General features: G+C 59.3%; 1 protein-coding gene across 2 annotated transcripts; it reads right to left on the reverse strand.

Annotated features, from left to right (window-relative positions):
* Nucleotides 1-8,118: 8,118 nt before the first annotated feature.
* Nucleotides 8,119-24,952, reverse strand: C25H8orf74 (chromosome 25 C8orf74 homolog). 2 transcript variants are annotated; one of them, XM_058287862.2, is made up of 4 exons: nt 24,905-24,952; nt 23,450-23,642; nt 10,805-11,208; nt 8,119-8,418 (listed from the first exon to the last, which is right to left on the reverse strand). In XM_058287862.2, the coding sequence occupies exons 1-4, from the start codon at nt 24,950-24,952 to the stop codon at nt 8,188-8,190; spliced, it is 876 nt and encodes a 291-aa protein (XP_058143845.1). In that variant the 3' UTR covers nt 8,119-8,187. The 2 variants fall into 2 exon arrangements, 1 of the variants encoding a protein (XP_058143845.1); XR_011647445.1 differs by lacking the exons at nt 8,119-8,418; nt 10,805-11,208; nt 24,905-24,952 and adding an exon at nt 14,754-14,904 and having other exon boundaries at nt 23,450-23,519.
* Between the last annotated feature and the right edge of the window lie 43,817 nt (nt 24,953-68,769).

Raw genomic sequence — 68,769 nt, forward strand, 5'->3', positions numbered from 1 at the left:
AACAGATATTCTATCTTTCATTCTAGTGTCTTTTAAGATTTCTTTTCCTTGATGTTCTTGGATTTCACTAGGAAGTGTTTGAATGTAGAGTTATTTTTATTTCTCCTATTTTAGTGCATTTTCCATCTGACGACTCATGTCTTCAATTCTGGAAATTTCTCAGCCTTTTTGTCTTTGAGTTGTGCCTTTCTCTTGTATTATTATTTTTCTTCTTGGAAACCTCTATTAGAGGTGTTTTAGAGCTTCCTTTCTATCTTCATTTCTCTTTTATAAGTTTTCAGTTCTTTACTCTGTGTTCCATTCTGGGTGACTTCCTCAGATCTGTCTTCCACTTCACTGACTCTCTCTTCATTTGTGTTTAGCCAAATCTGTAACCTATCCATGAGCATTTTTAATCAATTTCAGCAACTGCATATTTAATTTATAGAATATAAACACGGGTGTTTTTTAAGTCACATTTACTTCTCTTTAAAAAAAGTTCTATTCTTGCCTTATGGCTTCATTCCTTTCTTTCTTTAAACATTTTGAAGCAACTTTTAGATCGCCCTGTCATCCTTTGGGAGGAATTTCTGCTTCTCTGCTGTTTGTGGTATATGCTCTCTAACATTTTACTGTATTTCCTTATGCTCTGTTTTAGTTTACAAGCTCCATTTAGTAAAATTATCTTCTCTGGGTTTTCCTCTGAGTGGCGAAGGACCTAGGGGCAAATCACTATAGAATACAGTGGCCAGACTGGACTCTTTCAAAAGTGAAAGAGAATACTAAGGTAAGGAAAACTGTATAATTTTGAAAATGTTTACTTATTGACCAACAAATTGGTTTTATTATATTTCTTGACCTGTTATGAAATAGTTCTATTAAAAACTGTTTTCAAAAATAAACTTTTTAGTTAACGTTGGGGTTTAAGATATAGTTAGGGGATTTGAATCTCTGGACTGATAATGTGATAGCCAGGTCCTGAGCCTCAACAGACTCCAGCACCTACAATCTGATTTATTGGACTTACCACACTCAGCTAAGATGGAGTTGAAGAAGGACAATCACCACACCATGGAGCCTAGAGTGATTACAACTGAAAATGGGAGGATGGCAGCCAGCATCCATGTGGAATCTGAGCCTCCTCTTGACATAGAGGTGCAATGGACACAACCAATCCAATGTCCACATAGAAGAGGTGGCATTGGATTGGGAAAAGTGGACATGGTGGACGATGGGTATGGGGAAGGGCAGGAAGAGATGAGAGGTGGGGGCGTATTTGGGACGTGGAGCTGCCCTGGATGGCGCCTCGGGGGTGATCACCGGACATCGTGGATCCTCACAGGGCCCACTGGATGGAATGGAGGAGAGTATGGGCCATGTTGTGGACCATTGTCTATGAGGTGCAGAGGTGCCCAAAGATGTACTTACCAAATCCAATGGATGTGTCATGATGATGGGAACGAGTGTTGTTGGGGGGGGAGAGGGGGGGGTGGGGGGGTGGGGTTGAATGGGACCTCACATATATATTTTTAATGTAATATTATTACAAAGTCAATAAAAAAAAATAATTAATAAAAAAAATAAACTTTTATAGGAAACAGTATATATTCATGTACATTAATGTGAAATAAAACGTTAAAAATCGATTAGCTAAACATTAAAAATTATTTCTGGTGTATGTTCACATACTTAACCAGCTTCCTGACCCTATATGTCTCTAATATTGTCACTGGTATTTTAAATATATGCTTATATATTTTAAATATAGACTCATTTTATTTTCATAAAATTGCCTGAAAAACCTCTTCAAAGTTGCTTTTTAATGTTTAATAAATTTGAAATTATTGGCACATTTAATTCTTTAATTTTCCCTTTTCCATAGATAGCAGCATTTATTTATTTGTTTGATTGATTGTTTATTTATTATTCCTTTTAGGAGGCATTGGGGATTGAACCTGGGACAGACCTAATACCTGGGAAGCAGGTGCTCAACCATTGGGTTATACCTGCTCCCCACATACTTCGTCATAATTTTTTAAATTATAGAAGTTTAAATAGATTTTTTAAAAATTTTAAAAATACCTCTTGAAAATAAAATAAATTATAGAAGTTGTAGGTTTACAGAAAAGGAATGCAGAAAATACAAAATTCCCATTTATCCCCCCCCTTTTTTTTAACTCTTTGAATTAGTGTGGTAACTTTGTTACAATTAATGAAGAATATTATTATAATTGTACTTTTAACTATGGCCTGCAGTTTACATTAGGGTTCCCTGGGTTGTACAGTTCTGTGCATTTTTTTAAATGTTATTTTAGTAACATAGATACAGCCTAAGATTTCCCCTTTTAACTACCATAATCTTTTTAATTAGAAAATATTCTCTTGCAGGTAAAAAGTATCTGGAAAGCTGAGAACAAATCCTGCTAGGTCAAATATATACTCAATTTTAATTTCTTTTTGTATTGAAATCTGTAAATATTTCAGCTCCAGTGTTTTCACAGATTCTGTCTTTTTGCTTCCATTCAGAGGTATCTTTTTTGGACAAATATTTCCACAGAAAAAACTCATCAGAGGAATTATCTCTATGATTTGTTTAAGTGCTTTTGCCACATTTAGATGTTACCAACCACAGCACAGGGCTTCTAAATTTTAATATATCCCATTGCAGTGTACACATTTATCAAAACAAAAGTAAGCACTTCATCAAAAGATATTTCTTACAAGCTGAGATCTCCCAAAGTGCAATGAGAGGACTTCAAAATTAAATTCCATCCTCTGCTTGAGCACTCATCGCCCTCCCTTGCTTCTGTAGGGACACATCCATGTCTTTCTCTTTATAAACCTTGTTTTCAGTAATCTGAGCTCATTAAGCTGAAGTGTTATGGTAGTCCACCTGTTGAGTGGTTGATTAATTATCCAATTGATTTTTTTAGATTTATTTTATTTATCCACCACCACCCCCTACCCCATTGTTGGCATTCACTGTCTGCCCATCTTCCTTTTAGGAGGCACCAGGAGCCAAACCCAGGACCTCCCCTCTGGGAGGGAGGCGCCCAGTGGCTCAAGCCACCTCCGGTCCCCAACTCATTTTTGTATGAAATGAAATTTAGAGTACTCAACTCTATAATTTTTATCTTATTATAGGACACTCAGGACAATTTATAAAACTTTTCTCAAAAGTTCAAGAACTTTTCAAATCCAATTGCCTGACAACAAAATGTCAGCATATATTGCCATGCTTGAATTTTCCTTAAATTTTTCAGTCCAGAGCTCCCCTTCACAAGAGTTGGCAGTTCAGTTACTCCAACTGCACATATAATTCACTGGCAAGTTTTAACAATTATGACTTCTATTATGTTGAACTCTAGGAAATTATCACTGTTGTAGGTCAAAATGCCCAACAACCAATTCTAAGTACATTCCTGTTTCATAGGTTTTTAAAATTCAGTGAGACTATTGCTTTTACTAAGGAGTGAGACCTACTAGAATTTAGATTTGTATTATCACCTCAAAATCAAGTAATTTTATCTTCAATGTTAAACTTTTTATATGAATTTCCAGCAGTGTTTGCAACACTGAGAGAAGGTTCACCTTGACCAGAATATATTTCCAAAACTTTGCTTTGATTGCCAGAAGTAGGTGAAACATTGAACCATTATTGGAATTATACTGGAATTAACTTACTTTTTTATTTATAAATCTGATCTGACTAACATAAAACTGGCATCATTTAACCATACGTGATGCTTTTCTACTAGTGGAGCTTCCAGTTAACAACTCCCACTTCACCTTAACAATGAGTACAAGATGACTTGGAATTGACAGTGAACAAATTAATTTAGACCCTCACTTGGCCACTTGTGCCTGCATGCTTTAAATCATAACTTTTAGACCATCTGCTCTCTCTCATTTTTAATAGAAGTCAAAATGTCCAGCTGGCCGGACCTGTCCCTGCCTCCTGCCCCCAGCCTGGCACTCCACGTCTACCCTGGCGGGGAGGACTTGAGCTCTGAGCTTTGCACCCAGCCCTCTGGAAGCAGCTCCTGTGAGGCGACAGGAGTTAGGAGCCTGTGGCTGGGAACTTCTTACAGAGTTTGCCAAACCTGATTTGCCCCCCGGGTCTCTGTCGTTCTTGGCCGACGTCCCGGCACCTTTCGCCTTCTAGTCGGGCGGCATGGCCAGGCTGAGCACAGCTGCTGCCCTGCAGCCTTGCCAGGGTGTCTGCAGGCCTCTTGCGAAGGCGGCTAGCTTTCGGGGGGTGCTGCTGCTTCCGGAGCCCGTCCGCCCCTGGACGGCGGGCTGTGCTGGCCGCGTGCTCACGGCTGCAGCTGAGCACAGATACGCATTTTGTGCACAAACAGTTTCACCAACTCTCTTGAGAAATTAAAGATATTTAAAATGTCACTACTCATACACCTTCCTTTTTTTAAAAAAAATCACAGCTACTGAGGTTCCCTGAAGAACGAAAGTGCAATGGCAAGTGATACGGTAAATGAACGGGTGTAGCCAGTAAGGGACAAAGGCGCAGGGCAGTGCTCCCTGCGCTCCTGACACTGCCGGGTCCGGCACACTCGGCGTTTTCACCCTCACCCCCCCCTTCCCTACCTCCCCAGAGCCTGGTGGCTTCACCTGGCTGGTGTCCCATGGCTGGCAGGGCCGCGGCGCTGCGCCCCCTCTCACCGTCAGCCCGGGGAGGAGTCAGGGCTTCTCAGCTGTCTCTAAGCGTGTTCCAGGGTACCAGCGAGAGCCCCCGCTGTCCGCAGGGTTACAGAGTCGGGGAGACCTCAGTCCTCACCGTCTTTGCTGTTAACCACAGGCTAGGTGAGAGGCCTGCTCGCCGCACGTGCGACCCTGGCTGGGAGGACCCACCCCCAGCTGGCTGCGTTTAGAGCAGTTCTGTAAAGCACGTGCTTAGTTTGCTAGAGGCTGAAGGCCACACACCGGGAGTGGGTGGGCTTTTACCAGGCGGTTCATCACCGTCCACGCTTCCAGCTCCAGGCTGGGAACACGTCCCAGCCAAGGCATCGGGTGGAGCTCTCTCCTCAAGGTCGGCGACCCGGATTCCTGCCCCTGGGGGGCTCGTGTGGCTGCCGCGGCCCCTTCAGCGCCCGCTGCCCGCCTGTGGCTCCTCCCTCAGCTTCCAGCAGCTTCTCTCCAAGCCTCCCGGCTCTGCTGATCCCAGCCCCCGGCCTCTGGGGCTCTTCTCTCGGCCTCCCGAGGCTTCTGTCTCTGCAGCTTTTTATTCCTCTGTTTATTAAGGACACCAGTGCGAGGATTAAGACGCAGCTTGGGTCACGCCGTCTCATCGGAGGCCCTTACCTGGAGTTCTCGAAACAACAGTCTCACCTGTGATACGTTTACCCACAGGGGAGTCGTCAGCCCTAAGGACGTGACTTTCTGGGGTCCACGAAACTTCCAACTGCCACGATCCTCCATTTGAAAAATGAAAGCCCGGGGGCAAGTGCTAAGCCAGGCGCAATTGCAGGACAGCAGCCTGTCCTGGGCACGACCCGCTCCCGGGGGACGCTTTGTCCTCGGGCCCGCCCCGGTGGTCCCGGCCCAGTCCGGCCTTGGGACCACTTCTCGGTTTGGGGTCCCCCCCTCGTGTTGGCATCTCAAAGGCACCGTGGCGCGGAGGCCCCCGTGCTGCAGCGTCAGGCTGGGGGAGGCGTCCCCCGGCACTGCCCTGGGCTGTCCTCAGTGTCATCGTGCAGAGAGCGCAGCGCAGCCCCGTGGAGTGGGGCTGGGGTCCCAGCCGGCCCTGGAACTCCAGCTCCCGGCCGGGCTCGGGGGCCCTGTCCTCGTTGGGTCCTGGGACCCCCCTCCTCAGGGCCGTGCTTCCCCCCTCACTGTGGCCCTGCCACTGCCCAGTGGCTCAGATACGTGCAAAACATGTATTTATTTAAAAAGTCCGGATGAGCGAGGGAAGAGCCGGCCGGGTCCCGATGCCAGAGGGGCGACATTCCCGAAGGCGGGGGCTGGGAAGGCCGGGGCGGGCCCGGCTCGGGGGTCCGCGAGGCGTCCCGGCTCACCTGGAGGCCTGCCTCGGATGCGGGCAGCGGGGCGGCCAGCACCCCACGCGAGCGTGCAGGAGCTCCCCGAGCGGGCGGGCCGTGTCCCCCGTGTGAGCTGGGAGCTCTTGGGGCTCCGCCTTCTGGCACAGGCCGAGCCCAGCGGAGGTGCCGTGATGTCGGGAGGGAAGGGCAGGGTGGACGGACCCGGAGGCCCCGTGACGGTCAAACCCACCCCCACCGTCTGCCTCGGCAGGCTTGACGTCCTGGCCAGGTGGGCTCCGCGTGTGGGGGGCTTGATAAGCCTCAGGGTCCCGCTGGGGACAGAGGAGGGGGCCGCCAGGCCCTCCTCGCCGCTTTCCTCCCTTTAGCCATTTCTTCTTCCTTCACTCCACTAACGTGTTTCTACATTTTGCATCTGCATCCCCTGCGTGGCTGACTCTTCCACCTCCAGCCCTGGGGAGAGGAGCCCCAAGGGCGAGGCGGGGCGCTGAGGGCTGACCGTGGGCACAGGGCGGCAGGCGCCCCTGTGCCCCCTTGGTGGGCTCCGCTGGCCAGTCCTGCAGGTGGGGCTCCTCACAGAGCCCCGGGGGAGAGGACCCGTCCAGGGGTCAGTGCCGGGAGCCCCCCGTCCACAGCTCGGGGGCTGAGCGACCCGAGGCTGCGGGGGTCACAGCGGGCCCCGAGTGTCCCGCTGGGCGCTGGGCGGGCCGGGAGGTGCTGTGTGTGTGTGTGTGTGTGTGTGTGTGTGTGTGTGTGTGTGTGTGTGTGTGTGTGTGTGTGGCTGGACCTCTCTGTTCTGGCGAGGCAGCTCTGGCTCCTTTACACTGAGCTGCTTGTGCTGGGGACAAGGGCAGGCTGCCAGCGCAGGGCCCGGGCTGGAGGGGCCCGGCCTCCCTGCCCTGGTGCGGGGGGTCCTCCAGCACAGCCCGGCAGCAGCAGTGCCCACTAGACCCCCCGCACGGTCCACAGGGCAGTGGGCGCTTGGTGGCTGTTGGGATCTTGATCGCCCGGAGAGGGCAGGACGGCGGCTTGAGGTGTGCCCCGGCCGGGGGTGGGAGGGTCTGCCGTGCACCCCGGCGAGACCCCTGCCCAGCCTGGGGCTGCTGGGCCTCCCTACGAGGACTCGGAATGACGGAGACCCCTCCCCGCTCTTCCTCGGCCCCTCTGCCCAGTCCAGCCCGGAGCCCAAAGGAGGCCTGAAAGGCACACCCAGGCAGAGCTCACGGGGCCAGGCCTGAAAGCTAGAGCGGCCGGGCGCGGGGCGCGGCCGGGGGCTGAGGGCGCGGGGTGCGGGGCGCGGGGCGCGGGGCGGGGGCTGAGGGCGCTGGGTGCGGGGCGCGGGGCGCGGCCGGGGGCTGAGGGCGCGGGGTGCGGGGCGCGGGGCGCGGCCGGGGGCTGAGGGCGCGGGGTGCGGGGCGCGGGGCGGGGCCGGGGACGCGGGGCGCGGGGCGGGGGCTGAGAGCGCGAGGAGCGGGCGGGGGCTGAGAGCCGGGGGCTGAGCGCGCGGGCGCGCCTGGTGGGCAGGAGCGCAGGCCGAGCGCAGCGGCCGTCCCCCTGCTCGTTCCTGGGGCCCCGCACCCTGCAGGTGCGGGACCAGCAAGGGCAGCGTGTGAGCAGCTGCGGGCAGGACGGCGGGAGGAGCCGGCGGCGCGTGAGCCCCAGGCCCTGCCCCGCGGGGGATCCTGCCCTGCGCAGCCCTGCGCCCCGCGCGCCTGGAGACCGGGAGGGACCCTCGCGGTGCCTGTTCTGGATGCTCGCGTGGGACGCCCGCTCCTGCGCGGGGCGCAGCGGGTCCAGCTGGCCCGGGCCCCCAGGACAGCCCCCGTCTGCTCGGCCTCAGCGCGCCTCGCGGGGGGCGCTGCTGCAGGGGCCGCGGCGCGGGCTCGAATACCCACCAAAGCCCGGCGGGAGGGACCCCCGGCCCTCCGGGCCTGCCGTGCTCTGGGAGGTCCTTCCCGGCGCCCCTCGTTCTCGCTCTTTGTCCCCCCCCCAAGTCACGAAGTGGTGGAAACGTCCCGAGCCCCGCGCGCCGCAGGGACCAACTGTGGCCCTCCCCCGGGGCGGCGCCCTTGGACTGGACCCCCAGCCGTGGCCGGATCCCGAGAGAGACCGGGCGAGCGTCCCGTGGCTTTTAATCCCCGGGCGCCCTCCCTGGGCGAGCGCGGGGCGTGGTCCTCGACGGTGCGGGCGCCCGTCACTTCTTGGCCCTCTTTTCCTTGCTGATCTTGCGGGGCTTGGCGCTCTCCTCCGGGCCCGGCTGGCCGGGGGCCACGGGGGGCAGCGCGGCGGGCGGGTTGAGACGTAAGGTCTTTTTCCGCAGCGTCAGGTCCAGGATGTCAAAGGTGGCCTCCACCTGGCGCTGCAGCAGCTCCCGCAGGCCTGCCGTCTGGGCGCCCAGCGCCTCGCCGACCAGCTCCTCCAGCTCCTGGAGGGAGGGCGCGGGGAGCGGCTGGGGGCCAGGGCCTGCACACGTGGCCACCCTGCCCCCGGCCGCGGCCCCCGTGTTCTCGGAGCCTCCTGTCCCCACCGATCTGCCCGCTCCCCTTCTCCCCCACGCTGGGCCCCGGGCTCGTTTAGACGGGCCCCTGGATGTCCGGACTCAGCAAGCGGGGGTCCCGGCAGGGGCCTGCAGAGGAGGACGGAGAAGCCTGCACTGCGCCCCTCCAGCCGGGCTCCTAGAACTGCGTTCCCCCCCCAGGCTGGGCCGTGGCCGAGGAGTCCCCCGAGCTGGGAGCCCAGGGCTCCAGGCATCGCCTGCACAAAGACTCCCGCCCCACCTCGCCCTCCTGCCTCCCCGTTCCAAGAGCAGCTTCCGTGGAGGGGACGGGAGGGCAGCCACGGGGCGAGGCAAGCGCAGCCGCCGCCCGCCCTGTCAGTTGGAAGCACAGTCTCCAAACCCTGGAACGGGGACCAGCAGCTGTGCTTCTGGAAGTTTCCTGCGGCAGCACCCAAACGGCAAGGGGAATTTATGCACGTCCTGCGGTGGGGAGGGGCGTCTGGGGACACAGCCAGGAGCACTCAATGGAAATCTCGTATTCCAACTAAAATCCCGTGCAAAAGTTTACATTTGCTCCAGGATGCCTCCCTGTTTAATTTTTTGTTTTTTCTTTTTAAATATGCAAATGTCATCTCCTAAATTTTGGGGAGGGAAATTGTGCTCCCAGAGGATGGGCCGTGCTAAGCCCCGGTGCTGAGTGCCCACGGGGCCCACGTCCCGCTTTGGAGCAGTGTGGGTCTCCAGAAAGCTTTGGCTCCTGTGTGCCAAGTCGTCGAGCTCAGACCACGGCGGTGAGCGGGTTCCCTCCTCAATACACCCCCCCCCACAGGTTTTGGGGTGCCGGCAGGGGAGGGAAAGCTGGCCATATTGGTAGGGAAGAGGAGAATGGGGAGGGAAGGCGAGGGGACTTAGGTGCTTAAAGGTTTCTAAAAGGCCCTTCTGAGCTGGGAGCTGTGCTCCTGGGGAGAGAACAGTCTTTGCCAAATCCTTGGATGGGCAGCTCTGGCGGGGGAGGCCTGGGCACGGCTGGAGGGCGTTAGGGGGGCACAGAGGAGCCCCGGCCGCTGGGCATTGAGTTGGGAGGCGCCTGGGGTGGAAGTGGCAGAGCAGGGAGACGCTGGGAGCCTGGACAGCAGGAGCCAGCAGGGAGGGGAGCGGCCGCCCCGAAGACACCGCTGGGAAGGCAGGAGGCGAGTGACACACAGGGGTGATGAGCAGGCGTGAAGAGTGGGGGTGTCGACTGCTGGATCGGGATTGCCGGCCGGGCTGGGTGGCCTTAGAGCCCCTGGCTGCTCCATCCCTCAGGTGTCACCCACTTCCTCGCCCTGGGGGGTAAGGGGGGTGGTGGAGGGCAGGGAAGGGCAGGGAAGGGGGGTGACGAGCAGGGAAGGGGAGAGACAGGCAGTGATGGGCAGGGAAGGCCAGTGATGAGCAGGGAAGGGCAGGAAAGGGGGTGATGGGCAGGAGAGGGCAGTAATGAGCAGAGAAGGGCGGGGAAGGGCAGGGAAGGGCAGTGACGGGCAGGGAAGGGGGTGACAGGCAGGGAAGGGGGGTGACGGGCAGTGGCAGGCGCCCTCGGGCAGCAGGGAGGGCCGCTGTGGCCGCTCGGCCAGGGGTGTCTCCGCGCACCAAGGCGGCGCTGCTCGCACTCCGGCCCGCCCTGGGCCTGCACCCGCCCGCCGCGCCCGCGCTCTGCGCGCTCCAGAGGGGCCGGCCACGCAGAGACCAAGCGCCCTTGGATCGCAGGCCCTGCCGCACCAGCAACGCATGCCCGCGGTGTCCTCGTGGTCAGAGGTGACGCGCGGAGGGAACGCCTGCGCCCACTCCAGAGCCACTTAGAGCCTGCCGAGACGGCGGCTCCCTGCGCTGCTGTCCCTGTGTCAGAGCGTTGGTCACAGGGGACGCAAGGTCCCGGCCAGCCGGAGACACCGGCTGCCCAGAGCCGCTCAGACCCTCCCTGGCCTCCAGCGCCCCCATCCGCAGCCGGGGCCGTTCCCGGCCTCTCCCTGCTGTGGGATTTGTAGCTGATGGACGCGGCGTGGGAAGAGCGTGGCCTTTGGGGTCAGCGAGGCCTCAGGCCAAACGCCCGCGCTGCCCTGGGGACGACCCTCGACCCGGGTGGGGCCCCGAGCCGCCCTGAGCCTCCTCACGGGGACGGAACTGGCCTGGCGGCCGTGGCCGCCCCGTCTGCGCAGGGCCCCGGCGGCTGGCGTCGGACACCCCCTCCCGGGCTGCACACCCCCGGGCCGGCAGTCCCCGCACGGGGACCCCTGGGGCGCCCTGGGGCGTCGTGGCCGGGCGCGCAGAGGCTCACCTGCGCGGTCAGGGCCCGCCCTGACGCCGGGGACCTGCGCTCCAGCGCCGCCCGCAGCTCCCGCTCCTGCCGCAGGCGCAGCGCCTCCCGCACCAGCAGCAGGTCGTGGCGCTTCTGCTCGGCCGCCGTGGAGAGCGCGGCCACCTGCTGCTCGTGCCTCCAGAGCTCCGCGTCCACGCCCTGGGCCAGCGGGAGGGGCACGGGCGGCACGCACACCTCCAGGCGGGCGACGGTGGCCTGCACGTCCTGGTCGCGGGCCAGCACATACTGGTAGAGCTTGTAGTGGCGGATGAAGGTGTGCAGCAGGTAGTCGCAGAGGGCCAGCAGGTGGCCGGGCCGGAAGAGCCCGCGGCAGCCGCTGAGCTTGTGCCCCAGGATGGCCACGGCTTCGGCGAGGGCGCAGCCTGGGGACACAGAAGGGCTGGGCAGGGGAGGGCGGCGCGGCCCGGAGCCCGGGCCCCCTCTGCTGCAGCCACCGCCTCCCGCCTCTTCCCTCGTCCTGTCTGGAAAGCCACAGAGCCTTTCACTCCGCGCTTCCTACCTCGGCTTCCAGGAAGCGCGGGCTAATTTCACGAGGTAGCTTCCTTTTCTCCTTGTGCCATTATCCCCCCCTTTGCCTGTACTTGGTCTTTTAACTCCCATTTTAGAGACCTTCATAGCTAGGCTTTCTGTTGTTTTCCCTTCCGGTTCTTTGGGGAAGGAGAGGGGGTGTGAAAACGTGAGGAGCGGGAGTTCGAGGTGATGGGGGGTATGACCGGCCAGCCGACACGTGTGACTCGTGTCCAGAGTCAGGGAGATCCCTTCGGAGCGGACATGTGCCCCCAGACTCTCCTCCTCCTGCTCCCAGCCCCTCAGGGCTCGGGGTCGTGACGTGGGGGGCCCGGCTGGCCCTGGCGTGTCCTGGGCATCAGGCAGAGGGGTGGGCAAGCTGAGGAGCACGGATGGAGCCACGCAGCTGGCGGCCGGAGCCCTGGTGGCCTCACCGGCCTGTCCCCGTGCACAGGGACCATGGGCGGTTCTTTCCTGCCCCGGGACTCAGTGTCCACCTGGGAGAAGAGGGGCCAGGGCCGAGCCCCGGGTCCCAGGTGTGAGCAGCCCGCCCTAGGGGGCGCTGGCGGCGGGAGCTGCCTGGGGGAGTGGGTGCCGGCTGCTGACCTCGAGCCAAGCCTGGGCTCCAGGGGAGGGCTTTCCTGCGGGGTGGGCTCACCAGGCCGCAGACCACCTGCCCTGGGGCCCGAGCCTGTCGTGGCGCCTGCAGACCCACTGCTTGGCCTGGGCGCCCCTCAGGAGGGGGCTCCGCGGGCCCAGGGCTTGTTTCCAGAACCCCCTCTGTGGTCTCCGTGGGCGTCTTGGCTCTGGTCCCGCTCCTCGACTTTGCACGGGGACTCTGCCCTTCCCCTCCCTGAGCACATGGAGGTGGAGGCCTGGCTGTCCTGGATAAATACCAGTGGAAGGGCCACTGCTGTGGGAAGCGGACTTGGCCCAGTGGTTAGGGTGTCCGCCTACCACACGGGAGGTCCACGGTTCAAACCCCGGGCCTCCTTGACCCGTGTGGAGCTGGCCATGCGCAGTGCTGATGCGCGCAAGGAGTGCCCTGCCACGCAGGGGTGTCCCCCACGTAGGGGAGCCCCATGCTCAAGGAGTGCACCCGTAAGGAGAGCCGCCCAGTGTGAAAGAAAGTGCAGCCTGCCCAGGAATGGCGCCGCCCACACAGAGAGCTGACACAGCAAGATGACGCAACAAAAAGAAACACAGATTCCCAGTGCCGCTGATAAGGATAGAAGCGGGGATAAGGATAGAAGCGGTCACAGAAGAACACACAGAGAATGGACACAGAGAGCAGACAACTGGGGGGGAAGGGGGAAGAGAAATTTAAAAAAAAATAAATCTTAAAAAAAAAAAAGGGTGTACTGGTGCCACCAACCCTGTCGGGGATGCTCCAGGCCTGGCAGGGACTCGGGCAGCTGCGCCGGCACCACCCCGGCCCAGGCTGACTTCAGCCTCCTTGCGGAGCGGGCAGGGGGCTGCTCCGGCCTGGGAGCCAGAGGCTCAGGGCCCGGGGGTTAGGGAGAAGGGGTGGGTTTGGAGGCCTGAGGCTGCACTGCCCCTTCCTAGCGGGACCTTTGTTCCCTCGAGCAGGGTTGTCGGGAGGATAAAAGGAAATCACACGTGCATGTGTCTTGGGTAGAGCCTGCTGTGAGGTGGGAGCACGCAGGCTGCAGGACGAGAAGAGCTGGGTCTGCCCAGGAGAAGTCCCTCCTGGGTGCCCCCTCCCTTCTTCCCTCCTTCCTTCTTCTCTCCATCCATCCATCCAAATTAATTGGTCAGGCCATTACCGAGGTCCCGCTGATGCGGCCCTGGCAGTGCTGGGGGGGCTAAGACCCCTCCCCTGCCCCCAGGTGCGCTCCACTTTGTGAGGAGAGACCTGAAGGCGGACGCTTATGGGAACCACGTGAAAAGAGATCAGGGGCAGGTGGAGGGGACACCCAGTGTGGGGCAGGGGCTCAGCAGAGCCGGCTTGGAGCCGGCCACCCGCGAGCTGGGCAGAGAGCGGGGAGGGCACTCAGGCAGGGGGTGTGACTGAGCGACACGCAGGGCGAGAGGCAGCCCACGCAGGGGGAGGAGGCAGGGCGTGCCGTGCGGGCACGGCCAAGGCAGGGACAAGGAGGGCGGAAGGCGGAGGGGGGCTCGGAGCCGCCCTCGGAAGGCAGGGTTGCCCTGGGCGGAGAGCACGGCCGGGCTCGCCTCTAGGCCGCCACGGGCAGTCATGTGGTGGCCGGCGAGGAGACTGTGGCTCAGTTCCAGTGGCGGTGGCCAGGGGAGCGGCGAGGACTTGGCGATCGTAGGACAGGGCGCGGGAGGGGCCTGCGCGGCCCGGGGTCCTCGCTGGGCACACCCCGGGGAAGGTGGCACCGCCGACGGAGGGGCACTGCGGGGCAGGGTTGGAGGGGGGAGCAGTGGTGGGACGCTGGCCTCCGCCACGACCTCATCCCGGGAGCGCTCGGCCTGGGTGCCCGTGGCCCACGCTCTCAGCACCCAGCACAGAGCGGGGGCCCCAGACGCACCTAGCTGAGCAGAGGAACAAACTCTGGTGCGGTATATTCAGGGCACGTCCACCTCGAATATTTTGGAGCCGCTCACCCAGGCACTCCGTGAGTGTTTAACCAGGGCCTCCGGGGCTCGTGGAGGGCACAGGGGACGACGTACTGAGCCGCGAGAGTGAGCGCGCAGGCACCGGCCACGGGGCCACGGAAGGCGCGGCCGTGTCAGCGCTGCACGTCCAGGGCCTGGAGGCCGGGCTGGACGACCTGCCCTGGGACGTCCGTGGTCTTGGAGTCGTGCTGAGAGACGGCCTGAGGGTGCCCGCGGCTGCCTGGCGGGTGTTGGCTTTTCACTGCCTATGCTTGTTACTGGAGTAACCTACATACCACCCAGAACCACTCTCAGTGTCCAATCTCGTGGCATGAATTCCGTGCACAACGTGGTGCTGCCGTCCCACCGTCCATCTCCAAACCTCCCTGTTGGCCCAGGCAGAGCTCCGCACCCACCACCAAGGACGCCGCCCGCCCCTTGCCCTGAGACCTCTGCTCCACGCCCCGTTTCTCTTTGCTTAATCCAAGCAGTTCCTCTAAGTGAGATCATACAGAATCCGTCCTTTGTGTCTGGCTCACTCCATTCCCTGTGACATCCTCCGGGTCCGTCCACGCCGTGGCACGTATCAGAACGTCATTCCTTTCGACGGCTGGACACCGGTCACGGTAGGGACATACACACTTGCTTATCCATTCCTCGGTTGCTGGGCACCTGGGTGGCTGCCATCTTTTCACAACTGAGAAGAAAGCCACTACCAGCCGTGGAGTGCAAACGTTTGCACAATAAGCTAGACACCAAGGGGCAAATATTGTACGAGCTCATGATGTGAAGTAATTGGAATGAGCAAACTGGCAGGGCTGGCATCTCCGTTACAGGTTGCTGGGGCCGGGCGGGCGCAGGCAGCGGGGAGCTGGTGTGTGCTTGGTGCAGCATCTCGGTTGGGGGCGATGGATGGTGGTGATGGCAACACAACATCGTGGGTATAACTGACACCACGGAACTGTGTCCTTGAATATGGTTAAAAGGAGACATTTTAGGTTCTGTCTATGTTACTGGAATAAAAATGAAAAAACCGCCTCCGTAGAACTGTAGAACACGGCAGTGGACCCCGACGGGGGCTGTGGACTCCAGTCAATAGCACAAGTGCAGCAACACACAGTTTCATCAATGGCAACAAAGTCGCTCCACTCACGCCAAGTGCTCATAAAAGGGAAAACTGAGTGTGTGAGGGGGTGTGTATGGGAACTCAGTATTTTCTACAGAAATTTTCTGCAAACCCACACCTCGAATAAAAAAGCGGTCATTTGACAAATTCACTGAGGAAAGGTTGGAGGCTGTTTCATGGAACTTAAAGAGCGTTGGGCCTCGGTAACCCTGGATTGACTCCCAGCACATAAAGCAGAGGCGCCCAGCTCGTGAGTGGACACGCGTGTGCCCTGGGTGAAAGGCTGGCGTGCGAGGCAGGCGCCGCTCCCCGCACACGTGGCTCCCTGTGCGCCGGCCTCGCTGGCCAGGCCAGCCCCGCGCCTGGGGTTCTGTGGCCGCTGCCCTGGGCTGCAGCCTGGGGGGTCATCCTGCCCGCGCCCCGCCCGCGCCCACATGCCCATGCCACGCACACCACGCCAGCTCAAAGCTCAAAGGCTGCTTGACTCCCAGGGGACCCCTTGGGCCCCGTCCCCAGGGCCCTGCTCTGGAAGCAGGTCGGGCCGGAGGGCGCCGCGGGGCGGTGCGGGGGCTGCCGGGGGTGCCTGGTGCACGCAGGGAAGGTGAGGCTGAGGGCTCGGGGTCTCAGAGGCAGGTGGCCGCGACGCCCCTCGGCCCGGCTGCGTGCCCCGCGGGTCAGGGCCACGCGTGGGCCACACCGCGGACCCCTCGGCCTGCGCCGGTGGACGCTGGGAGCGCCCCGGCTGGGGGCCAGCCTGGAACCAGCTGGGCAGGGAAAGAGTACCCAGGCGAAGGCCTCAGCTCAGGCTCCCTCCCGCCAGTGCTTTCTAGGATCTTATTTTCAGGGCAGCTTTAGACCACTCGAATGCTCCCGTGAAAACTGAGGGGCATCCGCGACCCTCCTCGCCCCCCCTCCCCCGTGGCAGCCCCTGGCCTTGGCGTGGGGCCATCCTCATGCCTGACGCGCACGTCCTGACGCACAGCACTGACCACGGTCTGCAGTTTACACTCGGCCCCGCACAGTTTGTAGGTTTCGACAAATGCATGATGGCCCGTATCTGTCATTGCAGTATCGTGCAGGACAATGCCATTGTCCCCAAATGCCCCTTGTTTACCTTCTTCCCTCTCCCTCCCCTCAGAACCTCTGGTGGCCACTGCCTTTACATCAATGTTACAAGAGCTTCCACTCTAGAATAATAGTAAGTCCATAATAGAATAGTAAGTCCACTCTGGCCCACAACTGCTTTCCACCCTTAAGCTTGCTCCCCCCTATCGGCCAGCTCTTGTTCTCAGCAAAGCTTGTCCACGGCGGGCTCACGACACACCTTCTCGGGCCCCTGAGCGCAGAGTCCCAGTGGAGAATTCCCGCCTGACCCGGGAGGCTGAGGATCTGTCGGGAGAAGCCCGGGCCGCGGGCAGCAGAGCTGTGCCTGCCCGCTGCTCCTCGCGGCGGGGAGTCGGCCGCTGGACTTTCCTGAGTGGCCCCGTCCCCGTGGGCCTGCACCTGCACAGGGGGCGTTGGCACAGGTGCGGGGACGGCAGCTCCTGCCAGTGCCAGGGCCAGGGCAGCCAGGGGTCTGGCTCGGGCCAGGGTCCCAGGCGCCTTCAGCCTCCGGTCATGCTGGTGCGAGGAAGGGAGACAGCCGGTCCCGGGGGGCTGGAGACGGGGAGAGGGGCTGCAGACGGGGAGAGGGGCTGCCTCAGCCTGACAAACCAGCTCGGTCAGCCCCGGCTGGGAGGAGGGAGCCCCGTCCGGCCGCAGCCTGGCTCACCCTTCCTGGCCCAGCGGGGGGGCCACGTCACCCCTCGCTCGGGGCGGGGGCTCCCTCGCCTGGTTGGAAACTGTGGGTTTGAGAGTCTGACGCTGACCGCTCTGCTACACTGCCCTGACGCGACTCGGACCACCAGCGACGTGGCAGCCCTCGCGTGCTTGTCCGGGGTCCCAGGGTCCCACCGTGCGTCCTAAGGACGTTGATCTCCGCGGTCACCGAGAACCTGCCCCTGCATCCGTCTGCCCCGTGTGCCGGCGCGTTGCTGGCCCGGGCAGGGCGAGGACAGGAGTGGAGGGTGACAGCTTCTTCCTCCGGCGCCCGAGCCTCCACGCGGCCTGGCTCGCTGTCCGAGTAGCCTTTGCAGGAGGAGCTCGGGTCTCACGGAGGAGGAAGGCTGTGGATGTGAGTCTGGGTGCCGCCGGGAGCCACCCGGAGGCTGAGCGACCGTCGTGCCGGAAGGCGCGTGCGCTCGGGTGCTGGGGGGACGCCGCTGCGGCGACCTGGAAGGGGTGGCCTCGGCCAGGAGAGGCCGGGCTGGGTCCAGGCCTGGCGCTGGCCGGCTCAGACCGGCTGTGGGGATCCCGAGGCGGGAGTCAGGGAAGGGCCGGCGCAAGTGGGGGATGCCTGGCTCTGACCTGCAGGGGCTGGAGACCCCGCCAGCTGGCGGGCCCTGGCAGCAGGTGCCCTGTGCTCGGCCGGGCAGCGCCTCGGTTTCCCCTCTGAGCCCCAGGTCCTGGGTCCCAGTCGGGAGGGTTGTTGGCCCGTTGGGAGCAGAGGGGACAGCGGGCGGGGCCGAGCCCACCCTTGGAGACCAGAGTTCAAGTCTGGACGGTGTTCAGACACGAAGGCCAGTCCCCAGATGGGAGAAACTGCAGACGAGGGTGGGGGCTGGCGGTGGGCAGGGACCCCCAGGGAGGAGAGCCAGGCACCCGCTGGGCAGGTCAGGCAGATGGCCTGGAGCCTGGATGGGCAGCGGGTCTGAGTGGGCCACTGGGACCCCCGGAGGAGCTGGGCACGTTTACAGGCGTGCTGTGGGCCGGCCTCCGTTCCACGGGCTTCACAGGGTGGGCGCAGCCAATCCTCAGCACAACGCAGGAGCGAGTGCCAGGGCTGTCCTCAGTTTCCAGATGAGGGCTCCGACGCACAGAGAGGGTAAGGGGTTACCCGAGGCCACACAGCCAGGATTGAAAGCAGGAAGCTTGCTCCGGGGACATTTCAGGCTTCCGAGTTGCAGCCTGCCCACGGAGAGCGTTGCTGGCCGGCGGGGGCCGGTGGCCACGGCTGGAGCTCCACCGTCTGCCCTGGCGCCTGCTGGAGAAGACTCGGGCAGGTTTCGGCGGGCAAGGGCAGCTCCTGCCAGCCTCGTGGGCTGAGGGGCGTACCCTGGGCTGGGCGCTTGAGGCTCAGCTCTGGGAGCCCCGGGTCTCTGTGGCTCTGTCCTCTCGGTCCCTCCCACTCCATGCTGGCGGCGCCGTAGAGGTCAGCTCTGTGACGGGTCCTGCAGGGAGCAGCGCCTGCGCCCGCGGCCCCTGCCGCCCTCTCGGCCTCCTCCCCGTCCCTGCCACTGGCTCCCTGCCTCCCCGCCTGCGCCTGCAGGGCCACCCGAGTGCCTCTGGGGAGGGACCCACAGGGGGGCCACTGCCCGCGCCTCTCCCTCGCAGAGGGGCGGATGCCGAGGGGTGCGGCGGGCGGTGCAGCCACGCCGGCTGCACTGAGAGGGCCCGAGCCCCGGCCGCCCGTCTCCGTGCCGTGGCCTGGGCTGCCGCGCTGAGCACTGCTGTGCCGCAGGGGCGCCTGGCGCTGCGCGTCCGTGCAATCCCGCCGCGGCTCTGGAGGGAGGCGCCCCTCGTTCTCCTCGTTTCCTGGATGTGCTCAGGGGCCCGGAGGGATATGACGTGCCCAAGGCCACACAGCTGCAAGGGGCGAGCTGGGATTTGAGTCGTCCTGATGGACTCGTACTGGCAAAAAATTTATTTTTTAATGATTCATTTTTATTTCTCTCCCCTTCCCCACCCCCTCTCTGTGTCCATTCGCTGTGTGTCCTTCTATGTCCGCTTACATTCTTGTTAGCGGCACTGGGAATCTGTGTCTCCTTCTGTTGTGTCATCCTATTGTGTCAGCTCTCCATGTGTGCGGCGCCATTCCTGGGCAGGCTGCACTTTTTTTGCACTGGGCGGCTCTCCTTACGGGGCGCACTCCTTGCGCGTGGGGCTCCCCTACGTGGGGGACACCCCTGCGTGGTGCGGCACTCCTTGCGCGCATCAGCACTGCGCATGGGCCAGCTCCACACGGGTCAAGGAGGCCCGGGGTTTGAACCCTGGACCTCCCATGTGATAGGCGGACGCCCTAACCACTGGGCCAAGTCCACTTCCCTCTTCCTTTCCAATTTGGATGCCTTTTATTTCTTTTTCTTCCCTGATTGCTCTAGCTGGAACATCTAGCACTGTACTGAACAACAGGGGTGACTGGGCATCCTTGTCTTGTCTCTGATCTCAACAGGAAAGCTTTCAGTCTTTCACTACTGAGTACCGTGTTAGCTGTGGGTTTTCATATATGGCCTTTATCATGATGAGAAAGTTTCCTTCAATTCCTATTTTTTTGTAGTATTATTTATCAAGAAAGGATGCTGTATTTCGTCAAATGCCTTTTCTGCGTCAATTGATCATGTGATTTTTCTTCTTTTATTTATTAATGTGGGGTATTATACTGATTGATTTTCTTGCGCTGGGGCTCCCCTACACGGGGGACACCCCTGCGTGGCAGGGCACTCCTTGCGCGCATCAGCACTGCGCATGGGCCAGCTCCACACGGGTCAAGGAGGCCCGGGGTTTGAACCGCGGACCTCCCGTGTGGTAGGCGGACGCTCTATCCGTTGAGCCACGTCTGCTTCCCTCTTTCCAGGAAATTGAACTTCAGCCCAGGGAGCCTGCTTCTTGCCTGCCCGGGGTTTGCACCAGCCACGCTCCGCTCATTCTCACATCGTGTAAAGGTGCAGGGAGAGCTTGAGCGGGCGGCTCAGGATCGAGAAGGAGAGAATTTATGGAGGAAGAAAAGATGGGCCGTTTCGCCAGCTGGAGCTAATGGGGACGCAGGCCAAGTCCTACCTGGACTTCAGAATCGCTGCACGAGGGTGGGATGGGGAAAATGGGAGTTTGGTGGCACCAGCGCAGTGTGAATCAATGCAGCCTTGATGCCGGTAAACAGACGCGCCCATGGGCTGTATAAACAGAAGCAGCACGGCTGGAGGAGGGAGGTGATAAAGTCACCGACAACGTCCCCGGCCGATTCTCAGGTTAGCTCATGTTTGGGTCTGGGTGTGACATTTTAAGAAAGATATCGAGACACAAATGACCGGGAAGAGGGCAGCAAGGAAAAGGGCAGTGGTGGGGAGGTGGGTGGAGGGCTCTGGGGCATGTTAATATGATGACAGGCCCCAGGACGTGTGGCCATAGAGAAGCCACAGCACGCAGCGCCCATGAAATACCTGCGGGGCCGGCTCTACTTCTAGAAGACAGATGGCCGCGGGAGTGGGCGGTGCAGAGGATGGGCTGCTGGCGGCTCAGGGTGGGGAGACCGCCTTCAGGGGACCGTGGCCTCAGGAGGGAGCTCCCCGGCCCGTGAGGGTGCAGGAGAAGGGGGTGGGCCCCTCTCGCGTGGGGAGGGGGTCCTGCCAGGGAACGGCGGCTCCCTGATCACCAGTCTCCTTCCACTCCGAGGGGTCCATGCTTCCGGGACGTGGCCGCGCTGTGTCCACGGTCCTGGGATGGGGAGCCGAGCGTCGGGTGCCAGCTGACCGGCAGCCTTGGGCTGGGTTTGCGTAGCCGCGGCCTGTCTCCCAAGGGCATGGCCTGCGGTGGAAACTGCAGAGCGCCGACTCCCCCTGCCTGGCGCTGTGGCTTTCTGAGTTCCGATCGCCAGCATCTGCTCTGGCTCTGGGCCACCTGGAGCTCGGACTGCAGGGTCAGCTTCGGTGCCTGGATGTTGGAAGCCGGGGAGGTGTGGTATCGGAGGCCGGGAAGGCCCGCAGCAGGCGGCGGCCATGGGACGGGGCCCCCCGGGGAGCCCCTACGGCAACTCTCGGGCACCGGCGAGCAGGGACGCTGCCCTGGAGGGCTGAGAGCTGTGCGCACTGCGCAGCCCGTGGAGGGGACGTCTGCACCCAGCCACGTGGCGTGTCCTGGTTCTGAGCAGGGGAGCCTGCAGCTTCACTTGTGGTTTTGAGAAAGCACTGCAGGTTGGGGAGGACGCCGTGGAAATGCAAGCTCGGAAAGTGGCGGAGCCGTCAGAGATGGAGGTGGGCTGGAAAAAGGGGCGGCTGAGGGGGTGGCGAGGAGAGGGCAGGCGAGGGAGGGGCCTGGGGCAGCCCTGGGCCTGGCAGCAGAGAGCCGGAGGGAGCCTGGCACGGCCCACGTTTTCTCTTTAGAAGCCACAGCTTATTCTATTTTAAAATGCTCAGGAGACTTACAAAGGCCCAGTGGCCCAAGGACATCCAGGTTTAACATGAGATTATACCCAGGCGCTGACTGCTGGTGTCGCAAATCAATTTGGGGTCATTCAAAGCCTTGGGGAAGTTTCCAGTGCTGGACCCCCTTCCAGGAGGCAGGGCTGGACCCCCAGGCTTCCGGTGAACTTCAAGAGCAACTCACACCCAGAAATGACTAAGGGATCGTAGGAAAACGAGCATCACCATTCCCAGGGAGAAAGTGCTGTGGCCCCGGTGCACGGCCACTGCCACAAACCCCCAGCCACAAGCACGACCCGAGCGTGCGGCCGGGCCCGAGCCGCTGTGCCCTGCTCTCCGCGGCCGGGCCGCGCCTTCTCTGGTCGTGAAGGCAGCTCGCCGCCCCCAGAACAGCCGCCGCCCTCAAGGGGAGACGTGCCCTACAGTTTCAATTTCACAGGGTTCCTCTTGAAACAATTTTAGAATAAATTACTGAGAAGTTACACAATTGCTACCAAGACCTTTTTCTCAACCTAGTTCTTAGTAAATTGCCTCTACACCGCCCACCAGTTCAGTGCGCCCTTCCCAAAACAAGGCGCCACAGCGCGCCCCTCAAAATCAGGGGACCCTGGGAAGCTCCGTGGGCTCCGTCACACAGGAGGCCTGAGCTGAGCCGCGGGCTTCCCCGCGTGGGACGAGCGCACGACGCGTCTCCTCCAGCGCGGGGCGCGGGTGTGGAGCCTGCTGGCAGCGCGGTGCTCCTGTGAACCCCCTGTTCTGGTTAAACGATCAGACGTCCCCGACATGTCACTGCCCCCAAACCTCATCCACACCGGTTTCGCTCACCGTCCCAAAGCATCCCTGACAGCAGAAGGACCCACGCCGGGGCCACGCGCCACGTTTCCGTGCCACGCCCTCCCCGTGGTCTCCGTTTGCCACCGTTTACCGGGTTCCTGGGCTTTCGCGCCCTTGACCGTTTGGAAGATTCCGGGGAGCTCCTCTGGGGAGGCCCAGCCGTCCCGTCAGAAGCTCCGCGGAGGTGGGGCCGAGCCCCTGTCCCCACCGCTGGCCGTACCCGTCCGTTCCGGGGTGCCTGCTGCCTCTCCCCTGTGAGGCTCGTCCTCCCCGTCTGAGGTCAGCGAGCAGGTTGGGAGCGCCTCGGGGAGCACGGAGAAGCCGGTGCCCACTGGGAGCCCCTCCAGGCCTCCCGAGCCGGTGACCACCCCGATCCCGTGGGGGGGGCTGGTCAGGGTATTTGCTCAACGCGCGAACCTCCACCCACGGCGAGGACAGCCGGGCGGGCACGGCTCCTCCAGCCTGGGGCCGGGGCGCGGCGTTCGCCTCGGGCGGGGGGCCCTGCTCGCCCTCTCCCTGGCCACTCCCCTACAGCACCCCCAGATGTTCTCGGCCCGAGCGGACCCCAGGCTGACGTGCGACGAGGGGCGCAGTGGGAGTCGGTGAAGGGGTCCCGCAGGGAGGCCACGATCCACTCACGGTCAGCCAAACCCCAGACAGACACGAGCGCCCGGGGCTGTGACCAGCTCGGGGTGCGGCCGGGGTGGGCGAGCCCGGCAGAGGACGGGGGGAGGAGCCTGGGCCTCGCCCGCTCCAGCCCTGGTGCCCCCCCAGCCTCACCCGCTCTGGGTGTCCCTGGCCTTGCCCGGGCCCCCCCCAGCCTCGCACCTGGGTGCTGCTCCCAGCCTCGCCAGCTCTGGGTGCCCCCAACCTCACCCACTCCTGCCCCGGCCCCCCCCCCAGCCTCACCCGCTCCTACCCCGGCGCCCCCCAGCCTCACCCGCTCCTACCCCGGCGCCCCCCAGCCTCACCCGCTCCTGCCCCGGCCCCCCCCCAGACTCACCCGCTCCTGCCCCGGCCCCCCCCCAGCCTCACCCGCTCCTGCCCCGGCCCCCCCCAGCCTCACCCGCTCCTACCCTGGGCCCCCCCGGCCTCACCTGCTCCTGCCCCAGCCCCCGCCAGCCTCACACCCGGGCACCCCCCCAGCCTCACCCGCTCCCGGTGCCCCCTGAGCCTCGCCCGCTCCTGCCCTGGACCCCACAGCCTCGCCTGCTCTGAGTGCCCCCGGCCTTGCCCTCTCCTGCTGGGTGCTCCCACACCTCACCCCCTCCTGCCCAGCCCCTCCCCCCTGCCTCGCCCCCTCCTGCCGGGCACATCTACCTTTGGTCTCCTGGAGCAGCTCCTCGGTGACCCTGGCCACCTGGGCCACCCCCCGCCACGGGAAGCCCTGGCCCCCCGCGAAGACAACGCTCTCGTAGAGGGCGTCCAGCAGGATGTCCCTGCGCGGCTCCCGCAGCTCGTCGCGCTCCTCCCAGCGCAGCAGTCGCCGCAGGTGCTCGCGGCCTTCCGGCTTCTGCGGAGCGGAACGGGGCGGAGACGGAGCTGGTGCTGCGCGGGTCCCCGGAGGCTGGGGGCGCAACTCGGCCCCCTCGCCGGGCAGCCCCTCCCCTGCTGCTCCCGCCCCTGGGGGCCTCCAGCAGCCCCGCGTTCCCACCGAGCTCCTCCGCCCCCTTCCCTGGCACAGTCGACTTCCCTGGGAGCCTCCTCGAAGCCCGCTGCCCCTGCCCCGGGTAGGGCCCGAGAAGGAATTAATTCAGACTAAAGCGTAAATGACTGCCTGAGAAGAGACCTGGCGAGGCTGCGCTTTAGCTGAAGGAACGTGAACTCGTTCGATGTGCAGCTTGGCTGGCCCGCCCAGAAAGGTCTCCAGGGGGTAGAGAAGAAGTGAGTGCCACTACTGGCGGGGTGAAGAGAACTAGCCCGAAGTGGGGCCTGCCTGCGGAGTGCTGCCCCCGGGGTCAGAGCCGGCAGGGGCGGCGGGCGTGGCGGCAGAGCGGCCTGCCCACAGGCCCCGGGCTCTTCTCCACCCGCTTTGAGCCCCCGGCTGCCCTGCCCTGCTGCCCTCCCAGGCCCCACCCAAGGACCCTGCTGGAGTCCCTCGGAAGCCGGCCGCAAGCGCCCGAGAGCACCCGAGGGTGGGGCAGGCCCAGCCAGGGGGGCAGCGCACAGCAGAGGGGCAGCGCCCGGCTGGGGTCGGAGCCAACGAGGCGCTGGCCCCCGGTGGCCCGCGGCCGCCCAGAGACACGCCACTCCCGGCAAATGGGCGTTTCCCTCAGGAGGAGCTGCTGCCGGCCCCAGCAGGGTCCCCGGGAACCGACCGAGGGGCTCAGGGGCCCAGGCAGGGGCGGCCGCGGGGCCCTGGCACCTGCGTTCACCCCTCCACAGCGCGGGAGTGCCCCGTGGCTGCCCCAAGCCCCTGGTGGACAGAACCCCTGCCGCGTGGCCGGAGTCACCCTGCCCCCCGCTGCCACGGGCCCACGGTGCCCACCGCCTGGGGGCGCGAGTCGGCGCTGCCCACCAGCTCCCCACACACGGAGGCGTTTGGCCCCCGGACCCCAAGGCCCTCGGGCCCCCGTCCCGCTGTGGCCGGCACGGGGTGGGGGGGGCGTCTCGGGCCCTGCCCGCCGCGGGCTCTGCCCCTTCAGGGCCGCAGAAGTGACCGTGGGCCCAGGGGCCAGCCAGCCGCGGCCTGAGCTCTGGCTGGCGTGCTCTTGGGGGCCGCAGACCGGGCCGTGGGCGGGGGCGCGCACCCCTAGACCCCGGCAGCGCCTCTACCTGAAGCTGGAGGACCTCCCTGGCGCCCCGGGCCGTCAGGAGCGCCATGGCCTCTGCTGGCCACCCCGGCCTGACTCAGCCTCTAGAACCCCGGGCGGGCGGGCAGCTTTGTTAGGTCACCTGCGGGGGGCCCTCGGCTGCCCCCTGCCCGCCCCCTCCAGGGACCCCGCGCCTCCCGCGGCCTCCTGCTCGGCCCCTGCTCTCGTCTTTCCCACACGGGCAGTCCCCCTCTTTGTGCACGTCCTCCTCCCTCCAGCCCCGCTTCTCGGTGTTGACCGTCAAGGGTCTGTCACTCCCGCGAGATGGGTCCACACTGGCGGTGCCCACTGCCCCTGACCCCCGGCTCCCCTTCCGGGAACGTCTGGTTTCCACCTCCTTCTTCACGGAGGCGCCCCTGGCCGTGACGCCCTCGACTGCCTGCCTCATGGCTGTTTTGGGGTGCAGAGAACAGCGCCTGGGGTGTCACCATGTGCAGTGGCCGAGCGCCGCGTGCCTGGACTAGCGGGCCGGGCGCCCCCCGGCCCCTCCACCCTTCCGAGCCCCGGAAGCTGCCGGAACCCTCGGCTTCTCGGAGGGCAACCCCGGCTTGCCTCGCTGCCCGCGAGCCGCGCCGCAGATGCCGCCGTCCAAGGCGAGTCTGGAGGCGCTGACGGGCGGCCTTCGGGCCCTGGTGCTGCCCACGTCGGCGCTGGTGCCAGCCGGCCAGCCGCCCCGGCTCTCGTGGTTAAGGCCAGCCAGGGAGCCCCGGCCAGGGTGAGCCCAGCTGCCCCCGCGGGCGGGCTGGGAGGGGTCAGCCCTGCCTCGATGGCCAGAGCCTCGCACCTCCCCTGCGCACCCCCTCGGCCCCCTTCCCCACGGTGATTCTGTTCCAGGGCCCACACTGCCCTTTGCTGACACAGGAGGTCCGTGGTCAGGACGCTCGGCCCCTCCCCAGCAGGTTGCTCCCAAGAAGGGGACGGCGCGGGGGGCCCAGCTCTCGGGCAAGTCGCGCAAGCCTCCTTCCCGCTCACTTGGCACCTTGGCTGGCTCCTGGAGGGGGTGACACGGCGTGGCACGTGCCGCTGCTAAGCCGAGGCCCGGCCCCCTGGGACGCTCAGCTGGCGGCACTGCTGGGCGCCGGCCTCGCAGCTTCCGGAAGCCGCGCTCAGGGACGCCCTGTCTCTCCAACCAGACCTCCCCGGGCTTCGGCGAAGGCCCCGCTTGCCCGTCTTTCCCGACGTCTCGGTGCGCCTCAGCGTCCCCTCTTCACCCTCTGCTCCTCCGCGGCCACGCGTGGAGTGATTTCATCCCCTCGCATGACTCAGTGTCCGCCGCCAGCAGAGCTCCTGCGAGAGCCTGCCAAGGCGTGCAGCTAAGCGCCAGAAACCGGTGGGGGGAGAGCTCGCAGTTACAAGCCGTCGGAGTACCCCTGTCAGGGGCTCTCTCCCCAAAGCCACCTGCCGCGTGCGGAGGCGAGAGGCGGGGGCCTCGCGGGTTCCAGCCTTCCGCTCCGGCATCCTACGCCCGCTCTGCGCTCCCCGACTCGGTCATCAGGCAAATGTCCCTCTCTCCCGGGGCCTTGGCCCTTGAGCCTTCGCCTGTCACAGGGCAGGGTCAGAACCACCAAGCGCTCACCTCTGCGTGTCGTCCTGAGTGATGTCATTCGCCGCGGCCCACCCAGGGCGCGGGGACCCGCTCTGACGGGCGCCTTCCCGACGTGACCCAATCAGAGGCCCTGAAGGGGTTTTATTCTGTCAGAGGTTCGTCCTGGAATCGAATGCAATCGAAGGGCGCCTCAGCGGAGGAAGAGATTTGTTATGTAGCCTCCTCTTTTGGGGGTCCCCAACAACGACCTCACGCTGTCTTTGCAGCTCCTAAAGTGTGTGAGGGAGGGTCACGCCCCCTGTCCCTGCTCCCTCCCCAGAGAAGGACTGGGAGACCTCCGCCTGCTGAGCTCTGGGGTGCGGGTGCTCGGGGGCGGCCTGTGTCCCCGCTGCGGCCCGGCCAAGGCCCCGCGGGTCAGCCCTGGCACCGCCCGCTCAGCCAGTGGCCCTGCCTTGAGGTCTCCCTGAGTCCGCTGGGCTCTCCCCAGGACACAGACGGGTCCCAGGACGGAGTCCCCAGACGCGAGCCCCTCCCGCTCCCGTCTGTCCCTCTGGGTGTCTCCTAGGTCCCGAGGGCCTTGCCTCCCTGCGTGCCCTGCCTCCCTGACCTGAGCGGGGGTGCCCAGGCGGGCGCAGGGCCCGGGAGCCAGCAGGGCCTCCTCTCCGCCTCTCATCCCTGCCGGTTCCTGCCCCCTCGCGGGCTCCCCGGGGCGGCCCGCTCGCCGTCGGGCTGCTGTGCCCAGGGGTTCCGTAGAGTCTGGGGTGAGCGTCTCTGAGCCGCCGGCATCGCCAGCCTCCTGGCTGAGCTCGGCGCCCAGGGCAGCTGGCGAGCACTTGTGCCCGGCCTGGGTCATGGCCGTGGGACCCGGACGCGGCCTGCCCTCCCGCCCCCGCTGCCCTCGGCTCCCGTCCAGCCTCCCCCTGGGCTGCCCTCGGCCCCACCCAGGCCGTGCCTCCTCTCTTCTGCCTCCAGGACTTTGCACGGTTGTCGTCTTCTCTTTCCAGAACGTTCTTTCCTCCCTCAGTCCACCTAGGTAACCCTGTCTGGAGCTTCCAGGGGTTTCAGCATAATCGTCTCTTTCTCAGCGAAACCTCTGCTGAGCCTTGCAGCCCTCAATGCATCATAGACCTTTGCTCATCGTAATTTTCACCGATTTGTTTAGTTCCTGTTTCCCCCTGGACTGTGAGAGCAGAAGCACCTCTTACTTTGTTTGCAGGTCTTTTATTCACCACTTAGTGGACACTCCTGTTTGTGGAGCGGCTGTGATTGTCCTTACAAAGCTCTCGGGACACTGCAGTCTTCTCGCCCACTAACGGCGGCCCCTCAAGCCTGCGTGTCCTGTGAGGGCAGGTCAGCGTGTCCCCTTCACCTCTGCAGGCTGGGGCCGAGGGCAGTGCCCGGCAGGTGGCTGGGGCGGTGACGCTGACAGGACGGCAGCAGCCATGGGCCGAGCCGCCAGGGGCACCTGACTCATTTCTGGCCGTACCCAGTGATCTTTTGCTAAGCACAGACATCTCACGTCTGCCCTGACATTCAGGAAAAGAGCCGTGTGGTCTGTCAGGCTTGCCCTGGTGGCCTCGACGGTGTCTTTTCCTCTTTACTGTTTGAGGAATGAATATGGGTAACTCGGCTTTACTTAGGCTAAAGGTCAGCAACTCCTAACGGATGCAAACCGCGGTACCAGGAGTGGGGTGACACAACTTAGAGAACCTAAAGTTTTTAAGTGATTGAATGAAGAAGGTAGATAGACTAAAAACTAGTGTCCTTGTGATACATTTGAAAATATTTGTTGACGCTGTCATCTGCTGCACCTTGGAATGTATACCACGTGCGATCACGGTGGTGGCATGTGCCGTAAGAACAGATTGCTAGCATCAACGTTCTAGGGGAGATATGGATTCAACTAGAGTGGGACAGGCGGTGAGCAGAGCTGGATGGAAACACTGCTTTCTCCAGAGAGTCTCCTCTCCCTGCACAATTTGGACCTTTGCAAGATCAAACAAGAGCAAAACAAACCCCAATAGCCTTAATACCCCAAATTAAACTATTTATTTATTTATTTTTAAAGATTTATTTATTTAAATCCCCCCCTCCCCCGGTTGTCTGTTCTCTGTGTCTATTTGTTGCGTCTTGTTTCTTTGTCCGCTTCTGTTGTCGTCAGCGGCACGGGAAGAGTGGATGGCGCCATTCCTGGGCAGGCTGCACTTTCTTTCGTGCTGGGCGGCTCTCCTTTCGGGTGCGCTCCTTGCGCGTGGGGCTCCCCTACGCGGGGGACACCCCTGCGTGGCACGGCACTCCTTGCGCGCATCAGCACTGCGCATGGGCCAGCTCCACTTGGGTCGAGGAGGCCCGGGGTTTGAACCGCGGACCTCCCATGTGGCAGACGGACGCCCCAACCACTGAGCCAAGTCCGTTTCCCCCAAACTAAGCAATTTAAACTAAACAATTTAAGACTGCTGTCCCACCAGCAGTGGTGATGGTCAAAGATAACGTTAGAGGAGTTACCTTGGGCTGGAGCTGCTGTCAGAAATGACCTCACGTCAACAGCTGTAATTTAAGTGCTGGAAGCTGCACAGTGACCGTAAGGAAAAGGCAAGCAGCCTTAACTCTAAAAATTATGTCTACCTAAGATCATTAGCTGCTTTGAGAGAGCCTTATTGCCATAGAAAATTCCACCTTTGGGATACCTGCAATATCCTGTGACTCTTAAGTCCCTACAAATATTTCCAAGCCTCAAACCAAACTTGGCAGGCAGTGGGCTTTACAAACTGAAACTCTAAGCAAGGCCGTCCTCCCAGGCACTTTGAGATAAAGCTAGGGAGAGTGATGAACGAGGGAAAGCCTTCCAGAGGGAGAGCAGCTGAAGGTAGCGGTCTAGGGAGATTCTCCCGGAGGATGAAGCGAAATTGACCGGACTGGTTAAGCAAGGGATTGAGTCCATTGCAAGCCACAGGCCCGGGGGCTTCTGCTCAAGGGTATTTGATGACTGCCAGGGACCAGTGCCTGCCGGTGTTTCCCGTGCTTCTTTTTCCTTCCTGGGAATTAGTGGGGCAGTTTACTTCCTTTTCCGCCACTGCGTGTGGGCGTGCGGGGGGTGACTTGTTGACCTCTAGATCTTGGAGCTCTGCACCACAAGGAGGGATCACACCTCAGGGAAGGAGCGTTCCTCAGCGAAAGGGCAAGCGTGCGCAAACGACAACACGAAGCAGGATACTGACGGGTGACGAACGACTGGCCATAAACATCCGCAAAGGGCGCCTGGCGGCAGGTAGCGTTTGAGGTCTGCCCGTCATTTACTGTCTCCTAGTTCTTACTAACAGAACCTAAATGTTGTTGGGTAGCAATGTATGTAGCTGAAAAACAAAAACGAAAAACCCATCGCACAGTCCCCTCGCCACTGGAGTGGTCACTCGACACGGTCTTGGGAAGGGTTCTCTGGGCTGTGGGATGTTGCTCTGCCCTTTCCCGGCCTCGGTCGGGGCTGCAGAGGACGCCGGAGCACCCACAGCAATCCTGCGGGCAGGTGAGTGAGGCCCCCCCCGGGCCCTGAGGTCACCGAGGCTGGCGCAGCCTCAGACTGGGGTTTTCGTCTCCGGGCAGCCAGGGCTAGCCGCACTTGGTTCCCTGGGGCTGGACCAGCCCCTCCGGGCCAGAGTCCTCTGGCCCCCTTGGGGTCAGAGGAGGTCGTGAGGTGGGGCCGGCAGCGAGGGGCGCCTTTCCCAGAGCAAAGTGATTTGCCAGAGCCAGGATGTGGGGGCGCTTGGCTTCAGGATGTCTCCCCGGCCACGATCGAAAGCACGTCCCGCTTCCTGTCAAGGCCCGAGAAGGGACAGTCGGCCGGTCATCTGGAGGGAATTTTCCAGGACTGGGGGGGCTGGAGGGAGGGGGGACGAGGCCTGGAATTCTGCCTCTTACTGTAAAAGAGGCTGAGATGGCTCGCTGCGATGAACAAGAATCCACCCTATTTGGGGCAGTTTTTGGAACTTGAATTTGAGCCTCGTGAGCGTGCAGCCTCTTAGGTTGGACCCCGTGTCCCTGGGGAAGGACTGGCTGGAGCAGGGGCCTGCCCAGGTTGTGATAATCCGGCCAAGGCCCCCGGAGGTGGGCAGTAAATAGTCTAGAAAGGTCACTCCAGGACACAGAAAATCAAGCCTGCTTCTAGGCATTCATTCCTCCCTTCATTTCTTCATTCCAAAAAATGTTTCCCGAGTGCTCAGGGCGCCACTCCACTGTGAGATGGCCAGGAAAGCTGTATCGGAAGTGGCCCCCACGGCCCCCTGACCTCATCTCCTGGCGCCCACCCTTGCTCCTGCGCTGTGCTTTGCAATGCTGGGCTGTCCATGCCTCAGAGCATGCTTCTTGTCAGGGCTTTTGTGTCTTGTTGCTTTCTAGAAGGTTCTTCTGCCAGCTACCCACGTGGCTAGCTCTCTTCTCTCAGGTCTTTGTGACCGAACATCGTGACCACAGATACACTTCCCCCGACCACCAAAAATGATAGCCTTCCTCTTGCTGTCCCTTGACCTCACCTTACCTGCCTTCTCAGTGCTTACTGCCCCCTGGTACCTATCTGTTTCCTGTTTCTTTATCTTCCGCCCCAGAACGTCACTTCCATCGGAGCAGAGTCTTGGCTTGGTTCACTTCCGCCGCCCAGGCCTGGAACCTCATCTGGTGTGGGGTACAGAGTCCATGCAAGCTTGCTGACTGGGGGGCAGCATCCTCGTCCACCGGGCGCTCCCAGGCTAGGGGAGAAGCTGAGCAATTCGCAGAGAGTGCGCTCAACACGCAGCGGTGGACGCTCCCCAGCCCGGGAGGGGACCGCTCCCCGGAGATGATGACTCTGTGCCGGAGAAAGAGAGCAGGACTAACAACAACAAACAGCAATGATGGTGGGATCGGGTGCCTTGCCCAGGAGGGCGAGTTGGGGGTCACTTCTCCCCCAAGTCAAGATAAAGGCACAGTGGGTAGACGATGAGACGAAGAGACACGCGACGGTGGTGGGGGGGTCGTGGGAGGTGGGAGGGCCCTGCACAGGAGCCGCGCTCCAAGGTGGACAGGAGGACGTGTAGACGTTGCTTCTGGAGCCAGGGACAAACTTCCCCTTACGGGAGGTATTTTAATAGCTGGCCACTCTGGCTTTGAAAGCTGTGGGGTGTCCTGGAGTGGACCGTGTAGGAGACCCTGGTGGTGGGAAAGTGGATCTACGCAGTGAGCGGGCGGGGCCTCGGCAGGAGGCGAGCCCCAGGGACCTGGGGAGCACTGGGGGGCGGCTGGGGGCGCGCGCAAACGGAGCAGGCCGGGCCCGACGCCACCGTGACAACTCGTCATGGTGGACAGGGACCACAGCCCAGGGCTAGGGCGTAACGGTCGTCCTTAATTCTCTGCTGGGCTGTGAGGGAGCCCGGCTGCCTTTTGCCACCCCAAACTCAGAGTCCATCGCCTGCTCCAGTCTCGTGGGAAGGAGCTGGTCACCGCGGCCTGGCGGCGGAGGCCCGGGCACTTCCTGTGTCCAGCGGGGACCTCCCTGTAGCCCCCGGGGGCCTGGCGGTGGCTGGTCAGCAGCCCTTGGCCGGCTGCCTCTGTCCCGTGGCCATTCTCTCTGCCTCCGAGTCAGTCTGTCCGAATTCCCTCTCCTTAGGGGCACAGTGCTATGGGACTCTAACCCAGTTTGGCCTCATTGTCACTGCCAGTGTCTTCAAAGAAGCTGTTTACAAACAGGTCCACACCCGTGGGGGCAGGGGGTGGGACGCGACGCGACCCCAGCCGAGCCCGGCCCCCGCTGGCCTTCCCAGCTGGCACCCCTTGTCCAGATGTGGTCAAGAGCATTCGTTCATTGCCAAAGGGGCTCGTCTTGGCTGATGAGCCTGAGGGTCGTCTCACTCAGCATTCAGGCAACGCCCTCACTGCGCAGATGTGGGCGCCGAGCAAACGATGTTTTCCCTTTATTTGCAATGTCTTCCCCCGTAGCCCTGGAAAAAAACTGATGCAAGGTTTCCACTGCCCTTTTGTGCCTGTTCAGTGGATCCGCCCTTACCGCGTGCGGACGACGCTGTATGTGTGTGGGTCTCCAGCGTGGCTCCGGCTCGCACGCCCCGCACGCCTTTGCTCTGCCCGCGCTCTGCTCTGCGCGTGAAGAAGCGGCTCTCGCCACCGCTGTGCCTGAGCGCTCGTTCTCGGCGCCTGAGAGCCCGGCGGGCATGTGTGGCGCCGCCACCCCCAGCCCACGTCCACACGCGGGCGGCCGTCGCGAGCCTGCACCTGCCAGGGGGTGGCCAGGCCGACGCGGCCTTGTCTGCGGGGTTGACCGGTGCCCCGGTGTGCGCGGCCCGGGCTGAGGCCCGCCGGCCGCCCGCTCCCAGCACCCAGAGGGTCCACAGTGGGTCTTAAGCCTAGTCGGCGTCCACGCGGAGACCACCAGGCCGCAGGCTCCAGGCCACGAAGCCCGTCCATCTCCAGAACCCTGCCCTGAAACACCAGCATTCTTTAAAAGCAAAGGCTTCTGCCCTCGGAGAGCACGGATGTGACGATGCCGGGCAGAAGGTCACCACCGGGCTTGCCAGCGTCAAGCCAAAACGATCCGCTCAGCCTGAAACAAGTGCCCCGCGCCCTCCGAGGGGATGCTGGCTCTGGGCAGGGGCGAGAACAGCTGACCGCTGGACTCACTGGTCAGCTGGCCCCCGGCCCCGAGTCCTGGCCAATGCCATGCGGTCCTGGTTTCCTCTCAGTGCCTCTCCGGGAGGCGGCAACCGCGGCCGCGGATTTGCTCGAGCACCCCACTCAGGTGCGGCCCAAAAGGCTGCTGGGAACGCCCGGAGGCCCCCACTCTCTTGCAACCCACGGGGCTACGTTGAACAGTCTTTTTTTTTAACTCAAAAATTTTTTTCAAAATAAAATAACTGACAAAAGATAGCTCAACACGTTATGGAAGTATTTCTCCTAAAGTTCTGTCCAGGCACTCTTTTTTTTTAAAGGTTTATCATTTCTCTCCCCTCCACCCCCTCATCGTCTGTTCTCTGTGTCCATTTGCTGTGTGTTCTTCTGTGTCCACTTGAATTCTTGTCATGCAGTCCTGGGAAACTGCATCTCTTTTTGCAGCGTCATCTTGCTGTGTCAGCTTTCCGTGTGTGCGGCACCACTCCTGGGCAGGCTGCGCTGTTTATGTGGGGTGGATCAATGTGGGGTGCACTCCTTGCATGTAGGGCTCCCCTACGCGGGGGTCACCCCTGCGTGGCACGGCACTCCTTGCGCACATTGGCACTGCACATGGGCCAGCTCCACACGGGTCAGGAGGCCCGGGGTTTGAACCCTGGACCCTCCATATGGTAGGCGGACGCCCTATCCATTGGGCCAAGTCTGCTTCCTCCAGGCGCTCTTATCTCATCTAATCCCAACAACAAACTCAGTCATTCCTCCAGTGTTTAGAAAGATACCCAGATGAACACAGAGCAGTTAAATGCTACACTCAAGGTCTCCATGTTGATGAAGAAAATGAAGAGAGAAAAATGCCTAATCAAATTCAAATCTCACAAAACCAAAATCCATATTCTTTTTTTTCAAAAAAAAAATTTTTATTTATCCCGCCAACCCTTGTCGTTTGTGCTCGCTGTCTGCTCTCTGTGTCCATTCTCTGTGTGTTCTTTCCGTGTCTGCTTGTCTTTCCTTCTCGCCTTTCTCTTAAGGAGGCACCGGGCACTGAACCTGGGTCTCTGACGTGGAGGCCGCCAGCCACTTGAGCCGCCTCCGCTCCCTGCTCTGCTGTGTCTCTCACCGTCTCTCCCCTGCGTCTCCCTTTATCGCGTCATCTTGCTGCACCTGCTCTCCCCTGCGCAGGCTATCAGCTCTCTTTGGGAATCAAACCCAGGGCCTCCCATATGGTAGCAGGGAGCCCAATCCCTTGAGCCACGTCCGTTTCCCCCGTGTTCTTTCGTTTTGACCTTTAGCATTAATCTAGCACCTTCTTTGCTGCGGCTACAAAAGCATCACAATTTTGTTAGCTTGAATTTATAAATTTTCCCACTTATTGCCTTACTCTTAACACCTTGCTGGAGAAGAACAATCCTGTGTTTTATTACCTGCGCTCCTTGGCGAGCATGCCAGCAGACAGAGGCCGCAAGCACCCTGCGTATCCGCATTCGGCTGATCACTCCTGCGGAGGCCCCGCTGATCCTCCAGGGTGTCGTAACCCACCTCTGGGCTAGGACTGCCCGCGCTGGACGACCCGCTGGGGGACGGCCTCGGTGCAACGGCCATCTGCTGAGGCAGAGCTCCTGGGGCTGCCACAGGGGTCTCCAGCCAGGCAGGGCTGCCCCCTCCCCAGCCCACAGGCCCCCCCGGCAGTCCTCTGATGGGCCTGGCTCCCCAGCCCCGGGCGCTCCCGTGGGGAGAGGCCCCAGGCCCCCTGGAGGCCGGTGGGTGGGAGCTGCGGGGGGCAGCGGCTCGGCCGGGCCTGGGGAGGGGCTGGGTGCTCTGGAGGCCCCAGGTGGGAACTCCTCCCGCCCCGGGAGGCGGCAGGTCAGCGCAGGTGCCCTCGCCCACGTGCAGGCGCTCAGACCACGGCCTGCCGCCGTCCTCCTGGGCCTGGGAGCAGGGCGGGCTCCAGAGCCGGGGAGGGAGGAGCGCCCCCCCCCCCTTCCTCAGGACCTGCTGGGGTCTCGGAGGAGATGGAGGGGGCCGGGTGAGGCCCGCAGGGTGGGGGGGCGGCGGACGTCAAGAGGGGCCGGCGGCGCTGGGGCCTCGTGACTTACTGCACTGGTTTCCTCCACGCGACTCAGAGTCACCTGAGCCCGTTTACACGAGGAGAGGCTGAGAGAGGGGCCCAGGCGTGGGCGGGCGCGGGGAGGGCGTGGGAGGGAGACCGTGGGCGGGCGTGGCAGGGAGGGCGCGGGAGGGCGGGCACGCGGGCCGCCGAGTCCAGGCTGCTGCCTCCTCGCTGCTCCTCCTGCCGTCCACGTCCCCGCACGGGCAGGCGCCCCCGGCCCCCGGGAAGGAGGCAGGCTGGTTCACGCAGCCCACGCGAGCGGGCGCAGGGGCCGCCTCTGGTTCCTCGCGTCCGGTGGTCGCCGCGTCGCCTGCACCTGGGCTCCGCGCCCCCTCGCTCCCCAGGGGCGCCCCCTTTGTGCTGTGGGGAGGAGGGGGCACAGCAGCCCCCGCTGCCCGGAGCTCCGGGTCCAGGGTGACGGCAGAGGCCGGGGAGGGCGGCGCCCCTCCAGGGAGCCGCGGAGGAGGGGCTGCGGCTGGCAGGCAGTTGGGGGCGGGGGCGGCCGGTGGGGGGAGCCTGGGGGGGATCCCGGGGTGGGGGGAGCCCGGGGCGGGGGCTCCGCAGCCTTCCCCTGGGGCGGCCAGAGCAGCGGGGCCTCGTGCGGGGCGGGGTGGCCGCAGACACGCGCGCTCCTCACCCGGGGGCGGCAGAGCTGGTGCCGTTCAGCAGCCGGGCCCATCAGGGGTGTGTGAGTGTGAGAGCGAGCGAGTGTGTGAGTGTGTGTGATGTGTGTGAGTTTGAGACTGTGAGACTGTATGTGTGAGTGCAATTGTGTGTGTGTGAGACTGAGTGTGTGACTGAATGCAATTTGTGTGAGTGAGTGTATGTGTATGTGAGTGTATGAGTGTGTGTGAGCGTGTGTGTGTGAGCGTGCATGTGTGAGTGTGAGCGCGTGTGTATGAGTGCGAGTGTGTGTGAATGTGACTGTTAATGTGTGTGTGAGGCAGACTGAGCGTGAGACTGTGAGTGCAAGTGCATAAGTGTGTGAATGTGTGAGTGCATGAGTGAGTGTGTGAGTGTGAGTGTGTGTCAATGTGAGTGTGACTATGAGACTGAATGTGAAAGTGTGAATGTGTGTGTGAGTGAATGTGTAAGTGTTAATGTATGTGTATGAGACTGAGTGTGTGAGACTGAGTGTGAGTGCAATTGTATGTATGTGTGAGTGTGCACGAGTGGAGTGTGTGAACACGTGAGCGTGAGCATTGTGAGTGTGTGTTAATGTGTGTGGTTGTGAGTGCAAATGTGTGCACGAGTGAGTGTGCAAGTGCGAGCATGTGTGTTAATATGTGAGTGTGTGTGAGATTGAGTGTGTGAGTGTGCTAATGTGTGAGTGTGTGTTAATGTATGTGTGAGACTGAGACTTGTGAATGTGGGTGAGTGCGAGTGTATTAATGTGCGCGAGTGTGAGACTGTGCAAGTGTGAGTGTGTGAATTGAGTGTGAGCATGGGTGTGCGTGCATGAGTGTGTCAGTGTGAGAGTGTGTTAGTGTGAGTATGTGCTTGTCTGGCGTGGGCGACGGCGTGTTGGGCAGAGCCCCTGGGGTGCAGCTGCGAGGCGTGGGTCAGCTGCGGCCCCTGTGTGGAGGCCCTGCTTCTGGGCCTCCATTTCCCCGGTGTGGGCGCTGGACTGGGGCCCTGGCCCTGGGCTCTGGCCTCCAGGCCCTCCCGCCCCGTCCTGGACGTTGCCCCACAACGCCGGGCGCCCAGGCCTCTCAGCCCCCTCCAAGAGCGCCGTCCGGGGCAGGAGTGCCTGTAAACCAGGCTGCGACGGCGTCTCTTGAGCACCCACCTGTGGCTGGCAGGGGTGCTGAGCGGGGCGCCCCACACGGGAGGGGAGAGATGGGACTCGGCCTCAGAGCGGGCTCGCGCATCCTGAAGCGGCCCTGGCGCTGCACCGCTCCTTTCAAGGCCGTCGCCTCCCGCACGTCTTCGGGGCTGCAAGTACCTGAGGCCAACAGTCGGGCGCCTGCTCTGCTCGGACGCTGCGCCGGCACCGAGGGTGACAATGCACGCGCGGGCCCTCACCTTGAGGAGGCAGGGGCATGCGGCGGCGAGCCCGGGGCTCGGAAGCAAGGAAGGCGGTGTGGTGCTGAGCGGGGAGCTGCGGGGCGGCCCAGGGCTGCAGGCGGGACGTTGGCGAGCGCTGCGGGCGGCCTTGAGAGGTTTTCCCAGGTGCAGCACGGCCAGCGTTGAAGGCAAGCAGCCAGGAGAAGGCAGATTTGGAGGAAAACAGACCGAATTTGAAAAGTGAGTCACCGTGCTAGCCGGGTGCGCCGTGGGCAAGCTACGTGACCTTTCCAGCCTCGGGTTCTTTTAAGGAAAACGGGGATGATTGCACCACCAGGAAGCGTCGCTTAAGCTCTGCACAGGGCCTGGCGCGCAGTAGGGGATCCGCATACCTTCTCTCTCCTCCTCTCCGTCATTCGTCATGGGTGTCTAAGAAGAGACTCTCACCTCTGCTGCGTGGACAGGGGTCGCCTGCTGAGCCACCGGTCGGGGTTCTCGGTTGTCAGTCCCCCCGGCGCTGTGGCCCTAGGGCTGTCCTTGTTTACTGATCTTAAAAATAACGTCTTCCCAGCCTGAAGGGCACCCTTGTGCCTCCAGCATATCCTGTGCTCACGGTTTTCATCGTCTTAGATCAACAGCGGTGATCTTGGCTGTGAGGTTTTGAATGGACCGTGACGCCTCCTTTTGCTCCCTTAGCAGGCGTGGGGGGTCCTCGACAGAGAGCAATGGGCGAACTGGCCAGGTAGCTTGGGACAAGCCACCGAACAGATGGCCGTGCTGCAAAGCAGGGGTGCTCAGTCACAGGCAGGCTTAGTCACAGCACAGATTCCTGGGCGCCACCCTCCCCCAAAGTCTCTGATTTGAAAGTCTTGGTGGAGTCCGTTAATCTGATTTCTAAGGTTCTCAAGCGATGCTAAGTTGCCAGTCCAGGGACCTCCCTGAGAACCACGGATCTACCAAGCACAGCACTGGGCTTAGCTGCCCCGGGGCAAGTTAGTTGACCCTTTTGAGTCTGCTTCTTTATTTATAAATGTTTTACCTTATAGACCAAGGTCAAAGGTAATAAAGAAAGAAAGACGTGCACTTGGAGAACTAGAAAACACGGTATAGCTATTAATAACTTAATAGCCCCTTACTGCTTTAGTTTACTCACATGTAAAATGGTGATCCTGTTATAATTACTGTAATAGCAATTTTTGTAAGGATTGAGAGAATCTACATAAAAGCACTTTGTAAAATATTCGGAACTTGGACCTGCCCTGCCCTAAGCCTCAGTTTACTCGTCCACAGTAGGAGAGGGCTGGACAACGTCCAGCATGGAAATGGGCTCATCTTGGGTGGCAGGGACCTCCCTACCAGAGGGCGGTCTGGCCTCAGCCGCCCCGGCGTTGCGTGGGGCTGGCACAAGGGCAGAGCCACGTGAGCAGAAAAAGGTTTAACGAGGTGGCCTGGTCATTCCAACGCACACCACGGTTTGAGAAACCTCGCTGACATCCTTGTTTGGGGGAGGACTCCAAATCCAAGTGTGCGGTCAGTTACTGGTAGGGCGAGTCCTGAGAATGATGCCGAGGGCTGCCCCGGAGGCCAGAAGGGAGAACGTGCGGTAAGTCCACGTGTTCGTCCTGCCTGCACCACAGGAGCTCTTAGGTCCCAGCTAAGGTAGACTAATGTTATGAAACCTATTTTATTCTTGGGAACTTTTCCAGACAAACTATGTTTTCCTTCGGTCTCAAGGAAGCGCTTTATTACAGGTGTGGATAAGGCCTGGCTGCGTTTAATACCCGGCCGACGCTGTCCGTGCCGTGTTGGCCCCTTTGGTCAGGGCTGCATGTTAAGCCACTGTTAACTGTTAGGATTCTTTGGGCTGCAAGAAACAGAATTCCCAGCCGAAGACGGCCCTAAGAATCAGAGCTTGTTAGTCCATCCAGCAAGAAGTCCAGAGGCAGGGTAGTTTCAGGGTTGATTAATTCAAAGGTTGACTGAGTGGAGACTCTAGAACTCTCTTGGCTTTCTCCTCATGGTCACATGGTGGCTGCAGCTGTGCCGAGCATCACATCTATACACAACAACACGCCAAAGCAGGAAGAGACGAGTCCCTGACTTTGTCCCTTTTAATAGATGAAAAAAACTTTCTCAGAAGACCCTCCTCGGCCAGAGTTGAACCACATGCCCCAAGACAGAAACTGGAATTCCACCATGATTGGCTTAACTAGTTGGTGTTCAAACCCTGTGGTTGGGAAACGGTTCTTGAACTACTTGGCCATCAAATCAGGGCCCCATCAGCAAACGAAAAGCGGCGTGCGAGTGGCTGCAGGTGAGAGGACGTGCCTGCCACACCCTGTGGCTCCTTCCTAACCACGGCGCAGGGCTTTCGTGCACCACTGTCCCCTGACCACATCGCGAGACCCTCCCGGGGCGTGGACGGGGCGCCCCTCCCCGCAGTCCCCTGGAAAGCTGATTGAACAGGTGAGCCCCAGCCTTTTCCAGGGAAGCCGAGCTCTCCGGGGCACGTCCCAGCGCCAGCCTCACGTTCCCGCCGGGCTGATGACCAGGGAAGGGGCTCCTGGAAGAGCCCGGCCCCAGGGGCCCAGCTGGCCGCCCGACGTCTCCCAGGAAGCACTGGACCCTGCAGCTCCCGGAGGGTATGCCCCAGGGCTTCCTCTAGGCCGGGCCTGGTGAGGAGCCCTTGAGGCTCTAGGTGCCGTGACTGGACTAGCTTGGTGCGCCGAGGCGCCGCGATGACAGCAGGCGCTTGGCGGGGACGCGGGGGTGAGAGGTGGGGCTGGGTGCTTTGAATCTCTTCCTTCTCCTCTGCAGGAGATTCGTGCCTCCATCGGGCTCAGGTGTGGCCCCAGGCTGGAGAGGACAAGGACGGCGGCTGTCCAGCCCTCTGAAGGGCGTGGGGACACCCTCTGGGAGCGCGTGGGGCCTGGGCCCGTCTCTGCGCTGAGAAGGGGTGCACAGTGCCCCATCCCCACAGGGTGGGTGCTTGTCATCTCAGTGCTTTCCCGCAGCCAGTTCCTAGCAGACCCACAGGCCCGGTGGCACCGGCAGGGCAGGCCAGCCAGGGCTGCGTTCCCAGCTCGCCAGGCACAGTGTGGGGGCACCTGGGAGGGCCAGAGCCCACACCCCGGCCCGCCCTCCCTGCGGGCTTTAGAAAGCTGGGAAGCCTGCAGCAAGCGCTCGCTGGGGAGGGAAGCGGCGGCGCTGCACCGGAGCCGAGGTTTCCAGCCTGTGCGTGCCCACCTGCCTGGGCCCCTGGCTGGAGCCCCTCGCTGGGGCCTCGGCTCTGTTACAAGCAGCAGCGGCCCCAACCAGCTCCCGCGCCACGAGCGGGTGGTCTGGGGGTGGGCTCGGAGAAGGGGCCTTGTTAGGGTGCGCCTGGGGTGGGCGCCTGTGGAAGCGCGGGCGAGGAGGGGGCGGCCGCCGTGCAGCTCCGAGGACACGCGGCCAGTCCTGCGGGTGTCCTGCCCCTCCTCTGCCGTGGGCCTGGCCTCGGGCAAGGCGGCTCTCTCCAGCGGAGGCAGTTCTCTGAGGGACCCGTAGGTGAGGGCCGTGAGCCCGCAGCCCCCTTGGCAGTGTGGGGGGATAAAGCCTCCGTTTCTGGGGGTGCTTTACAGCATCCACCTCCCCACACAACCTGAAGATGAGCCCGGGTCGGGGATCCTAGAAACCAGCTTTAAATTTGCTTGCTCCCCTAGACTTCCTGTGAGTGGAGATGTGGACCCTGCTCTCCAGCAGCTGTGTGTGGACCGGGTGGCCTCTCTTTGTCAGCGTGACCCAGTGAGCAGCCGCAGGGGGACAGAGATCTGCACGATGGCTCAGAGGTTACCAGACGAACTTGGCAAGCTCTGAAGGAGGTGAGTTTTGGGTAAGTAGGGAGAGAACCAAGGAGAGGTTAAGGCTGGAGCATCTGTTAGGAGCCAGCCCTGTGCTGAGGCCACGGGGAATGCGGAGCCTCTGCCTTTAGGGAACAGGCGGGCGAGTTAACAGCCGTGAGGCCATGGCAGAGAAAGACGTTTAAGGATGTGCTCCAGAAGGTCTGGAGGAGGAGGGGCCGTTGGATAGTTAAGAAGGGTTTAAACAATAAGGGAAGTGTAGGATGGCAGTAAGTGACGCAGAGCGGAAGGGCCACTTCGGGAGAGAAGAGCCCGAGCTCAGGCGTGGAACAGGAACAGCTCTGCTGAGCTTGTGGGGTGCAGATGCAGGTTGTCCAGCAGGCTGGAGCCGCCCCGGCTGGCAGGTGGACGGCGGCAGCAGGAAAGAATTCGTAGAGGCAGCTGCACGTAGAATTGACGGAGCAATAGCAGCTCCTTGCCGTTCGCAGAGTGGCACCACGCAGAGCCTCCCTGCTGTGCTCTGCCCTGGAGTTCGACGCTGAGAATTTGAGGTGAATGAGCCTGACAGTGTGGGGGCACATATTAGGCCTTCAAACCTGTGTTTGTTTGTTTTTTTTTTTTTACTGTTTTGGTGTTTTTGCTGTGGAGTTGTTCTTTTTTTTTAATTTTTAAATTTACTTATCCCCCCCTTGCAGCTTGCTTGCTGTATGCTGTCTGTGACCACTCGCTGCATGTTCTACTGTGTCTGCTCATCTCCCTTTGTTGCGTCATCTTGCTGAGCCAGCTCTCTGCAGGCGCAGGCTGTCAACTCTCCATGGGCGCGGGTGAGCCCGCCTTCACAAGGACGTCCCGGGACAGGAACCCAGGGCCTCCATACGGTAGATGGGAGCCCAATTGGTTGAGACACATCTGCTTCCCCAAAACCAGTTTTTTCTTACTTTTTTTCTTCTTTTAAAGATTTATTTTATTTATTTTTCTCTCATCCCCCCTGTTGTCTGCTTTGTGCCCATTCGCTGTGTGCTCTTCTGTGTCCGCTTGCATTTTTGCCAGGCAGCACTGGGAATCTGTGTCTCTTTTTGTTGTGTCATCTTGCTGTGTCAGCTCTCTGTGTGTGTGGTGCCATTCCTGGGTAGTCTGCTCTTTTTTCATGCGGGGCGGCTCTCCTTATGGGGCGCACTCCTTGTGAGTGGGGCTCCCCTACGCAGGGGACACCCCTGCGTGGCACAGCACTCCTTGTGTGCATCAGCACTGCGCGTGGGCCAGCTCTCCATATGGGTCAGGGGGCCCTGGATTTGAACTTTGGACCTCCCATGTAGCAGCCGGATGCTCTATTAGTTGAGCCTCGTCTGCTTCCCCCAAAACCAGTTTTCAGTATTCGGTGCACGCCTCCAAGGGAAGCATGACTAGCCTTTTTAGTGCATAAGGCACTGAGCAGTTAGCACCTGGCTGGGGTGCCACGAGCCGCCCCCCCTCTCCACGGCAGCACGACTGGGGCGCCACGAGCCCCCCACGGCAGGCCCCTGGGCCCTGGCCTTCCGCCCAGGCTCATCGCGCCCTTGGCCTTTGAGCACCCGGGGCCCCTGCTGGGTGGGCTCAGCATGCCCTCTCTGGGGGCCACGTCCTGGCCGTGCCCATGGCCCCTTCTGTCCTTCCCCAGGCAGCCCGGTTCTGATGGCCCCACGCCGGCCTCCGAGCTCCGGGTGGGCTGGGGCGCGGCTGTCCTGGTCACCGCGGGCACCCCGCCTGCCCGAGGTGTGTGCTGAGCGCGCGGGCAGGGCTGCCCTGTGAGCGGCAGGGGGGACGGCCGGGGATGGGCCAGCAGGCTGGGGGCGGCCGGCGTCTGTCTGTCCAGTGGGCGCAGGGACGCCGAGGAGGCTCTTTGTCGTTGTCTGCAGGGCAGGGAAACCCGCGGATTCAGCGCCGTGACTCCAGCGCGCCCCCGGGGCCGGGGGGCTGAGGGGCCTCCTGCCTGGCCTGGTGGAGACGGGGCCGGGCCCCTCCCAGGGCAGGAGGCTGCCGGCGGCCACTTACACAGCAGCCGGCGGCGCGCTTGTGCTTCTCCTTTCCCAGCTGAAGCTGTTGGGGTCCCGCAGCCCCCCGATGGCTCAAGGCCCCCGGCCCTGCACTGCCCCGAGGCGTGTCCAGGCAGGATGCACTGCCCTGGGCACCCAGCCAGGGGTCCAGCCCAGAGGGCTTCAAAAGCACCCTGCGCGGTGGCTGGTGCCGATTCCGCGCCCCAGAGAACGGAGTTCAGCTCTGTGGCAGAGGCACTCTCAGTGTGTCACGTTCCCCAAGACTTCCCGTGATCTGGATGTGTTTTGTGCTAAAGGCTTGAGTTTCAAAATCACTGGTTTAGAGGAGACTTGTAGAAATTGATTTAAAAATTCGGTTTTCCTGTTTATTTCCTCGCTCCCCAGAGAATTTGACGCATTGCTGAAATGTAAGAAGGCAGGGCGTGGGGTCCCTCCGGTTGTGTCACACAACGTTAAAATAAAAAGCCACTGGACAAGAATTTACCAAACGTTTGCTGGTGCTGCCGCCACGGGCAGGGCTGCTCGGCTTCGCCTGCCCGGGGACGGCAACCCCTCGGCTTGTGCGGAGCCGCGGAGACGCGGCCTCGTCCCGGGCTTCCCGTCAGAATCCCCGGAGGAAGTGGGAAAAGGCCAGGCAGGGAAGGATCCCGCGGCTGATCCCGGAAGGCGGCCGGCGGGAGGCGCTCCCGGAGCTGTCCCGGCCAGCCGGGTCCTCGGGCAGCCCTGCGCGGTGGCCGGTCTGCGCTTCTCTTGCTGACACGGAAGGATGCAGATGCGGAGCCAGCGCGGCGAGCGCATCCACCAGCTGCCGGGAGGACGTCCCCCTGCATCTGCGCGCGGAGGCCGCAGCGTGGCCTCGACGGTCAGCTCTTGGCCCCCGGCCTTCAGCGAGCAGAGGAGGGAGCCGGGCCCCCGGGGCCCCGGGCAGGGGGCGGCCAGGGGCAGCGGGCCGAGAAGCGGGCGGAGGCTGCTGGTTCCTGTACACTGCCCACCCTCAGGGTGGGGGCCAGCTGGCCCTGTGTCCTCAGCTTTGGAGAAGAAATTGGGACCCCAGCAATGTGGCGTGAAGCCCCCGGTGGGCACGGCTCCAGGGCCCCCGTCCCAGCTCCGAGCGCCGCCCAGGGAGCCAGTTCCCCGTCCTGGATTGGCGCTCGAGCCCGGCCGGGGTCCGTGGTCGGGAGCCGAGGACACGCTCCCTGGAGGGCAGCCCCGGGCCGGCCTTTCTCGGGACCGGCACAGCCTCCTCCTTGCCAAGCCAGTCCTGGCAGCGCCTCCTCGCTGGCGGGCGCTGGAAGCTTCTGCCGCTCCCTGACCCCATCCCAGTGCCGTGCACCTGCCCTGGCCAGGACTCCCAGGACAGGTGGACGGCGCCCACACGCTGCGCTCGCGTCCTGAAGCGCTGCTGGGACTCTCGGCTGCCCCCACACTTTGAACGTCCATGGATCTATCAACAGGTGGCGGGACCTGGGCGCTGTGCCGCGCACCTCCGGCCCGGGTGAGGGGCAGCCCCGACGCCCACCGAGCACGGGTGCTCTCCGCAGCCCCCACGTCGGGCTGCGGCTGAGCCGGGCTCTTCTCCTCGTGCAGGGAGTGGCTCCCGTCTGTGCTGCGGGAAAGGCCATTTTCCAGCTCTCTCCAGGCTCTGTCGCCTCGCCTGGGGCGTCCAAGCAGGTGCTCTCCCTCTTTCGGGGACGCGGGGGGTGTAGCTCTCGTTTCTGACACCCCGATCTCGCAGATGCTCGCGTAGATTGGCCGTCCTAGGAAAGAAGGGGCTGGGGGCTGGTCAGACAACGGGAAGAACTGACAGGGACCCTCCCGTGCGTCAGGCGCTTGTAAATACGTGAGCCCTGGACGGCACTCAGGCTGGGCACTGCTTCCCTTTTCAGACGGAGGCCTGGGGTGCTCGTTAATTTACCCTAAATTACATGACCAGTAAGTGGACGGAGCAAAACGTGGCCCGTGTCTGTGCAACTCCAAACCCGCTGTGCCTTGTCTGATTAAAAAAAGTGAGAGGAGAGAGAGAGCCCCCCACCTTCTAAATAACACTTTTTGCGCTTTTTAAAGGGCTGTGGCTTGCAGGAGCAGGCGTGCCCTGTCTGTACCCCTCGAGGCGCGCTGCTTTCCTCCTATCCGCATCCGGGTGGGGGCCCCGGGTCACAGACAATTTCTGGGTAACCTCAAAGATGTGGGCTTTTGGTGCCCCTCTCAGCCCGCTCTCAGAATCGAAGAAACACCGATCTGATATCTACTTTTTAAATTTAAAATGTTTTTACTGAAATCTCCCTAAAAGGCACCAAGGGGGAGGAGCAGTTCCATGGGAAAACATCTAACAGATCTTCCTCACATATCTTTTCCCCAAAATTTTCTAAAAGTTTCTCACAATTTCTCTTCCTTGGTCATAACTGGTGCTCTTCATTACTCTCTCCTGTTTTCCCTCAGTTGCAACCTCCCAATGATTTTTGTTCTTTCTGTCTCAGCTGCTTTCTAAGGCAGATCAGCCAGGCAGTGTCTACTCTTTCAATTCTGTAGATCTACTCATTAGCCCTAGCGCAACCAAAACCTGGGAGGACAAATTAGCTTCCCTCCAGGGGGCAGGGGCAGTTGGAATTGGGATGGGAGGAGATGGAGCAGAGAGGAAACGTGAATTATATGCTCTACCAGCTCAGATTGGGTGTGACTGTGCGTAACAGAAACTCAGGTTTCAGTGGCCTAAACGAGCAGCACGAGGCAGCCCCGGGATGGTGTGCAGGCTCCACGGCTGGGGGCGTCTAAGCGCCTTGTCTTTGACCTTTCATCCTGAGGTTCATTGTGGTCACAAAATGGTGCCTGGAGCTCCATCCATCCCGCACATGCTCCAGGCATCTGAAAGGAAAAGGGCCAAAGGGAAAAGGGTTTTAGCAAGCGGAGACAGGCCCCTTTCAGGAGGTTTCCTAGAAGCCGCTACAAATGAGTTTGCGTGAAACTCATTGACCATCTCAATCTGAAAAGGAATTTGGGAAATCTACTTTTATTAATTGGATATATTGCAGCCCCCGATATATGAGACCTATAAGAAAAAAAGGAAGAATGGACGTTGCATCGGTAGTTAACTTTCTTGGCCACATATGGTAATAATTTTATCTCTGTCATCCTTGGAACTTTAAAAAACTCTTTTTTTTTTTTTTTAAGATTTGTTTTATTTATTTGCTGTCTGCTTTCTGTATCTGTTTTTTATGTGCTTGACTTCTTTTTAGGAGGCATCAGGAACTGAACCTGGGACCTCCCATGTGGGAGGGAGATGCCCAACACTTGAGCCATCTCTGCTCCCTGCTTGTTGTGTCTCCTCATCGCATCCTCTTGTTGCATCATCTTGTTGTATCAGCTCCCTGCACCGGCCCGTTGCATCAGCTTGCCTTCTTGCTTGTCTTCTGTAGGAGGCACTGGGAACCAAACGTCCCATGAGGTAGGCAGGTGCCCAACTGCTTGAGGTACATCTGCTTCCTCCCAAAATCCTTTTCCTTAAAAAAATTAAACTTTTTATTTTGAGAGAGTTATTGATTTGCACAGAGGTATAAGAAATAATGCAGAAACGTACTGTGTCCCTTAGCCAGTTCCCCTCCAGTGACACCTCTCAAAACTACAGTACAATATCACAGCCAGGGTAGGTGTATACATATTTTTTCAGAGTTAGGATTAAATGTGACTCCTGCACGTGCACACTGTGCTCTGGCTCTTTCCAGTAAACTTCCCTCTCTCTCCAGTTACCAGCATTGGGCCGTTTTTCCCGAGTCTTTGCTATGTAGCAGCTCTTTCCTTTCCATGGACAGTCGACAAGCATTTCCCGTTACCGCCACGACACATGGCGTCTAATAGTTGTCCTGTGAGAGCCTCGGCTCTGAATGTCCGGGCTGCTCGGCTGCGGGGTCAGCTGGTGAAGGACTCCGGGACCATGGCCACGCCGCAGGCAGGCCCCGGGCACGTTCTGACGGTGCCAGACCCCAGGCTGGCAGGTGCTCGCCGCGGCCCTGCTCGCCGGTCACCTCCGCACAGGCCTGCGTGCCAGGACCCGGCTCGGCTCTAGGGCCTCCTGCGCGGTGGGCGTCCGCTTCCCTCCTCCCGCAGACCTTGCCGTGACACAGCGCGGCGGGGAGAGCGCGTCTGCGATCTCCCCTGGGGGGTCGTCATCGCTGGGCATACAGGCTTTCCAAGGAGCTCAGAGCGAAACTGTCTTAAACGGAAGGACTCGTACGTCCCCACTCTCTCCTTGTGTCTCTGACCTTCTCGGCGCGTGTGTTTTAAATGACTTCGACGGGGCGGAACGGAACCCCTGCGGAGCACGGTCTTGTTCTCGCCAGCAGGAGTTCCCCCACGGACAGCCCAGTGCGGGGAGTGAGGCTTACCACCTGCATTTCTAGGGTCTCCCAGCGTGAGCTCTTGGGGGAGTCCTGGAGCCAGACCACTGCCTACCGCCTTGCCGAGCCCAGCCCTCGATGTGATGCCTCTCACGCCCCAAAGGGGTGGCCACGGGCTGGAGGTTTATTGCACGTTATTGTGGTTTCTCTCCAGGAGGCATGTTCTGATGACTCCCACCGCTTGAGGCGCGCTGGCTCTGCCACGGCCCGCTCGTTTGTACGGTTTCTCTCCAGGGTGAGATGTCTCGTGACCCCAAAGGCGTGACTGTCTTGACAAAAGCGTTACCACATCCAGCGCATTTGTAAGGTTCCTTTCCAGTATGAACCCTTTCGCGCTCCCAAAGGTACGAAGGCTGGACGAAAGCTCTGCCGCACTCATTACCTTTGTCTGTTTCTCCCCAGGGTGAACTCCCGGATGTCCCGAAAGTTCTGATCTTCGGCTGAAAGCCTGACCACACTGATTATATTTGTGTGGCTTTTCTCCAGCCTGAGTCCTCTCGTGAACCAAAAGGTGTGAATGTTTGGTAAAAGCCTTGCCACCCCCATGACATCTGTAAGGCTTCTCTGCGGCATGGACTCCCTGATGACGCGAGAGGCCGGAACATTCCGTAAGAGCCTGACTGCATTCATGACGTGTGCATGGTTTTCTCCCGCATGAGTTCTCTGAGGTTTCACAAGGCTTGAGCTGAGGATGCGAGACTCGCCGCACACAGTACACGTGTGGCTTCTCTCCAGGGCAGGTATCCCGGTGCTTGGAGTGGTGTGAGAGCTGCGTCAGGCTCAGCCACCTGCTGCATTTGTACGGTTCCTCAACAGGATGGGGTCTTTGGAGAATCTTGAGGCCAGCCCATCGCCTAAAGGCTTGTCACACCGGACACATCGTATGATTTCTCTCCAGTGTGAATTCTCTTGTGATCAAAGGTGTGAATGTGTAAGGTTTGTACACATTTTTGCCTGGTGTGAATTCTCCAGTGAATTGCAAAGTTTGATTTTGACTGCAGGCCTCACACATGTCTTCCATTAAGGTGGTTTCTCTCCGGTGTGGATTTTTCATGTCTTGGGAGGTTTGCGAAATGGCAAAAGGCTTTGCCACACTCATTACACTTGCAAGGTAGCTGCTCTGAGTGATCCGCTCATGCTTGGTGAGGACTGAGTACTGGCTAAAACCTTCGCACATTCAACACCTCTGTAAGGTTTGTCCCCAATGTGATTTGTACGCTGTTGTGCAAGCAATGACCGGTGCGGGAAAACCTTCCCATATTTATTGCACATGTTGGTTTTGACCTTAGGAGGAAATCTTTGAAGTGGGAAATTCACGAAACAATTTTTGATAGACTTCTCACCTGATTACATTTATAAATCTTCATTTTGAGATGTCTGCATTTCAGCCAGATGTGACGGAAATCTGTGTCTACTTTCAGAACATCTGTCGTACTTGCTCCCCGCGTCATCTATGTTATATTTTAGTTTTAATGAATTCCTTAAAAATGACCTCTCATGTTTGGAATATTGATGTGAACCTTTTCCTAACAAAAACGCTCTGCTGTAGAGGGAAGTTACGAGAGGCTCCGATACGCTGCTGACCTCGTCGGCAAGTGGGGCTTTTGCTTTGGGTCCCGGGCTCTCCTTTGCAGTTTCTTTTGCCACGTCCCTGCTGACGGTCAAAGTCATGCCTGTCTCCCCAGACGACCCTGAAGTCAAAACCCGCAATGCCACGGCTCCCAGCGTCGCTGACTGGAGAGTTCCCACTCACCGGTGTCCTCGTTTGGTATAATTCCTTGGTGGCACATTTAGGGGAGGAGCCTGCACGTCCTTGGAGCATGCCACGGGGTGACACGCACTGCGCCGTCCTCTCTCGGTCCGCTCGGGCCAGGCGGCCGTCCGCGTCATCCTGCCTGGGGCCGGGAGAGGAGAGGCCAGGATAGGTACTTCTAACTTTATTTTTAAAGAAGCTTTAGATTACAGAGGAAGCTACATTGAAAACGTGGGGGATTCCCATCGACCTCTCCTCCTCCGCCTCCCACGCTTTCCACAATGAATATCTTACAGGAGTGTGATACATTCAGTACAACTGACAAACAAATGCTGACGCGTTGCTGCTTCCCAAGGTCTATAGTTCCCATGATGGCTTATACTCTGCACTGCACAATTTTATAGGTTTTGACAAAACGTATAAGGACCTGTATCCATCATCGCAATGTCATGCAGAATAGTTCCAAGGCCCTAAAAATGCCCCGTGCGCTACCTCTTCTTCCCTCTCTCCCCGTCAGAATCTCTGTGACCACTGTCTTTATGTCGATGTTACGAGTTCTTCCATTGCTAGAGTGGTAACAAGTCCACTTCAGTCCGTGGCTGCATCCGCCCTTACGTTTGTTCATTCCTCCATCCTGGGGATTTGCCCGCTCTGCTTCCAGTTGAGAGGCGGCTTAGATTTTATGGGGCAGAGGGAAGGAACCGTCTTGCTTGCCACTGTAGATGCTCTCTATACTTTGTTTTTTGGGATGGGGGTTGTCCCTCACGATTTAGTGAGTTGTCCTGGGCGAGTCGATGAGCTAGAGGTAGGTGTTTCATAAGGGCATATGAAAGACCCAAGAGTTGAGTCTGAAAGCATAGATGAGCCTGAGCCTGTCACGCTGGGGAGACAGGTTGTCACACTCTCCGAGGGAAGGCCCCCTGAGGGGTGCTGACCCCGTGGGGCCGTGGGCCCTGCCTCGAGGGTCCACGGCTCCCAGCCTCGGGCGCCCCCGCTGAGGCCCCATTTACCGGGCAGTGGGCGGGATCTGCCTGCGACGTGCAGGAGCCTGACCTCCCAGGAGTCCTCCCCGCTCACTTCGGAATCTCTGAGCCATACACATACTCTTTCGTATTTAATTTTTCCCCCTTTTGGTCACGGTCTTTGTCCAAATGCATCGCTGGTGGGCACTTACAACCAGGAGGCCGATTTTAATACAGTCAAGGTACAGAGCATTTCCACCAGCACAAAGATGCTACACGCACTTCATCCCCAGAAAACATGAGCGCTCCCCATCTCCAGAAGGTCGTGTAAATGGGGCTGCCGCCCGTTGGGTCACGAGCTGTGTGTCGTGTGCCTTCTGCTGAGCAGCATTCCACGGGGGATGTACCGCAGTATGTTTAACCATCCGCCCATTGAACAACGTCTGAGGCGTTATTTCTCGGTGGGTTGTTTTTTGTTTTTTCTTTGAGGGGCTGGGGATTGAACCCAGGACGCTGTATGTCAGAAGCTGGCACTAACCACTGAGCAACGTCAGCTTCCCTGAGTCGTTTTTGTGTTTTCAGGAGGCACCAGGATCTGAACCCAGAACCTCCCATGTGGGAGGTGGAAGTTTGACCGTTCGAGCCACATCTGTTACCCTATTACTAACAAAGCTGCTAGGAATATTAATGAAGAGGTTTTTGCTTGAATGTGCATTTTCATTTCTCTGAGATAAATGCCCTAGAATGCAATTGCTGGGTCTTATGACAGTTGCATGTTTAGTTTTATATGAAATTGTCGGACTTTTCTGGAGTGGCTCTCCCATTTTATATTAAATACATGAGTGATCCTGTTTCTCTGCATCCTTGCCGAGTTTTGGTGTTGATGTTATTTTTATTTTAGCCACTCTAATAGGTGTGTAGTGACATTACATTGTGGCTTAAATTTGCATTTCTCTGATGACTAATGATGATGATGATCTTGTCAGGTGCCAGCTGTATATCCTCTTTGCTCAAGTGTTTTTTCCTGTCTTTTGCCCATTTTCTGATTGGATTTTTTTTGCTTTGTTTTTTATTTTGCTGTTGAGTCTTGAGAGTTCTTTTTATAGTCCTGATACTGATCCTTTGTTGGACATGTGGTTTGCAAATATCGTCTCCCAGTCTGTAGATTGTCTTTTCATCTCCTTAATGGGGTCTTTTGCAGAGCAAAAGTTAAAAAGTTGTGAGGGTCAGTTTATTCCATTTTTCTTTTCAGGGATTGTGCTTTTGGTGTGATGTCTACGACCTCTTTGTACAGCCCCAGATCCTCAAGATTTTCGCCTATTTTTTTTGGAAACTTGTATTCATTTTATGTTTTACATTTAAGTCTGTGATCCACTTTGAGTTACTTTTTGTATAATGTAAGGTTTAGGTTGAGGTGAAATTTCAAACTGTGGATGTCTAGTTGCTCTGTTTGTTGAAAAGGCCATCCTTCCTCATTTTACATCTTTGTCAAGAATCAGTTGAGTGTATTTGTCTGTGTCTGTTTATGGGTTCTTTATTCTGTTCCATTGATTTACGTGTCTGTCCATCAGTAACTCTTGGGACTTTTAAAAGAAAATTAATTTTTTCCATTTAAAGTTCTAAACATTACAAAATATTGAGAATAAACATAAAAAGCTTTAAAAATTATCTGTAGGTACCATCATCTAAAAACAGCACTTAAACATTTTGGAGCGTTTTCTTCTAGCATCTTATAAAATGTGCATTTTGGCTTTGATTGTTCTAGTGTTTGTGCATTAGTGTGGATAGAATAAGTTATGCTGCAGTGACAAATGACCCCCGAGTCTTAGTAGCTTAATCCAACAGAAGTTTATTTCTCGTTTACTTACGGTCTGCTGTCAGTCCAGGCAACTCTCTGGGACTACTCTCTTTTAGGCAGACTCAGGGATCCGAGCTGAATTAATATTTCAGCTCTGCTGTCCCAGCTGAGGCCTGCGTGTTCACTGCCCCAGCACAGGGACGCACGTTGCGTTTGCTCATCCTTTGTTAGCAAGAACTGTACATCCCACCCACTGACAGGGACTGGACGTTTGGTCCTTCGTGCACCAGGGGGGAGGAACGTAACAGCATCTGGGGAGGCAAGGCGTTGCATCCGCTTCACTTGAATAAAAACGTGGTGTTCTACTTTGATAGGCTAATATTATAACATAAACTCTGTGAAAAAAATCTAGAATGATTTTTCTATGAGAAAGTCTTGATCTTCTAGGAAATAAAATTTCCATTCCCTGGACATTTACTTACGTACATGGCTCGTTCTCCAGCTACGGGAGCTCCACGAGGCCTCAATGATGGTGTCACAGCTCCTTCGAAGGCGGAAGGAACACGGGTCAGCTGTTTGGATCGCCAGCTTCGCCTCCTGGTCCGGGAAGTGTCCCGTCAAGCTCTCTCTAGACCCTGCCAGCCGGTTTCCCCAGTCATGCTCACTGTTTACTTCCTTCCCAGGGACAGCCCCTTTCCAAGACGCCTTTCTTTTTTATTTTGTTTTTAATAAAAACAAGTAGCATAAAAAGGCGAAAAACAATCAGACAAAAACTGACCCAACAACACAAACACACAAGCTTCCTTGGCCCCTTCGGAACCCTGGAATAAATGGAAAGCTGGCGTCCTTCAGCCAGCACGGCTCCCGAGGAGGCTGTGCCACCGGGCCTCGGCCCCGCTGCTCCTTCCGCGCTGAACGCCTTTCATTCCCTCCTTGCCGAGTTAGATCCATTCGTCTTCCAGGTTTGTGGTGTGGGGACACCTCGAAGCAGGGACAGTCTCGAAGCAGAGGCCTCTAATAACAGGATTTATTACATACATGTAAAACAGCCTCAGGGAGCGACCGGACAGAGGTGGGACGGGCGTCACCTGAACCCTGGGAGGCACAGCGCTCGTTTTCCTCTCTCCCAGCGGCTTCTGCCTTCCCCGGAGCTGAAGGTGAGCAGGAGGCACGGCGGAGGGCGGCGGGTGCTGCCCCATCAGGGCACCGCCAGCGCCGGCCCAGCTCCCAGCCGAGCCCCAGGAATCTGCGGGGAGGTACGGGTTTACCTGCCTCCTTCTGTCTGGGGAGCCCCTTACTTGTCCACCGCTCTGGGCCCACTAATTTCAACCCTTGAAACAATTTGAGTAGAAATTTGTTATCTGTTTGTTCAAGGAGAAGGATTAAGGGAAGGACTGGGATTCTTCTCGTTGCTCCCCCTTCCCCGGGAAACTAATTCCTGCCTCGGCCCCTGCGGCCCCGGAACGTCCACTTCCTGCTTCTGTCTGTACTTTGGTCATCAAGGCGCATTAAACTGCTTCACGCTTTGGCTGGTCAGACCTGGGTCTGCGCTGTGAAGAAACGAGGGTGGCTTGAATGTGTTTCATCCACGCGGGCAGGCTGAGCCAGCGCTGCTCTCTCACGTGGGCCACCAACACCTGCCATACCTGACACTAGCAAAATACTAAGCCTGGCGGAGCATCAGGAAACCAAGTCCATGTGACAGCCAGGCCCTGAGCCTCAGCGGACTTGCAACTCCTACCCTCTGGGTTATTGGACTTACCCCAGCCAGCTAACAGGGAGGTGAAGAAGGTCAACCACCACACCAGGGAGCCAAGAGAGACTACAACTGCAAGCAGAGGAATCACACCCATCATCCATGTGGAATCTAAGCCCCCTCTCAATATAGAGGTGGAGGGGACATCACCACCCCAGGGTCCACAGGAGGGAGGAATAGAGTATGGACTAGAGTGGACTTACTGATATTCTACTATGGAAGTATTGTGATTAGTAATGGAAGAAATTGTAGCATTGATGTGGGGACAGTGGCCACAGTAGCTGCTGAGGGTGGGGAGAGGAAAGAAGAGATGTGATGTTGGGGCATGTTCAGGACTTGGAGTTGTCCTGGGGGGACAGATGCTGCACACTGATGTCCTGCTGTGGCCCACTGGGTGGACTGGGGGAGAGTGTAAACTACAATGTAAACCACCATCCATGTGGTGCAGCAGTGCTCCAAAAATGTATTCACCAAATGCAGTGAATATCCCACGATGATGAAAGAGGTTGTTGATGTGGGAAGAGTGGGGTGGAGGGGTATAGGGGGACCTCATATTTTTTTAATGTAACATTTAAAAAAAAGTAAAGAAGGAAAGAAATAAGAAGAAACCAAGTGTTTTCATCCTTTCCTGCTGGGAGCCTGGGGGCGTGTTCCCTGTTGGTGGCTGTCCCTCCCAAGCTGCCCAGCCTCTGGGGTGCCCAGCCCCGGGCGCCTGCTCCTGGCGGGAGGGGGTAGTGCCGGGGGCTGCTGCAGGACAGCAGGACATCTCCAAGGAGGGGCGCCTTATCAGGAGGACGCAGAGCCCTGAGACGCCGCCCCGGGCTGGCGTTTCCTGTTGGATTCTGAGCATCTTTTGATCTCGAAACTAATCCCTTTTTTCCTCTCTCTCTTCCTAATCCCCCCCTCTCTTTCCCCTCCTTGTCTCAACCAACTCGGGGAAGTAAACTCCTCTGTGGGAGATAAGTGACCGCCAGCAGTAGCGCCGTTAACTCTTTCTTTGCAGGAGAGCTCAGCTATCACCAGCGAAGGCATCTAGCCTGTGCCAAGTAGATCAGCAAGCCGGGAGGTCTTCTCACTCTTTTTCAAGGATGTGTTTTATTCCTCCCTGTAAGGTCAAATGTTCCCTATGTAACCTTGCACACAGTAGGTGCTCGTTAAGCATATTGCCTGATTTGCTTGTGGTTTGGGGGCATTAGACAAAGACAAAAGCATATTGCCTGATTTGCTTGTGGTTTGGGGGCATTAGACAAAGACAAGGAAATCCCGTGCTGTCCTCAGGAGCAGGAGTGGCCCCGAGGCTTGGGGACCTGGGGCTGACGCCTCTGGCAGCAGCCGTGGAAGCGTCCCTGTGACTGGTCTTTCGGGTCCAGGAACCTGCTGGAAGGTTCCGCTCCCTCCGCACCTGCTCTGCGGGCCTGAACCGCCCCTTCCCTTCCTGGGCCTTGTTTTGTCCTTCCCTCACAAGGCGGCCACAGGATCAAGAGAGAGAGTGGCCAAAAGAGCTTTGGCCCAACGAGGGCCTTGGTTACGGCCTCAGGCCTGCGGATCCAGGGGGGCGGGGCCCCTCCCGGTGGCGGGCACCTGCCGGGGTCATCCAGGAGGCCGGAGCTGGGGGGGACCTGCTGCCGGCCTCCGGCCCGGCTCGGAAGTACCTGCTCCCAGCTCCGAGCACCTCTGATGGCTGGACCCCTGCCTCCCGCAGCTGGGTCGTGAGATGGGACTTTGGGGAATAGACTTGTTTATATGCTGGAGACAAAGGGAGGAAATCGCGAGCAGTTAAAGCAACAGTCCTTCCTGTGGCCCCAGCACCTTCCATCCACGGCGGCCGGGATGGGGCTCCTCGGGGCGGGGCCTGCAGCGGCCCCGAGATGGGATCTGAGGGGCAAGGGGGGAAAGCAGGCCATCGATTACGCAGGGAAGGCCTTAGCGCCGCTGCTCATTTAGAGCCCAGCCCAGCACACGGGCAGGTGCTGTTCTCCGTCTTCCAGAGGACTGACCTGGCTCCGAGAGGTTAACTCACTGCCCCAAGGTCTCACCGCTCCAGAGGCCGGCACTGGACTAGCGGTGGGCTGCTGGCTCCACACCCCCTGTGCTCCCTCTTCCTCAGGCTGCTGCCTTCTTGCCGGAAGCCAAACAAGGCCCCCCAGCACCATGGCGCCGTGCCCCGCCTCAAGGGCAAGGATTGGGGGCCCTGGAGCCCTTGTGCCAGACCCAGGAAGGGGGAGCAGTCCTGAGCCCCCAGGGGGCGGTGACAGGCCCACACCCACCTTCTCTGCAGAAGGCCCGGCACTAAGAGGGAGTTGCCGGATGAAGCGTGGATTAGCGGCGGAGCTGGCCCTGGGCCCGAGCCCCCACGCCGGCCCAGTCCCCTTGGACCTGTGCAGACCGCTTAGGAGAGAGAGCTGGTCAGGGCCGGGCCCGGCGTGAGGCGTCTTCTAATGTCTGCTGCCAGAGCTGACCCCAGTCGCCTCTCACCAGCAGTGTTTTTAAAGTAACTTGTATTTGTGTTCAATATCGTGCCAAGCCTGCCGAGCAGTTGTGAGAACGTTACAAAGACCCCCTATCCTCTTCACTGATCTCCACCAGCTCCGCCAGCACCCATCACCCTCACTGACCTGCTTGCCGGGACCCCAGTGCCAGGAGGGGAAGGCAAGAGAGGGTGGAGAAGACGGGAAGCCTGTTCGAGCCAAGGTTGCCACCTTTCAGAGTTTCCCAGAGAATAAATCTCAAAAGAACTCTGTCTTGATAAAGTTTCCCAGACATCTTTCTCTCTGATGCTTCGATTAGGAAGCGATCGGTAAATGTCTGTGGAATGAAAGAACAAACTGATATTATACCAGAAAAATGGGCTTTATGAATTGTGCTCCTTCAGGACCCCGGGGATGGAAAGCACAAGAGCATTGGGGCAGGTGGAGAAGAGCCCAGGGGCGACGGTGGTGGCTGGACGCCCAGAAGGGCCCTTCTTGGAGGAGGGAACAGAGCTGCGAGCTGCCGAGGCTGACGGCTCCCGCGAGAGCTCCTGAGCGCCCCTCTCCTCCCGCTTTTCAGGGGAGACCAGGTCCCAGCGCAGTGGCTTCTGCAGGGACACGCTGCGGACCGACGGCGGTGGGGGGAAGCCCGCGTCTTCCGCGCCCAGGCTTTGCTTGGCTCTTTCCCCAGGTCAGGGGCTCTACCCGTTTACTTTCATCAGCCAGTATCAGCGCAGCAAAGGAGACCCAAGCTCACGACCACGCCACACGTTGTCACGAGAGGCAGTGCAGGAAACGAGTGACCGAGCAGGCTCCATGTCGTCCTAGGGCCTTGGCGGGTGCAGTCCTGGGAAAGGCGGACCTCGAATTAGGCTGGAGATGCCCGGCCTCTTTGTGTTCCCGGAGGAGGGGGCATCTCAGTTGTTGGTCCCTCGGTGGTCTCGTACCAGTCTGCAGAGCCATGATGCCTGGAGGCGGAATTGTTCTGCCCAAGGACGGGGTGGCGCATCCTGGCCTGGGGGTTTGGGTGTAGAGGTTCCAGTAAGTTGGCAGGTGCAGCACCTGCAGCAGCTTCCACTGTGCACATCCCATAGAGGGATTTCTCCTGGGGTGCCCCCCAACCCCTCGGAGAGGGCCTGCTAATCCAGCAAGAGGCTGGGAATTAGGACACCAGCTGGTACTGTTCTTCCAGCTGCCCCTGCCAATCCAGAGCCTCCTGCAGCTCCAGCAAGTGGCGCCTGAGCAAGGCCAGGCACTCTGAGGGAGACCCCTCCCCGGTAATGGAAATCAAGTTCTCCCCACGCCGCATCACCAGACCCAGCACCCACCGTCCTCCGCCGTCCTGCGTTCTCTGGCTTGCTCTTCCTGAGCTCACCACAGTCACAAAGGATCCGTTCATCTCGTCAAAGCCTTCCAGATGCGTTGTGGATGGAGCGTCCTGCAGGCGCACTCACCTGTGGTCAGTGAGCTGCGGCCTCTTGCTGGTCTTGCTCACGGCCGTGGTTGCTGCTCCATCAACTCCAGTGTCCACAGTCAAGTTTCTGAACCCTCCAGACCTGGTTTTCACTTGGAAGCAGCTGTTTTAGTTGCCTCTCCGTGTCTTAGCCAAGAAAGCCTGTAAGTTCCCTGCAGGCACCTGCTGCTGCTGAGACTGTCTTGGTACACCTGGCACTCCTGCCTGTTGGGTGGCAGTCTTTCTATGCTCGGCTCTGGTGTCTGCGGTCCTGCGGCCCATCTCAGGGGTAAAGGGTCCCCAGGCTTCTTGTGAGCCTCTGTCCTCCAGGTCTCTTCTTTGTCTTTTGACCCAGGGGTTGGACACTTGTGGATCTTCCTGGGGCTCCCTGGCCCTCTGGCTTCTGGTTGGGTCTGGCAATGGGAGGCTCCAGCGGGAGATGAGCGGTTTGGAAGAGAGAGGTCAGAGCATTCATCTCCTCTAGGAAATGCTCTGCAGGGTCGTAACTCAGGCAGTGCCGGCCGTCCTCTGCAAGGCCACAGCTCCTACTAGGAGCCTCAGAGCTCCAGCTCTCCCTGCTCCAGGAATGCTGCCTCCTCCCCTTCCTTTCAGGTACCAGTTAAAGAGCTTCCTCCACACACCGGCATCCCTCGCGGACACTTTGGCTTTGCCCATGTCTCTTCTCTAAACGGTCTTCTATTAACCCTTTGTGCCTTGCGTTCCCTGCTGGCACCCTGGCCACCCTCGGACACCGGCCTTCACTCTGAGTGACCTTTGAAGCACCGAAGGTCCTCCAGGCACTGAACTTTGGGCAGGTAGGCAAGTGGGGGCAGTGGTTGGGAGCAGCAGGCATCATGTGTTATAGACTCAGCTCCAAGGACGCATGAGAGAAACTGATGAATCTGATTGATGGCTGGGCAGTTCCAAAGGGAAGGTCATTCTTGGTTCCAGATGGTGCCAGAGCCATCAAAGGGTCCACAAAGGCTTTAAAATCCTTACATTGACCCTCGTTGATGCTGTGTCAGTTCACCCTCAGATCAAGATTCCTATGAACATTCTGTTTAAAGAATGGTCATCGTTTTACTCGTTCAGTTTCTCAATAAATAATCGCTGTGCCCCTGTGTGTCATGCATTGTGCAAGGACCTGGGGCCCTAGAGTAAATGGCCTAATTGTCATCCTTAACTAGCTCCTGGTCTAGTGGGAGAAACATGCCATGTGCACGCATGACAATTACGCAGGCGGCAAGTCAGCGTGCCGTGAGAGAGGCAGAGACTAAATGCTACCAGCATTCGGTGGGGAGAGGAAACCAGAGGAGGCTGCCTGGAAGTGGCAGGATCTACTGGGTCTTGAGGGAGGGGTAGACTTCAGATAGGCCAAGATGAGATCGTGCATCTTCTTCCGTGAATTTTAAGTGAGGACAACTGCATGAATCGACAACTGAGGCTGTGCAGCTAAGAGCTGATGATTTAACAATGCAATAAACTAGAAAAGAGATCTCGTATTTATCGATGGCCTGCTATGTGCCAGGTGCTTTATATCCATCATCTTCAATAGGAAGCACTATTATCCCCACTATCCAGGGAAGGAGACTGAGCTTTATAGGTCGGACAACTTGCCTAGTAGTTTTAAACCATGATCTGTCTCTCTCCAGTCCCATCTACATCCACATGTTACAGATAAACTGCCCCCACCCTGTTCACAGAGGAGAAAGGATTGAAATAGAAGGTTGTAACTGTCTCCACCCCAATGAAGGGTCATGTCCCAGAGTGTCACTCAGTTGTAACTAAATCTAGGCAGGGAAAAAATGGATTCCCACTGCTCTTGCGCCCAATGTTTGCCCCAGGTGTTCTACATCAGTCATTAGGACCATCCATGGAGAACAACAAACAGCGGAGAACATTCTCAGCCGCCAGGCCTAAGCCTTCTTCTGCTAGGCTCTGTCCCCCACCTTTGCTCCCTTTTCCTTCTCATAAGACGTGTCCTCTCTTGGCCCCCCTTGTGCTCCTGTCCCCTCACCTTCCACTGTGGGAAGCATAATGGCAAGATGACAAAAACATTCTCAAGGAAACTAGCTGCTGTGCTCCAGAGGCCACCGTGAGTGTCAGAGAGCCGGCTTTTGAGTTATTCACACGCCTTCCGTGGAATGGTTCCAGATCTAATCTGCGCTTGTTTTCCTTTCCTGTTTTTGAATCCAGACACTTGCATGTGCAGTGTTTTCCCTGTGGTGCAGGCTTGCAGGGCCTATCGTCCTTGTTTTGTGTTTCGTTGGACTGGGTGTCTCTTCTGCCTCCTGCCAGCCCTTGTCCTGATTGACTAGAAGGAGCACTGCCCTGGCAGGTGGGCTCTGGCCTGCGCCTGGCTTGACGGTTGCTGGTGGAGGCCGTGGGACAAATCCTGGAACTTTGTTCGAGTCCCCAATTCCTCCCTTGTTCAGGGGATTTGTAGGCACCCTCTCCCTGTAGATTATTGTGAGAAAAAGCTGAGATTGTGTGTGCGTGTGTGTACACAGCTTTATCCATATTGGCTTAAGGAGTCCTTCAGGCCTTGTTAACTCTCGCTCAGCTATTGTTGCAGATTCATCATGGATTTTAAGATGTGTGCCTCCCCAGGGTGCATGCATGGTTGTCATGACAACAGCCTGCCTGGATGTGGCCTCCCACGGGCTCTCCAGTCCATCCTGCTGGTCGGTCTTGGGTGGTCACCAGTTTCCCATCATGCCCTTGCTCGCAGGTCTGCCCTGGCTCACAAAAGCAGTGGCTCGACACACGACCCCCCTCACCCCTAAACTGGCAATCCCATCACTCCCGAGAGCCAGGTGCGCCTTCTTCTCCAGCAGGCCCCGCTGACAAAGCTGCTGCAGCCTCTTCTCGCCGGCCCTCAGCCCTGCTCTGTCCACTGCATCTTCCCATCCCTCAAAGGCCACTGTAAATCCTGGCCCCCTGGGAAGCCGAGTTTCCTGGTTCAGGTTGCAAGTGGATCATTAGATCCTGGTGTTACTCTGCCTCCATGGTTGTCAACCTGGCTGAGAATCTCTGCAAGTGGATCATTAGATCCTGGTGTCACTCTGCCTCCATGGTTGTCAACCTGGCTGAGAGTCCCAAGGGGAGCTTTAAGAAAACGGTGAAGATTTGTCTGGGCCTCATCTCAGACCAAAAACTACCAAAGTCTGAAGGCGGGTTCTGGGAGTCAGTCCTCTCAAAAGCTTCCCAGGTTCTTCTGCTGAGCAGCAGTGGAGCCCTCCTGCCAGTGGCCGTCGCCCGCCGCCCACTGCCCTGCCTCGGTCATTTCCTCCTTGGGCCGGGGATCCTGCTACACCTTTTGACTCCCTGGGCTCCCAGCCTGCTGGTGACCTTGGGTAACTGAAGGGCGTGTTGTGTGGGAGACGGGGCCTCCCTGGACTCCTCTCCAGGGCCCCTTTGCTCCTTATGTCCGTTGTACTCGGAGACGCTTTTGACTTCTGACATCACAAGGATTTTATATTATCTTCTTGGCCAGATTGTCATCCTAAAAAATTCTTATTTTCTGACAAAGGCCTTTTTCTGTTCTAGGGGCCCAGAACTTTGCTGGAATGCTTACTGTTTTCTCTTCCTATGGATAACAGCTGAGTCTTCTGATCCTTTTTTCACCCCCCCCCCCCACTGTTGGGTAAGTTCTGTATTTGGGCTCAGTATTCAGTTTTTTCCATTACCCATCGTTGAACATGATTTATTAACTATTAGGTTAGGGGTGTGTCTGTATAATATCTTTTTTTTCAAGGTTTATTTAATTAATTTATTTCTCCCCACCTCCCCATTGTTTGCACTTGCTGTGTCTGCTTGTCTTCCTTGTTTCTTTAGGAGGCACCGGGAACTGAACCCGGGATCTCCGATGTGGGAGGGAGGTGCCTCATTGCTTGAGCCACCTCTGTTCCCTGCTTTGTTGCGTCTCTCATTGTTTTTCTCCTTACGTTCTTGTTGCGTCATCTTGTTGCGTCAGCTTGCCGCGCCTGCCTGTTGTGTCAGCTCGCTGTCTTGTTCATCTACTTTAGGAGGCACTGGGAATCTCCACTCCCTCCATTGTTGTGTCTCTTGTTATGCTTTTCTTCTTGTGTCTCTTGTTGCATCTGCTTGCCACTCCTGTCACGCCAGCTCACTGTCTTTTTTAAGAGGCACCAGGAACTGAACCATGGACCTCCTGTGTGGCAGGTGGGAGTCCCGTCAGCTGAGCCACATCCTCTTCCTTCTGATCCTCTTTATGTGGCACTTTTGTCCACCTGCTTAGCTACCTGCTCCTTTCACCCTGGCCCGCCATTCCCAGTAGGATTGAGATCTCACTCGGCAGTGCCCCGGCCTCGTCCTTCTCCCAGCGCCCTTCTCACCAGGGTGGTCATCGTGTTCACGTCTCCCTTTCGTGTCTACAGACGCGAACCTGGTCGAAAGGCCACTTCGTGCACCGCCGCGTGCCTCGTGTTGTAGAATTAGAGAGAAGTTCAATTATTTGCGGATAGAGAGGCCAGGACTCAGGAATGATTTTGAGAAGGAAAAATGGTTTATTGTATTGACAGCCCGCCGACTGGGGAACTTCTGTTTGAATCCTGAGCCCCGAACAAGATTTTCAAACGTCTTTTATACTGAGAGGAAAGGCCAAATGGTCCCCTTTGTTTCAGTTCTCAATAGGCTTCAATTAGCATATATATCTTCCACATCTTTAGGTAAGCTTTTAGCTTGGACTCCAGATATTCTAGATAAGCTTTTAGCATATTTACTTTTTGCATTTCCCCTAAATACTTAAAGTTTATAGCCCTTGCATTGTTAAACTGTTTCCTGGGACTGGAGCCTGTTGCCATTGTTCCTAAGGGCAGGACTGCAGCCTCTTACCATTCCACACCCACAAGTCAAAGAGCTTGGGTTATCTCTGAAGAGACAAAGAGCCTTCCACCCATAGCCCACATCAGTGTGACTCAGCTTCAAGACCGCCATTGCTCATGGAGCCCCTCCTTCCAGAAACGGCACCATGTTTAGAATCGCTGGAGACCGATGGGAAACTGAGGCCCAGGTAGGGAAGGTGGATCGTCCGCCGTCAGAGCGAGACGGTGGCAGGCCCTAGTAGGAGGCTTCTTCCCAATGGGGCAGCGCGCTCTTCTCTGACCCGTCGTGCGGTCCTGCACCCCGGGATTTCTTCACGGTGGAACCACGTCGGTATAAAACAAAAGCAAAACGCTCCAGGATTTGTCTTGACGTTTTCTTTTCATCTGTCCTTTAAAGTCCTCAGGCTTTTCTCGGCCTGAATGGCCAGGCTGGCATGGGGGGAGGGGTCTCCACGGCCATACCCTCCTCTCCCCGTTCCCCAGCTCCTCGTGCGGAGAGGGATGCCTCAAGACGAAGCTCTGCAGGAGGGCGTGGGCAGAAGGCACTCGACGAGGTTCCGGTAAACTTCCTCGGGTCTCACCCAGCGGGTGCCTTTGTCTCTCACCTTCCTCTTCTAGAAGGTAGATGGGGTGGGGAAGAGAAGAAAGCGCAGGCTCAGGCGAGCGCGGCAAGGTTCTCCCCTGCCAGGCCCAGCTTGGGGTGAAGTAGGGGGGCGGGGGAGGCGGGGGGGGGCGGGGGAGGAAGGTCGGATTAGGTGAGGGAACCCCCCAGGGCAGAAGGCTTTGGCCAGCCAAGCTCGTGACTGAGCTCACGGGGAGAGCTTCCCGCCCCTGCTCCACTCAGGGAGGGCTCCGGCAGGGTGAGCCGGGGCAGGGTGGGCCGGCAAGAGGCCCTGAAATCTAGGTTTGCCGAGCTCCTGGTGCCCACGGCTGTGGACAGGGCCACGCGGGGATCTGGCCGAGAAGCTGGGGTAGGTGGTGTTAGGGAGCACGGAGCCTGGAGGTGGACCTTCCTGCCAGGTGGAATGGGATCCCAGGCGAACCGCAGGGTCCACAGCAGGCATCTTGTGACCATGAGGCGGCTTGAGGAGGGAAGTCAGCAGTGAATTGTTGCAGGTCAGAAGGAACCTGAAGCATCAGCGCTTCATGAAGCTCCAGAGCAGCTCTGCCTCTAGAGTTATTTCATTGAGGGGAAAAAGCCATCTGGTCTAAGTCATTTGTTACTTGCCGCCGAATGCAGTTTTGGATACCACAGCCCGGGCTATCCCAGGACGACTTCAGCTGTGTAAAAGGTCGTTTCCCAAGTCACACCGAGGTCATTGGTCTCAGGGAGAAGCACATCTCCTGGCTCTTCTTTTTCTTTTTTTTTTTTAAAGATTTATTTCTCTCCCCTTCCCCCCAATCCCCCGCCCTGGTTGTCTGTTCTCTGTGTCTATTTGCTGCGTCTTCTTTTTTTGTTGTCCGCTTCTGTTGTTGTTACTGGCATGGGAATCTGTGTTTCTTTTTGTTGCGTCATCTTGCTGTGTCAGCTCTCTGTGTGTGCGGCACCATTCCTGGGCAGGCTGCACTTTCTTTCGCGCTAGGCGGCTCTCCTTACGGGGTGCACTCCTTGCGCGTGGGGCTCCCCTGCACAGGGGGACACCCCTGCGTGGCAGGGCTCTCCTTGCGCGCATCAGCGCTGCGCATGGGCCAGCTCCTCACGGTCAAGGAGGCCCGGGGTTTGAACCGCAGACCTCCCATGTGGTAGACGGACGCCCTAACCACTGGGCCAAGTCTGCTTCCTGGCTCCTCTTAATTCCTGATTCTGCCCTCCGGGCCACCCCAGAGAAATCTAACCCTTTTCTTCTCTCCAGCTCCCCCGTCCCTCGTCCCTTCTCATTTACTTTTCCGTCTCGCTCGTTTTTGCTCCATTGCGTTCCTGCATTTGCTTGTTCGACCAAGGGCCTCCTTATTACTTGCTCGGCCCCCCCGGGGCAGTGAGGTGCCCAGGGTACAAGCACTGCCTGTGTCCTCTCTGTGATTTGGCCCGTGGTGGCCAAGAGTGCCCTCTGCCCTCCTTGGGTTGACCTTCAGGTATTTTACTCTCATTCTGTTTTTTGCTGACTGTTCGTCTCACCCCATTCCTACCACTATGTGGTCCCCCAGCATTCTCTTTCATTTAAATTCTGTAAAAAATTGTCGAGTACTTACGCTGTGCCCAGCGCTTCCCCAGGCACCAGGACAAAGTTGGACCAGGCATGCGTCCAGCCGTCGAGGGGCTCAGGTAAGGCTGTGCTTCCCCCTTAGCACTCCAGCTCTGGAAACCCAGGCTGTCCCTTTAGCCTGCTTCCCTTGGTCTAGAGAATACAAGCAAGTGTGTGTGTGGGGAGGCAGGAAGTTCCTCGCCTGCTCTTTGTTTAGCTTGTTTCCAAGGGTTTTTGCCTCCTATGTTAATATCAGGTTTCTTCCAGACCGAAGTCTCTTTTCCTGGTTTGTCATGGATGCATCCTTCCTTTATCACCAGATAGAAAGGGAAGCAACCATCTTTGGGAAAACCTCTCCCAATGGCTGCAGGGTAAAGATGGCCTGTATTTACAAACACGGTTTCTTTCCCTCTTCGCCAGGCTTAGCCCGCTGTACACTGCTCAGCCCGGAGCTCCATTTTCTTCCTTTCTCTTGTCCTCCTCCCCTCTGGGCCTCAGTTTCTTCACCTGCAAGGACAAGCTCAAAAGATCCTTAACCTGGGCTCCATGGATCCCTGGGGGACGGGGGTGATCTGGGGGCGGGCGGGGGGGCCATGTCTCCTGAAGTTTATGCGATAGTTGGTGTGTGTGTGAATCTGTTCATGGGGCAGGAGGCGGGTCATGGTTTTCACCTGAATTTGGAAAGTGAGGGGTATTACCTGGAAAGCTTTTAAGAACGCATAATGCCTTACATCATTTCTCAAGCGGCATCTTAGCTTCCAGGGTGATCATTTATAGCACAGCCTCATGTGCTATTGTTTCCCACAAACTCCTAGTGTGACTTCAGAGGCCCTTTGGTTTAGCCCTTTCATTTTATGGTTAAGGTCACTGCTGCACGGAGAAGTCAAGTAACTCACCAGACTCACCTGACAGAGCCAGGTGGGCTCCTGAGCCCGGGGACTCTGGATTTCTGTAAGTATCACTCTCAGAAGACCCTCTTCTCCTTCTGACTGGGAGGGAAGTCGGAACCTGAGCACAAGGGCGCACCTGCTCAGCTCGGCGGTTCCCGAGCCCCTAACTGCCTTGGCACCCAAGTTCAGGAAGATTTGACCTGCCAGTTGCCTTCATTCTAGGGTAAGTCACCCCCACTCCGCCCCTTTCCTTAGCAAGCTCGTCTTCCCACCTGGTCAGCAGGTGGTGGCCACCAGGTATTAACACAGGCTCCCTGCCAGCACCCCATCCACACAAATCCAGCTCGGCGAAGTGGGCGAGCTTGCTCACGGGTAAGTGGACAGCTTGCGTTTTTTGAGAGACCATGTCTCCCTGACTTGAATACGCAGGTTTTTGTTCACTTCTCAGGAGCTCTGAAATTGGGTTGCATCTCAGTGTTAATGGCACAGCTCTGTCTTAGCCTGTCCCAGTTGTTTGTTTCTTTCCTATTGGGTCATAAAATCGTGGTGCTGCTTACTCGAGAGGAGGTGTTGGAACGGCCGCCGGCCGCCGGGGCCGCCTGGTGGACTCACGCCAGGAGAGAGACGCGGATCGTGCGTCACCTGTGTCCCCCCAAAAGAGTTCTTCAGATCCCAACCCGGGGTTCCCAAAGTGGGCCCTGATTTAGAAACAGGGTCTTTGCAGATGCGGCCCAGTTCCAATGAGGTCACACGGCAGGAGGGTGACGTCCTTGAGAGAGGCCACAGGGGAGAAGGCGCCCAGCGGCCGAGGAGCCCCGAGGAGGCCTGGTGCCGGGCGAGCGGCGAGGCCGGGAGAGGCCGGGGACCCCCAAGCTGGGCTTCAGAGGAGACGGCCCCCGTGTCCTGCTCAGGACCTCTGGCCCCCAAACCGGGGGACAGTGGACGTCGTGCCGTGGAGCCGCCCAGGCCGTGGGGCTTCACGCAGGCCCTAGGAAACGAGCCCAGACCCCACAGAGGCCTTAGCTCCCGGCCGAGCACCTGCTCCCCACGCCCGAGGCCCGGGGTCCACCCCCGGCGCCTCCCGAGAACCAGCCGGTGGAGCTGCTGGAGGGCGGGGCCCCCGCGCCCCGGGGCGCTCTTCCCTGGACCTGCGCTCCCGGCCTCCCCTCGCCCTCGGGTGGTCGGCGGTCCTCTGAGCCTCCGGCCCCGGGCCCGCGGCCCCTCCTTCCCGTCCCCCTCCCGGGCTGGCCTTGATGTCTTTGCTTTTCTCTTTTTTCGTGTGATGGCTTTTCCACCTGCGTCTTCTCTTCTGCCAAGCCCAGCCCCTGCCCTCGCTCTATTTATTCGCTTCCTGAGCCCATCTCTCCCGCTGCCAGGCCCTGGGCTAGCCCGTTTCCAGGGCTGCCGGCAGAGCTGTTTCCGCCCCTGCCCGGTTCCTCCACGGGAGCTGTCACCTCTTGGAGCATTTCCTGTGGCTTCTGTTTTTTCCTCCCTTTGCCCCTTCGTCTGTTTTCTCTGTTTCCCTCCCCCCACCCACACACAGCTGGAGGCCGCCTCTGTTTTCTTTCCCTGCTTCCTCCTGAAATCCCCTTTCACCCCCCCCTGCCCTGAAGGGAGGACCCTGCTCCCCCCTCAGCCCCCCCCGCTGACTCTCCGTCCTCCCTGCACGGGCGGGCGCCGCGGGCCCTGGGGTTTCGCTGGGACTGGCTCGGCCTCGGCACGAGCGGCCCCCCCCGCAGCCTCTGAGCTCCCCCAGCCCACCCGCCGCAGCTTTGCAGACTCTGGGGCCCTGCGTGGCCCTGCCACCCCCGTGGACACCGAGCGCCCAGGAAGGCTGAAGAGCAGGGCCTCCTGCCAGCCCAGGCCCCCCGGCCCCCTCGATGACGTCCTGCCCGAGTGGGGTGGGCGGGGGGCAGAGGCCGGGAGGCCCCCCAGAGCGGTCACGGAGCCTGGCTGAGCCAAAGCCGCTGTCCCTGGAGCAGCCCTCCCCTTATCTAGATGCTTCTCTCCCGTCCCAGCCCGTTGCTAGCTCTTCCCACTTGACCCCACGGGGCGCGGGGCCTGGAACCCCAAGCCCTGATGTGCTTTCCTCCAGCTCTGGGCGCTCTCTTCTCTTGCCTGTGAGGAAGTGATCTCAGCACCAGCCTGGTTCATCAGGAATTCAGGTCACAGAAGATGCTTCCTAGAGAAGGCGCAGGCAGCCAGGGCGGTCAGCACGGGAGCCTGGGCCGCCAGGCGGTGCCCTGGGGCCGCGGGGAGTCACAGAGGGGCCAGTCCTTCCGCTAGGAGCCCGTTTCCTGCTGTCCCCTCGGAGGCACCCTCTGCTGTCGGGGACGTGGCTGGAGCGGCCCCCTCTGCTCAGGGAGGGGCTGTGAGGAGCAGGAGCTGCTGGGGACAGCCGGGTCGCTTTGGGGGGCACGGCAGGGCTTCCTTCTCCTCTCGGCGCCCCAGCGAGGGCCGAGAAGGAGGCTGGTGATCACAAATGACAACGAGAACCCCGCAAGGGGTGTTAGCAGGCGGTCCAGCCTGGGGGGTTAATTGAGAGGGAGCGGATTGAGGAAGCGAATTATAAAGCTTGTGCCGGAGATGAGAGGATTATGGGCCATTCTGTGCACCGAGGTTTTGAAAATTAGAGCTTTCTTTCCGTCTGACGAATGGGGTAGTGGAGAGCACAGCCGGCGAGGGGCAGTTTGGGCCCTGGCTGGTCCAGCAAAGCACGCTGAGGGCCACATGGCAGACCTGCCCCCACGGGGAGCGGGTAGGTGGGCTCCGGCAGGGCTGGGGGCGCGCGGGCTTGGCCCCCGGCCGTGGCTGCGCAGTGGCGGCTCGGGGCCAGCCTGCGTTCTGCCGGAAGGCTGGAGAGCCCCTGCGCTCCTGACCACGGCGGGTGGCTGGGCACCCAGGAAACGCAGAGCCGTGGGGGCTCAGCCCCCAGGAGCCCCGGGCACGTCGGGCGAGTGGGCTGAAGGCGGAGGTGGCGGTGGGCAAGGCTCTCGGAAGTGTGGGGGCTGCGGGGAGGTCGAGAGAAGGGGGGGCGCGAAGGCCCGCCCGCTCAGAAGGGGGCTTGCGCGGAGCGAGCAAGAGCCGAAGCTGGAGGGGGACGACTTGAAGAGGCATAGTGCCTGGACTGTTTCTGCAGCCAACAG

This window comes from Dasypus novemcinctus, chromosome 25 (genome assembly GCF_030445035.2).
Source record: "Dasypus novemcinctus isolate mDasNov1 chromosome 25, mDasNov1.1.hap2, whole genome shotgun sequence".
Taxonomy (NCBI): Eukaryota; Metazoa; Chordata; class Mammalia; order Cingulata; family Dasypodidae; genus Dasypus; species Dasypus novemcinctus.

What these genes read in the sequence shown, in the direction of transcription:
- C25H8orf74 (XM_058287862.2), bottom strand. Translation starts at nt 24,952, where the DNA reads ATGGCGCTCCTGACGGCCCGGGGCGCCAGGGAGGTCCTCCAGCTTCAG. An exon ending in GCTGCTCCAGGAGACCAAAG is followed by an intron (nt 11,209 to 23,449) that starts GTAGATGTGCCC and finishes CTGTGTCCCCAG; the next exon opens with GCTGCGCCCTCGCCGAAGCC. An exon ending in GGCGGGCCCTGACCGCGCAG is followed by an intron (nt 8,419 to 10,804) that starts GTGAGCCTCTGC and finishes CCCTCCCTCCAG; the next exon opens with GAGCTGGAGGAGCTGGTCGG.